Source organism: Triticum urartu, chromosome 4 (assembly GCF_003073215.2).
Source record: "Triticum urartu cultivar G1812 chromosome 4, Tu2.1, whole genome shotgun sequence".
NCBI classification, from domain to species: domain Eukaryota; kingdom Viridiplantae; phylum Streptophyta; class Magnoliopsida; order Poales; family Poaceae; genus Triticum; species Triticum urartu.
Window position 1 is genome coordinate 144797163 of NC_053025.1, and position 72089 is coordinate 144869251.

The following is a 72089-nucleotide window of genomic DNA, read 5'->3' on the forward strand; positions in this document are numbered from 1 at the left end:
AGGCTTGTAGACATAAACTGATATTGATGTATGCTTGTATGATAAGTTAGGAGTAGAGACCGAACCGGAGACATTTATGATCCAGCATCGGGACTCTGTAAACCGGCTGGCGTCGACCTACGTATATAAAGGGACGATCCGGCGGCGGTTTAGGGACAACACACAACAACTCAAGAGCCAGGCAAAGCGGATTCGCTCCCTGGTCATCGAAACCCTAGCAATTCCATCACAACTGGAGTAGGCTTTTACCTTCATCGTAAGGGGCCGAACCAGTATAAACTCTCGCGTCATTTGCCTGCTTTAAACCCCTTTAAGCTAACCCGTAGCGATGGCTCCATGACTAAGTCCTTTCGCAAGGACATCTGCCGTGACAAAACCATGACAGTTGGCGCCCACCGTGGGGCTATCGCACGATGGTTTCGAGTTCTTGAAGGGCAGCTTCGAAGGACTCAAGGGATACGCTATGGGCCGGATGACTAAGTCATCGCGGCAAGCTCTACATCGACGATGTAGGATGGAGTCCCGAGGCCGGCTCAATTGAGTACGGGTATCGGGTCCCCTTTGGTGGAATTCACGTCTTCATCGGCAAGATCGGCGAACCGGGCCCTAAGCCGGGCATCTGCACCAACATCATCGAGACGGCTCAGCGTGCAAGCTCTGCCCAGGTTCGGCCCGCCGTAAAGCATGTCTTCGTAGGTGTCATCCATGGAGCGGAATATGAGGACAGATCGGCATCTGGTGGCGAAACCGTTGTCCGCTCTGATGATGAGTCTTCAACCGGAGAGACCGAGTCACTGTACCACCTGCAGGATGGCTGGATTAGTGGAGGTTCCGATGGCAACAGTATTCCGGACCCCCTTGATCTGCCAAGCCGGGTCGCGGTCTCCATGGCCGGTACACAATCAGCGCAGCACTCTTCTACCGCTGCGGCAATGATCTCCGGTTCAGCAACAGCAACACCAGCAGGGGCTCTGCGCCGCCTCCGGCTCAGGTTTTGTCCGATTTGTTTGATGCTTTAGCAACGTTGCTGGCAGCAGAGGTGGACGCGGCAAACCGGGATCAGCACAACACAGAGATTGCAAAGGTGAAGGATCAGATAACTCAAGCTAAGGTGGACCTGGCGACGGAGAACGCCAGGATGGCTATAGAGTGGGCCGAGTTAGAGGCTCAGGCCTACAGACTTATGCTGGATCGGAGTGCGTCAGATGATGTCATGAGAAGAAGATACCGGTGGCATCTCCCGCTGGTTTTTGAGGCAAGGAATCTCTTTAACACGCCAGGAGCGGGCACCAGCAACCAGCCCGTGGTAAACCGGGCGGAGGCACCTGGGACCAGGGCACCGGTTCAGCCTCGTGCGATGGATCCGCCGCCTCCGCCTTGTCAGAATGATATCCCATCACGACACGTCTCAACACCTCCGGGTCATTACTCTAACCCGTTGGATAACATCGTTGCCGCCGCTTCACGATTGGCAGCTCTCCCGATTGATGGCGAGTCCCCAGTAGCGGTTGAGACACGATAGGCTAGGGAGCTCCTTCAGACGGCTTTGACTCAGCAGCAGGCCTATTCATATAGCCGCGAAAGGATTCATTCTACTCCCCGCCCAAGCCGGAGCAACAGCAGGCATGTCGATGAACCAGCCGTATCAAGCAGTGCGAGGAATCGTAATCCGCCCCGTGGTAATAACCCCACGGGTGGCGGTGGCAATGCCCAGGATGTAGTGGATCGCACTAGGGCATGCTGGGAAGCCGAGTTAGTGGCACAACACGAAGCTCCGGTTCGTCAACTCACGTCGGTTCGTCAGTTCACTCCGGTTCATCCAACAACATCGGTGGAACCAGGGGTTACCTCCAGTTCTTTGGGAGTGCCATGTCTTGTCCCAGCGATGCGCGACGTATGGTTACCCAAGGATTTCAAAGGCCCGCGTAAGGTGCAAATTACACCGCCAATTTATCCCCTGAGTCATGGATGGAGAGCTATGAGATGGCAATGGAGATGCTGGATGTGGACGAAGCGGCGTGTGCCAAATACTTTACCATGATGTTGGAGGGAACAGCTCGCACATGGTTGAAAAATCTTCCAGCCAACTCTATTAGATCGTGGGCCGAGTTAAGGGCCCGGTTTATCCAGAACTTCAAAGATACGTGCAAGCAGCCCATGTTCATTATGGATTTAGCTGCCTGTGTCCAGGAGGAAGGAGAATCAAGAACCCACTGGGTGCGCCGGGTTTCAAAGATTTTACATTCATCAGACCGTATTAACGCTGACATAGCCGTTTTAACATTGGAAGGCAATTGCCGGTTTGCACCTTTGAAGCTGAAGTTGGGGTGGCTCAAACACCATTGTAATGACAATGGAACACTTATGGCAGCTCTGGTAAAGTATGTCGACTCTGATAGTACCAAGGACCCCGAGTCTGATGATGACAAGACGGGGAAGGGAAAGAAGAGCGGTAGCACCAAGGGGCAGCAGCATAACCCAGCGGGTCATGGGAACAACGGTAAACGCAAGGCAGATAATAGCTTGGACTTTGTGGCTAACACCAACACCCAGGATAATGGTCAGCGGCGCAAAGGCAAACTGCCCCAGCGGGGTGGAGGATCAGGCCCCAATCTGGAGCGCCTGTTAAACCAGCCTTGCCCAAAGCACGGATCAAAGGAGAGGCCAGCTACGCATCTTTGGAAGGATTGCTTCATCATGCGGGAGTTCAAAAATTCAAATCTCTTTCAATATGACAATGGACCGCCCGGCGGTTCAGGAGGCGGTTTCCATGGGTCGGGTTATGGTGGTGGCAGTTTCAGTTCAGGGTTCCAGGGCAACCAAACCGTACATGGCCATCAAAGCAGCCAGGGCAACTAGTGAGGTTACAACCATCAGGGGAATCAGCAGCAGCAGCAATCGGGTTATCAAATCAATCCAAAGCAGTTGAATAGTGGGCAGTACCATGTCTTCACCACTAGCTTATGTAAGCGCGATTAGAAGCTTCATAAAAGAGCCGTGAACTCTGTTGAACTGGCAATACCTTGTTATCTGTGCTGGTCTGAACAGCCCATCCTGTGGGGTCGAGAGGATCATCCACCCCGGGTTGACAATCCGGGTCATCTAGCTTTAGTGGTGACACCTTAGGTTGGGGGGTATAAATTTACCAAGGTACTTATGGATGGAGGAAGCAGTATCAATATCCTTTACTATGAAACCTTTCGTCGCATGGGGTTAACAGATAAGAATCTTAAACTGTCGAACACTGTGTTTCATGGGGTAGTGCCTGGTAAATCGGCATACCCAGTTGGCAAGATAGCTCTGGAAGTTGCTTTTGGAGACGATCATGATTCAAGATTAGAGGTGTTGACTTTTGAAGTGGTGAAAATCAAGAGTCCATATCACGCCCTGTTCGGACGCCCGTCTTATGCTAAGTTCATGGCAAGGCATTGTTATGTTTATTTGCAGCTTAAGATGTCGGGTCATAAGGGGACCATCACGGTGCATGGGAGCCGGAAGATTGCTTTGGAATGTGAAGAAGGTGATGCGGCTTATGCTGAGTCGGTTTGTGCCACGGAGGAGCTGAAATTTTATAAGGACAATGTTGATCCGACAGATATGACTTCTCTGAAAAAGCCAACTAGTGAGCATGATCCGGCGCTGAAATTTAAATCGGCTGAGGAGACTAAGCTAGTTGACTTTGTTCCTGGCGATTCATCCAAGCAGTTTAGCATCAGCGCTAACCTGGATCCGAAATAGGAAAGCGCGCTCATCGAGTTCATCCATGAGAACCGGTACATCCTTGCATGGAAGCCTTCTGACATGCCAGGTGTACCGAGGGAACTCGCTGAGCACACCCTTAATATAGATCCTAAGTTTAAACCGGTCAAGCAGCTTCTTTGCCGCTTCAACGAAGAAAGGCGTAAACCTATTGGTGAGGAGGTAGCCCGGCTTTTGGCAGCAGGGTTTATTGTGGAGGTCTTTCACCCTGAGTGACTAGCCAATCCGGTGCTAGTACTTAAGAAAAATAGCACTTGGCGTATGTGTGTGGATTACACAGACTTAAACAAAGCCTGTCCAGCTGACCCCTTTGCTCCCCCTCGTATCGATCAAATTATTGATTCTACAACAGGTCGTGATCGTTTGTGTTTTCTGGATGCTTATTCTGGTTATCATCATATCAAAATGGCAGTTAAGGACTGGGAGAAGACAACCTTCATAACTCCCTTTGGAGCCTTCTGCTATGTATCTATGCCTTTCGGGCTCAAGAGTGCCCAGGCAACTTATCAGCGCTATGTCCAGAATTGTCTGCATAAACAGATTGGGCGCAATGTACATGCATATGTGGATGACATTGTGGTCAAGTCCAGAAAGGAGGAGACATTGATAGATGACTTGAAGGAAACTTTTGATAACCTCCGGGTTTATAAGATGATGCTTAATCCAGCCAAATGTGTCTTTGGTGTACCGGCAGGCACGCTTTTGGATTTTCTGGTGTCTAACAGGGGCATTGAAGCTAATCTGGAGAAGATCACGGCTATCACGTCTCTGGCTAAACCGGCGTGCATTAACGATGTTCAACGTTTGGCGGGCTGGATTGCGGCCTTACACCGGTTTATCAGTCGCCTTGGAGAGAAGGCTATCCCTTTGTATTAGATGCTAAAGAAAATGGATCACTTCGTCTGGAGTGATGCTGCCGATGAAGCGCTTGAAGATCTGAAAAGACAGTTAGCCAAGCCACATGTCCTTGCGGCTCCGGTTGATAAGGAGCCCTTATTGCTATATGTGGCTGCTAATGCCCGAGCTGTTAGTGTGGCTATTGTTGTGGAGCGCAAGGAGGTTGGGAAAGAGTATCCGGTTCAACAGACGGTTTATTATATCAGCGAGGTGCTTATCGAGTCCAAACAGAGATACCCACATTGGCAGAAGCTGGTGTATGGAGTTTTTATGGCAAGCCGGAAGCTCAAGCATTATTTTCAGGGTTATCCTATCACAGTGGTCAGTTCAGCCCCCTTGGGAGATATCATCCAAAACAGAGAAGCAACTGGCCGGATTGCTAAATGGGCTATTGAGCTTGGACCTCACGGGCTAAAGTATACACCTCGCACAGCAATCAAATCCCAAGCACTTGTGGACTTCATCAATGATTGGACAGAGTCGCAAGCACCGGAGGAAAAGCTAGACAACACTTATTAGACTATTCATTTTGATGTGTCCAGGCAATTGGACGTCTCGGGGGCTGGAGTCATATTAACTTCCCCATGAGGTGATAAGTTTTGTTATGTTCTCTGTTTAATGTTCCCTTGTACTAACAATGCAGCTGAGTATGAGGCCTTGCTCCATGGTCTTCGGATGGCTAAGGAAATGAACTTAAGCCGGGTTAAGTGCTTTGGTGACTCGGAGCTGGTGGCTCAGCAGGTATCTGGCACTTGGGATTCCAAGGATCCACTCATGGCAGCATATAGACGAGAGGTGGATGCAATGGCTGGTCATTTCAAGGGTTATCAAGTGGACCATATAGACCTGTGGAAGAATGAAGCAGCAGACGCTTTAAGTCGCTTAGGCTCTCAACGTAAACCGGTGCCACCCAATACCTTTCTCGATGTACTACATAATCCGTCAATTAAGATACCTACGGAGGAGGATTTGGGTGTGCCCGACCCGGAGGCTCAATTGGTGGCAGCTCTTCATGTTATTCCGGATTGGACGGTCCCGTACCTGGCATACATGAACCGGGGCGAGTTACCAGACGACGAAACCTTGGCCCGGCACATAATCCGGCAATCCAAGTCAATGACCATTGTCAATGGGGAGCTACATCATTGTAGCGTCATAGGAGCATTTCAGCATTGTGTCTCTCCTCAAGAAGGTTGTGAGATTTTGCGTGAGATCCACGAGGGAGATTGTGGTCACCATGCCGGTTCAAAATCCTTGGTGGCTAAGGCCTTTTGTCATGGCTTGTATTGCTTGACGGCTCATGCTGATGCTGAGGATTTGGTAAAGAGGTGTGATGGTTGTCAAAAGTTTGCACGCTGCGCTCATGTTCCGGATCAAGAATTAAGAATGATTCCAATAACTTGGCCGTTTGCAACTTGGGGGATCGATATGGTTGGACCTTTTAAGAGGTCCAAGGACAAGAAGACCCACATGCTGGTGGCGGTTGATAAGTTTACCAAGTGGGTCGAGGCAGAGCCAGTCAGTAAGTGTGATGCGGCCATGATGGTTCAATTCATCAAAAAGGTGATACTCCGGTTTGTTTTTCCACGCATCATTATCACTGATAATGGTACTAATCTGTTGAAGGGTGCTATGGAAGAATTTTGTCAATGTGAGCACATCCGGCTTGACGTGTCATCAGTGGCTCACCCCCAATCTAATGGTCAAGCAGAAAGGGCCAATCAAGAAATTTTGCGAGGTATCAAACCCCGGCTTATGGTTCCTTTAAAGCGGACGCCGGGTTGTTGGGTGGAGGAGTTACCTTCCGTGTTATGGAGCATCAATACCACACCAAACAGGTCTACGTGTTACACGCCTTTCTTCATGGTTTATGGAGCAGAGGCAGTTCTCCCTAGTGACATACGTCATGACTCGCCCCGTGTGGCGGCTTATGTTGAAGCTGATAATGAAAAAGCACGTCAGGACTCATTGGACCTGTTAGATGAGGAGTGTGATCTTGCGGCGGCACGTTCTGCGATTTATCAACAAGATCTGCGACGTTATCACAGCCGTCGGGTTAAAACCAAAACTTTTCAAGAAGGCGATCTGGTGCTCCGGCTCATCCAGGATCAGACTGATATGCACAAGTTATCCCCACCTTGGGAAGGGCCTTTTGTGGTCAGCAAAAATTTGCACAATGGATGATACTACCTTATCGATGTTCGAGAGCATAAGGACTCACGTAAATCGGAGGAGGAGACCCAGTGGCCGTGGAATATAGTTCATCTTCGGCCTTACTATACTTGAGCCATAGGCTCTTTTTTATGTACATAATTATGACAATGTATATACTATGATCAATATAATAAATCGGAACCTCAGCTAAAGCGGGGTCTCTGTTGTTTTTACATCATGTGTGTTTACATGGAGGTTTTGTTTACAAAGCGGAATTCTGTTGATCCGGCTTGTAAAGCCACACATATAAAGGGAAATCACTAGGGGGCTTGGTCATATCTGAACCTTAGCTACACCTCTTGATCGGCTTAGGGCCAAAGGGAAATCACTAGGGGTCTTGGTTGTATTCACACCATAGCTACACCTCTTGATAGGCTAAAGGCCAAAAGGAAATTATGTGGGGCCAAAGAGAGTGTTGCACTAGCACAACTCAAACATAGGCACCCATCGAGCACATCTCAAATATTGCTTGGGGGCTCTTTACTTCTCAAAGAAAAAAGAGTCTACACCCTGGCAATAGGCTATCAAGCCAGGCTTGGAAGCCAGGTGTATTCACCTAAAACCTCGGGTTATCCTACCTTTTTAATTAAGCAACTCCGTCCAGGTAAACCTGGTATGACCCATCGAACGTTTGACAAGTCAATCTCATAGACCCTGAACTTGTCAAAGTTAAAAGATGATTGGTTAAAGATTGAGGTCCATCTTAAAAGGCTTTTAAAAATGGTTTAACTCAGTGGCCTGGCAGCCCATGAAAAGCCTCGATTTAGGGCCTGGCAGCCCATGAAAAGCCTCGCATATTCTTCTTGTATTTTTTGCAAAGTGTTCCTTCTCTTTTGATAAATTTCATAAGTGTTTTCTGATAAACTGACGTTTATTACAACCCAGCATGGCTTACAATGCTAAATTGTTAGTACATGATCAGTTATCATACGGCCTTTATTATTTCGGTCTGGTTTTGACTACAAGTCACCAGTATTATATGGATAAAACCGGTGCTTATCATAACCCGGTACGGTTTTATCATAAACCGACAACCGGGAAGGAGTCATCTATACTCCGGCTTGGTGTCATCACCCTTTTATAATAGCCATGGGTCAAACAACGAGGTAACATGTATTCTTTATTTTATATCTGGTTGTTTTTAAACAGCCTCGGCTTTACACCTAGCCTGTATATTTGGGCATTGTAAGTGCATCTAGTGCCACCCCTAGTTAGTTTTGGAGTATTGACGACAAACCTGGTTGAGGGACTAATGTGTTTGTGAGAATTGCAGGATAACACAGGTAGAAGTCCCTCATTGATTCAGTTTTCCTACCAGAGATGACCCCTAAAAAGTATGAAGACATTGAAGTCAAAGGAGGTATGTGAAGACATTCACATTGAAGACTGTGACAAGAGAAGACATCGCGTGAAGACTATGGAGCGCGAAGACTTAGTTGTTTCGTCATTCTTTTTGTTCTTTGTTGAGTCATAGGAACCACGTACTATTAAGTGGGGTCCAAGTGAACCAGTCAGAATGGCTGAAGTGATGCTTAACCAAAATCCTATGTCTTCGAGCGAAGATAATAAGCGCAAATCTTATCCAAAGCTGGATAAGTCAGCTTTGCTTGTAGCTCAAGTAAAGTTGCCATGTGTGTTTGAAATCTGACCGTTGGAACACGTGTCAGTTCCTTAGTGACCCAGGGTCATTTCGGACAAATCAGGTCGGGTTGCCTAGTGGCTATAAATAGCCCACCCCCTACACCATAAATTGGTTGGCTGCTCAGAGCTAGTGTACGACTTTTATCGTTTGAGAGCAACCCACCTCGAAGCCTTTGAGAGAGAATTCCTTGCGAGGACAAAGCCCTAAACACCCAGAGCCAAAGAGTGTTAGGCATCACTGAAGTCTTCCTGTCTGTGTGATCTGAAGACTTATTACACTTGAGGACTGTGAATCCTCCAGCCGATTAGGCGTCGCGTTCTGAGCATCCAAGAGTCATTGTGGATCGTCGGTGAACGAAGTCTCTGAAGGTTTGGAAGTCTACCTTGAAGACTTAGCAGAGTGATTGGGCGAGGACTGGGTGTCCTTTAGCTCAAGGGGAATGAGGTGAAGACGCGGTCTTCTGAGTTGAATCTCAGCCTCCCTAACCAGACGTACAGTTGTCACAGCAACTGGAACTAGTCCAACAAATCATTGTCTTCAACGAGCCACTGGTTCTATCCTTCCCATCTCTTTATTTGCATATTGGTCCTTGTGAAGTCATTGCCTATTTGCATTATCTATTTGTCTTCACTGTGTGACTGCTTGTTCTGATTGACTTCATACTATCTTCCGTCCTGATCTATACTGCCTAGCTGCTATTAGTCTTTGTGCCTTCATTTCATTGAATGCTTGACTATGGCTTGCTTAGTTTAGTCTACCTTCTGCTGCGTGGTAATAGGTTTATTTCTATCGTTTGTCTTTGAAACTTCCATGTTTTGAAGACTTTCATAAAAATCGCCTATTCACCCCCCTCTAGTCGATCACTAGCACTTTCAATTGGTATCAGAGCAAGGTACTCCCTTGTCCTGTGTGATTCGGTTTAACCACCTAGAGTTTTAGCTATGTCGACTGCAGGGATAATCAAAGTCTCCGCTGCGTGCCCAGTCTTTGATGGAACTGAATATCCCTACTGGAAGAATAAGATGCGCATGCATCTGGAAGCCATTGATGTCGACCTCTGGTATGTCGTCAAGAATGGCGTTCCCAAGGCTGGTGAAGGTGTCACCGCTGCTGATGTCAAGAAGTTCGTTCAACTGGATTCCACTGCCAAGAATATCATCTGTGGTCATCTGACCAAAGGACAGTATGGCCGTGTGAGTGCTCTGGAAACATCCAAGCTAGTCTGGTACTGGCTCTCCAAGGTCAACGAAGGCGTCTCAACCCAGAGAGATCAAAGAATCAGTGTCCTTCGTAACCTCTTCAACCGCTTCAAGAGAAACGACAATGAGAATGTTCAGCTCACGTTTGATCGACTCACTGACATCACAAATGAGCTTCAAGCCCTCGGCGCTACTGAGATCACCAAGCATGAAGTCGTCAAGACACTCCTGAGATCACTTGACAGCTCGTTTGACACCCTAGCCCTGATGATACAAGAACGCCCTGACTTCAAGACACTCGATCCGTCCGACATACTTGAAAGGCTCAACACACATGAGTTTTAGCTTTCTGAGAAAAGAGACATCTACGGTCCCAACTATGGACGAACTCGTGCTTTGAAGGCAAAAGTTGTTTCCTCATCTGAAGAAGAATCTGATTGCAGTTCTGATGATCCTGAAGACATTGGAAAGGAGCTTGCTATGCTTGTGAAGAAGTTCCAGAAATTCACCAAGAAGAAAGGCTTCAGAAAGTCGTCACGATCCAGCTCAAGGAATGATGAAGCTTCTGCTCATGACTACAAGAAGAGAACATGCCACAAGTGCAAGAAACCTGGTCACTACATCTCTGAGTGTCCGCAGTGGGACAACGAGAACAAGAAGAAGAAGAAGAGCAAGGAATATGATTCTGACGACAAGAAGAAGAAGAAATACTCAAAGTATTCTTCCAAGTCTTCATCAAAGTCTTCATCACACAAGAAGAGCTCATCTGGCAAGGCTCGTGCGTTTGTTGGCAAGGAAATGGATTCAGAGGAGGAGTCTGCTTCTGAGGAGGCGGAGGTGGAGTCTGAGGAGGAGTCCGATTCTGGCGTTGCAAGTCTGGCTACAGCCTACGTTGCCAAGTGCATCTTCAACATTGTAGACAATGACTTCATCACCGACGTCGATGCTAATGACCATGACAACTCCGCTCCCACCTACTGCTTCATGGCACGCGGTGCCAAGGGTATGACACCAGCTGCTTTAGAATGGATTATTGATAGTGGATGTACTAATCACATGACTGGCAAGCGAAGTCTTCTCATGGACTCAACCTTACGTCCATCTGACAAGAGTCACATCACATTTGCTGATACAGGTAAAAGCAAGGTATTGGTGTTGGAAATATGCCCTAGAGGCAATAATAAATTAGTTATTATTATTATATTTCATTGTTCATGATAATCGTTTATTATCCATGCTATAATTGTATTGATAGGAAACTCAGATACATGTGTGGATACATAGACAACACCATGTCCCTAGTGAGCCTCTAGTTGACTAGCTCGTTGATCAATAGATGGTTACGGTTTCCTGACCATGGACATTGGATGTCGTTGATAACGGGATCACATCATTAGGAGAATGATGTGATGGACAAGACCCAATCCTAAGCCTAGCACAAAGATCGTGTAGTTCGTATGCTAAAGCTTTTCTAATGTCAAGTATCATTTCCTTAGACCATGAGATTGTGCAACTCCCGGATACCGTAGGAGTGCTTTGGGTGTGCCAAACGTCACAACGTAACTGGGTGGCTATAAAGGTACACTACAGGTATCTCCGGAAGTGTCTGTTGGGTTGGCACGAATCGAGACTGGGATTTGTCACTCCGTGTAAACGGAGAGGTATCTCTGGGCCCACTCGGTAGGACATCATCATAATGTGCACAATGTGACCAAGGAGTTGATCACGGGATGATGTGTTACGGAACGAGTAAAGAGACTTGCCGGTAACGAGATTGAACAAGGTATCGGGATACCGACGATCGAATCTCGGGCAAGTATCATACCGATAGACAAAGGGAATTGTATACGGGATTGATTGAATCCTTGACATCGTGGTTCATCTGATGAGATCATCGTGGAGCATGTGGGAGCCAGCATGGGTATCCAGATCCCGCTGTTGGTTATTGACCGGAGAGTTGTCTCGGCCATGTCTGCATGACTCACGAACCCGTGGGGTCTACACACTTAAGGTTCGATGACGCTAGGGTTATAGGGAAAGTATGTACGCGGTTACCGAATGTTGTTCGGAGTCCCGGATGAGATCCCGGACGTCACGAGGAGTTCCGGAATGGTCCGGAGGTAAAGATTAATATATAGGAAGTATGGTTTTGGCCACCGGAAATGTTTCGGACATCACCGGTAGTGTGCCGGGACCACCGGAGGGGTCCGGGGGTCCACCAGGTGGGGCCACCAGCCCCGGAGGCCTACATGGGCCCTCGTTGATCAATAGATGGTTACGGTTTCCTGACCATGGACATTGGATGTCGTTGATAACGGGATCACATCATTAGGAGAATGATGTGATGGACAAGACCCAATCCTAAGCCTAGCACAAAGATCATGTAGTTCGTATGCTAAAGCTTTTCTAATGTCAAGTATCATTTCCTTAGACCATGAGATTGTGCAACTCCCGGATACCGTAGGAGTGCTTTGGGTGTGCCAAACGTCACAACGTAACTGGGTGGCTATAAAGGTACACTACAGGTATCTCCGGAAGTGTCTGTTGGGTTGGCACGAATCGAGACTGGGATTTGTCACTCCGTGTAAACGGAGAGGTATCTCTGGGCCCACTCGGTAGGACATCATCATAATGTGCACAATGTGACCAAGGAGTTGATCACGGGATGATGTGTTACGGAACGAGTAAAGAGACTTGCCGGTAACGAGATTGAACAAGGTATCGGGATACCGACGATCGAATCTCGGGCAAGTATCATACCGATAGACAAAGGGAATTGTATACGGGATTGATTGAATCCTTGACATCGTGGTTCATCTGATGAGATCATCGTGGAGCATGTGGGAGCCAGCATGGGTATCCAGATCCCGCTGTTGGTTATTGACCGGAGAGTTGTCTCGGCCATGTCTGCATGACTCACGAACCCGTGGGGTCTACACACTTAAGGTTCGATGACGCTAGGGTTATAGGGAAAGTATGTACGCGGTTACCGAATGTTGTTCGGAGTCCCGGATGAGATCCCGGACGTCACGAGGAGTTCCGGAATGGGTCCGGAGGTAAAGATTAATATATAGGAAGTATGGTTTTGGCCACCGGAAATGTTTCGGACATCACCGGTAGTGTGCCGGGACCACCGGAGGGGTCCGGGGGTCCACCAGGTGGGGCCACCAGCCCCGGAGGCCTACATGGGCCAATAGTGGGAAGGGACCATCCCCTGGGTGGGCTGGGGCGCCTCCCACCAAGGCCCAAGGCGTCCTCAAGAGGAGAGGGGGCAAACCCTAGGCGCAGATGGGCCCTAAGGCCCACCCTAGGTGCGCCCCCCTCTCTCTCCCCCTTGGCCGCCTCCCAGATGGGATCTGGGGGCTGCCCAACACATGTGATTTGCTCTCCCTGTTGGCGCAGCCCTACCCCTCTCCCTCCTTGTCTCTCGTAGTGCTTGGCGAAGCCCTGCTGGAGTCCCGCGCTCCTCCACCACCACCACGCCGTCGTGCTGCTACTGGATGGAGTCTTCCCCAACCTCTCCTTCTCCCCTTGCTGGATCAAGGCGTAAGAGACGTCACCGGGCTGTACGTGTGTTGAACACGGTGGTGCCGTCTGTTCGGCACTAGGATCATCGGTGATTTGGATCACGACGAGTACGACTCCATCAACCCCGTTCACTTGAACGCTTCCGCTTAGCGATCTACAAGGGTATGTAGATGCACTCTCCTTCCCCTCGTTGCTAGATTACTCCATAGATTGATCTTGGTGATGCATAGAAAATTTTGAATTTCTGCTACGTTCCCCAATAGTGGCATCATGAGCTAGGTCTATGCGTAGTTTCTATGCACGAGTAGAACACAAAGCAGTTGTGTGCGTTGATTTTGTCAATTTACTTGCCGTTACTAGTCTTATCTTGATTCGGCGGCATCGTGGGATGAAGCGGCCCGGACCGACCTTACACGTACTCTTACGTGAGACTGGTTCCACCGACTGACATGCACTAGTTGCATAAGGTGGCTAGCGGGTGTCTGTCTCTCCCACTTTAGTCGGATCGGATTCAATGAAAAGGGTCCTTATGAAGGGTAAATAGAAATTAGCATATCACGTTGTGGTTTTGGCATAGGTAAGAAACGTTCTTGCTAGAAACCTATAGCAGCCACGTAAAAACTTGCAACAACAATTAGAGGACGTCTAACTTGTTTTTGCAGCATATGCCTTGTGATGTGATATGGCCAAAAGGATATGATGAATGATATATGTGATGTATGATATTGATCATGTTCTTGTAATAGGAATCACGACTTGCATGTCGATGAGTATGACAACCGGCAGGAGCCATAGGAGTTGTCCTAATTTATTTATGACCTGCGTGTCAACATAAACGTCATGTAATTACTTTACTTTATTGCTAAAGTGTTAGCCATAGTAGTAGAAGTAATAGATGACGAGACAACTTCAAGAAGACACGATGATGGAGATCATGGTGTCGTGCCGGTGACAACGATGATCATGGAGCCCCGAAGATGGAGATCAAAAGGAGCAAAATGATATTGGCCATATCATGTCACTATTTGATTGCATGTGATGTTTATCATGTTTTACATCTTATTTGCTTAGAACGACGGTAGCTTAAATAAGATGATCCCTCACTAAAATTTCAAGAAAGGTGTTCCCCCTAACTGTGCACCGTTGCGAAGGTTCGTTGTTTCGAAGCACCACGTGATGATCGGGTGTGATAGATTCTAACGTTCGAATACAACGGGTGTAAGCCAGATTTACACAGCAAAAACACTTAGGTTGACTTGACGAGCCTAGCATGTACAGACATGGCCTCGGAACACGGAAGACCGAAAGGTCGAGCATGAGTCGTATAGAAGATACGATCAACATGAAGATGTTCACCGATGTTGACTAGTCCGTCTCACGTGATGATCGGACACGGCCTAGTTGACTCGGATCATGTTTCACTTAGATGACTAGAGGGATGTCTATCTGAGTGGGAGTTCATTAGATGAACTCAATTATCATGAACATAGTCTAAATTGTCTTTGCAAATATGTTGTAGATAAATAGCTCACGTTGTAGCTCCCTATTTCAATACGTTCCTAGAGAAAGATTAAGTTGAAAGATATTGTAAGCAATGATGCGGACTGGGTCCGTAGTCCGAGGAGTGTCCTCATTGCTACACAGAAGGCTGCCGTCTTTGATGCACCGCTCGATGTGCAAACCCCTACAATGTCGTCTGTGGATGTTGTGAACACCTGACAGACACATCCTGATGACTACTTGATAGTTTAGTGCACCATACTTTACGGCTTAGAATCGGGATTCCAATGACGTTTTGAACGCCATAGAACATATGAGATGTTCCAAGAGCTGAAATTGGGATTTCAGGCTCATGCCCGTGTTGAGAGGTGTGAGACCTCTGACAAGTTCTTTTGCCAACAAGATGGAGGAGAATAGCTCAGCTAGTGAGCATGTGCTCAGAATGTCTGGGTGCAACAATCACTTAAATCAAGTGGGAGTTAAACTTCCGGATAAGATAGTGATTGATAGAGTTCTCTAGACACTATCACTAAGCTACTAGATCTTCGTGATGAACTATGACATGCAAGGGATGGAGTTGATCCCGGAGCTGTTCACGGTGCTTAAGACCGCAAAAGGTAGAAATCAAAGAAGGAGCATCAAGTGTTGATGGTTTAGCAAGACCACTGGTTTCAAGAAGGGCAAGGGCTAGAAGGGAAACTTCATGGATGGCAAACCAGTTGCCGCTCCAGTGAAGGAACCCAAGGTTGAACCCAAACCCGAGACTAAGTGCTTCTATTGTAAGGGGAACGGTCACTGGTAGCGGAATTACCCCAAATGCATGGTAGATAAGAAGGCTGGCAACTTCAACAAAGTATATACGTGTTATTAATGTGTACCTCGCTAGTACTCCTGGTAGCACCTGGGTATTGGATACCGGTTCAGTTGCTATTACTGGTGACTTGAAGCAAAAGCTACGGACTAAACGGAGACTGGCTAAGGGCGAGGTGACGATGTGTGTTGGAAGTGTTTCCAAAGTTGATGAGATCACCATCGCACGCTCCATCTGCCTTCGGGATTAGTATTGAACCTAGATAAATGTTATCAGGTGTCTACGTTGAGCATGAATATGATTAGATCATGTTCATTGCAATACGGTCATTCATTTAAGTTAGAGAATAATGGTTATTCTGTTTACATGAATGATACCTTTCATGGTCATGCACCCTATGTGAATGGTTCATTGAATCTCGGTCGTGGTAATACACATGTTCACGCCAAAAGATGTAGAGTTAATAATGATAGTACCACTTTCTTGTGGCACTGCTGCTTAGGTCATATTGGCGTAAGATGCATGAAGAAACTCCATGTCGATGGATGTTTGGAGTCACTTGATTTTGAATCGCTTGACACATGCGAGCCATGCCTCATGGGCAGGATGACTAAGACCCCGTTTTCAGGTACAATGAAACGGGCAAGTGACTTGTTGGAAATCATACATGCTGATGCGTGTGATCCAATGAGAATTGAAGCGTGCGGTGGATATCGCTATTTTCTCATCTTCACTGACGATTTGAGTAGATATAGGTATATTTACTTAATGAAGCACAAGTCTGAAACGTTTGAAAAGTTCAAGCGATTTCAGAGTGAAGTTAAGAATCATCATAACAAGAAGATCAAATTCCTACGATCTGATCAATGAGAATATCTGAGTTATGAGTTTGGCAAACACTTAAGACATTGTGGAATTGTTTCACAGTTGAAGCCACCTGGAACACCACTGGGTTATGGTGTGTCCGGACGTCGTAATCGAACCTTATGAGATATGGTGCGATCTATGATGTCTCTTATCAATCTACCGTTTTCATTTTGAGGTTATGCGTTAGAGACAGCTGCATTCACTTTAGATAGGACACCATCTAAGTCCATTGAGACGACGTCATAAGAATATGGTTTGGCAAGAAACCAAAGTTGTCGTTTCTTAATGTTTGGGGCTGCGATGCTTAAGGCTTTAGCCGGAGAAGCTCGAACCCAAAGCGGACAAACACATCTTCATAGGATACCCAAGGGTGACAGTTGGGTATACCTTCTATCTCAGATCCGAGGGCAAATTGTTTGTCGCTAAGAACGGGTCCTTTCTCGAGAAGGAGTTTCTCTCGAAAGAATTGAGTGGGAGGAAGATAGAACTTGATAAGGTTGTCGAACCTTATTTCAACCAAAGAGTGATGCAACACAGAAAGATGTTTTCTGTGGAGCCTACATCTGTTGAATAGGAAGTTAATGATAGTGATCATGAAGCTTCGGATCAAGTTGCTATCGAACCTCGTAGGTCGACAAGGATATGTACTACTCCTAAGTGGTACGGTAATCCTGTCTTAGATATCATGTTGTTAGACAATAATGAACCTACGAGCTATGGAGAAGCGATGGTGGGCCCGTATTCCGACAAATGGTTAGAAGCCATGAAATCCGAGATAGGATCCATATATCAGAACAAAGTATGGACTTTGGTGGACTTGCCCGGTGATCGGCAAGCCATTGAGATAAATGGATCTTTAAGAAGAAGACGAACGTGGGCAGTAATGTTACCGTCTATGAAGCTCGACTTGTGGGAAAGAGTCTTTTCACAAGTTCAAGGAGTTGACTACGATGAGAATTTCTCACCTGTAGCGATGCTTAAGTCCGTCGGAATCATGTTAGCATTAGCTGTATTTTTCGACTATGAAATCTTACAGATGGATGTCAAAACAAGTTTTCTTACCAGTTTTCGTAAGAACAGTTGTATGTGATACAATAAAAGGTTTTGTCGGTCCTAAGGATGCTAAAAGGTATGCTGGCTCCAACAATCCTTCTATGGACTAGAGCAAGCATCTCGGAATTAGAATACATGCTTTGATGGAGTGATCAAAGCTTTTAGGTTTATACAATGTTTGCTAGAAACTTGTATTTAAAAGAAAGTGAGTGGGAGCACTACAACATTTCTGATAAGTATATGTGGATGACATATTGTAAGATCCGAAATAATGTAGAATTTCTGGAAAGCATAAACGATTGTTTGAAGAGTGTTTTTCAAAGGAAGACCTAGATAAAGCTGCTTACATATTGGGCATCAAGATCTATAGAGATAGATCAAAACGCCTGATGATACTTTCAAAGAACGCACACCTTGACATGTTTTTGAAGGAGTTCAAAATAGATCAGTCAAAGAAGGGGTTCTTACCTGAGTTGTAAGATGTGAAGTTGAGTAAGACTCAAAGATTGACCACGGCAGAAGAAAGAGGAAGGACGAAGGTCGTCCCCTATGCTCTTGTCATAGGCTCTATACGGTATGCCATGCTGAGTACCGCACCTGATGTGTGCCTTGCCACATGTCTGGCAAGAGGGTACAAAGGTGACCTAGGAGTAGATCACCAGATAGCGGTCAAAATTATCCTTAGAGGAATAAGGAAATGTTTCTCGGTTATGGAGGTGATAAAGAGTTCGACGTAAAGAGTTACGTCGATGCAAGCTTAACACCTATCCGGATAGCTCTGAGTAGAGATACCGGATACGTATAATGGAGCAATAATTTGGAATAGCTCCAAGTGGAACGTGGTAGCAGCATCTACGATATAAAGTTTTGCGAAATACATAGGGATCTGAATATGGCAAGACCCGTTGACTACAACCTCTCTCACAAGCATAACATGATCAAACCCAGAACCCTGTGAGTGTTAATCACATGGTGATATGAACTAGATTATTGACTCTAGTGCAAGTGGGAGACTGTTCGAAATATGCCCTAGAGGCAATAATAAATTAGTTATTATTATTATTATATTTCATTGTTCATGATAATCGTTTATTATCCATGCTATAATTGTATTGATAGGAAACTCAGATACATGTGTGGATACATAGACAACACCATGTCCCTAGTAAGCCTCTAGTTGACTAGCTCGTTTGATCAATAGATGGTTACGGTTTCCTGACCATGGACATTGGATGTCGTTGATAACGGGATCACATCATTAGGAGAATGATGTGATGGACAAGACCCAATCCTAAGCCTAGCACAAAGATCATGTAGTTCGTATGCTAAAGCTTTTCTAATGTCAAGTATCATTTCCTTAGACCATGAGATTGTGCAACTCCCGGATACCGTAGGAGTGCTTTGGGTGTGCCAAACGTCACAACGTAACTGGGTGGCTATAAAGGTACACTACAGGTATCTCCGGAAGTGTCTGTTGGGTTGGCACGAATCGAGACTGGGATTTGTCACTCCGTGTAAACGGAGAGGTATCTCTGGGCCCACTCGGTAGGACATCATCATAATGTGCACAATGTGACCAAGGAGTTTATCACGGTATGATGTGTTACGGAACGAGTAAAGAGACTTGCCGGTAACGAGATTGAACAAGGTATCGGGATACCGACGATCGAATCTCGGGCAAGTATCATACCGATAGACAAAGGGAATTGTATACGGGATTGATTGAATCCTTGACATCGTGGTTCATCTGATGAGATCATCGTGGAGCATGTGGGAGCCAGCATGGGTATCCAGATCCCGCTGTTGGTTATTGACCGGAGAGTTGTCTCGGCCATGTCTGCATGACTCACGAACCCGTGGGGTCTACACACTTAAGGTTCGATGACGCTAGGGTTATAGGGAAAGTATGTACGCGGTTACCGAATGTTGTTCGGAGTCCCGGATGAGATCCCGGACGTCACGAGGAGTTCCGGAATGGTCCGGAGGTAAAGATTAATATATAGGAAGTATGGTTTTGGCCACCGGAAATGTTCCGGACATCACCGGTAGTGTACCGGGACCACCGGAGGGGTCCGGGGGTCCACCAGGTGGGGCCACCAGCCCCGGAGGCCTACATGGGCCAATAGTGGGAAGGGACCATCCCCTGGGTGGGCTGGGGCGCCTCCCACCAAGGCCCAAGGCGTCCTCAAGAGGAGAGGGGGCAAACCCTAGGCGCAGATGGGCCCTAAGGCCCACCCTAGGTGCGCCCCCCTCTCTCTCCCCCTTGGCCGCCTCCCAGATGGGATCTGGGGGCTGCCGCCACCCCTAGGGAGGGAACCCTAGGTAGGGGCGCAGCCCCTCCCCTTCCCCTATATATACTTGAGGTTTGGGGCTGCCCAACACATGTGATTTGCTCTCCCTGTTGGCGCAGCCCTACCCCTCTCCCTCCTTGTCTCTCGTAGTGCTTGGCGAAGCCCTGCTGGAGTCCCGCGCTCCTCCACCACCACCACACCGTCGTGCTGCTACTGGATGGAGTCTTCCCCAACCTCTCCTTCTCCCCTTGCTAGATCAAGGCGTAGGAGACGTCACCGGGCTGTACGTGTGTTGAACACGGAGGTGCTGTTTGTTCGGCACTAGGATCATCGGTGATTTGGATCACGACGAGTACGACTCCATCAACCCCGTTCACTTGAACTCTTCCGCTTAGCGATATACAAGGGTATTTAGATGCAATCTCATTCCCCTCGTTGCTAGATTACTCCAAAGATTGATCTTGGTGATGCGTAGAAAATTCTGAATTTCTGCTACGTTCCCCAACAATTGGGTCTAGGTAGAGTTGCAATCTCAAGGGATCAGCACATGGATAAAGTGATGCTTGTTGAATCCCTTGGTTTCAACTTAATGTCTGTCTCAATGCTTTGCGATTTAAACATGATTGTGATGTTTGGAAAATATCATTGCCTTGTTCTAATGGAATCTGACAAGTCTCTAGTCTTTGAAGGGTATCGGAAAGATGATTTGTACATGGTAGATTTCTCAGCAGGACCACAACTTGCCGTATGTCTTCTTGCAAAAGCTTCAGAATGCTGGCTCTGGCATCGGAGGCTAGGGCATGCTGGCATGAGGAACTTGCACACTCTTGCAAAGAAGAAGCATATCATAGGCATCGAGGGCGTCAAGTTCAAGAAGGATCACTTATGCGGTGCCTGCGAAGCTGGAAAGATGTCGAGGGCCAAACATCCCTTGAAGATAATCATGACAACGACTCAACCCTTCGAACTGCTACACATGGACCTCTTCGGTCCCACTCACTACTCAACTCTTACTACTACTACTTGTCTCTATGGCTTCGTCATTGTTGATGATTATTCAAGATATACATGGGTGCATATAATTCTCTACAAGACTGAAGTGCAGGATGTCTTCAGACGTTTCGCCAATCGAGCCATGAACAACTATGGCGTCAAGATCAAGCACATCAGAAGTGGCAATGGCACTGAATTCAAGAACACCGGCCTCGACACTTATCTTGATACTTTGGGCATCACTCATGAGTTCTTAGCTCCGTACACGCCGCAGCAGAATGGCATCATGGAACGCAAGAACAGAACACTCATTGAGATGGCTCGGACGATGCGCGATGAATACAAGACTCCAAGAAAGTTCTGGCCTGAAGCCATTGATACTGCATGCCATATCATCAACCGTGTTTATCTTCACAAGCTTCTGAACAAAACATCCTATGAGCTTCTCACTGGTAAGAAGCTAAATGTCAGTTACTTCAGAGTATTTGATGCCAGGTGCTGGATCAAGGATCCACATCACACTTCAAAATTTGCACCGAAAGCACATGAAGGTTTTATGCTTGGATACGGAAAGGATTCGCACTCCTACAGATTCTTCAACCTCTTTCACTATAAAGTGGTTGAAACTGTGGATGTGCGGTTCAATGAGACTAACGGCTCGCAAAGAGAGCACCTGCCAAATGTGCTAGATGAAGGTCCATCCAGTGAATCCATCAAGCTTATGGGAACTGGAGAAATCATACCATCTGAAGCACAGCCCGAAGAGGAACTCATCATCTCTGCACCTGATCAACCTGAAGACAATCCTTCTAACGATGACAATGATCAGCAAGAGCAAAATATTCGTCCTGTTCATCCTCGGGTTGCAAATGAAGTACAGATTGAGAGAATAATTGATAGCATCAATGCACCTGGTCCACTCACTCGTTCAAGGACAACACAACTAGCAAATTTCTGTGGGCACTTCACATTCGTCTCAATATCTGAACCCAAGAAAGTTGATGAAGCCTTCATGGAACCTGAATGGATTCAAGCTATGCAAGAAGAGCTTCAACAATTTGAGCTGAATAATGTATGGGAACTGGTCAAGTGTCCTGATCCTCGTAAGCACAATATCAGAGGCACTAAATGGATATATCGCAACAAGCAAGATGAGCATGGTCAAGTTGTCAGAAACAAAGCTCATCTCGTTGCTCAAGGATACACTCAAGTTGAAGGAATTGACTTCGATGAAACATTTTCTCCTGTGGCTAGGCTTGAAGCTATACACATACTGTTGGCCTATGCAAATCATCATGACATTCTTCTGTATCAAATGGATGTGAAGAGCGCTTTTCTCAATGGCAAGATTGAAGAAGAAGTGTATGTTGCACAACCGCCTGGCTTTGAAGATCCAAAACATCCTGACATGGTGTATAAGCTCAACAAGGCACTGTATGGCCTCAAACAAGCCCCTCGTGCTTGGTATGACACACTCAAAGACTTCTTGAAGAGCAAAGGCTTCAAACCTGGTTCCCTAGATCCCACACTCTTCACGAAGACATATGATGGTGAACTGTTTGTGTGCCAAATATATGTGGATGACATTATCTTCGGCTGCACTAATCAGAAATACAGTGGTGAGTTTGGATACATGATGCAAGAGCAATATCAGATGTCCATGATGGGAGAGTTGAAGTTCTTCCTTGGTCTTCAAATACGACAGCAACGCAACGGCATCTTCATATCTCAAGAGAAATACCTCAAAGATTGCCTGAAGAAGTTTGGAATGCAAGACTGCAAAGGTTACACGACGCCAATGCCAGCTAAACACTATCTGGGTCCCGACGACAATGGTAAAGAGTTCGATCAAAAGGTATACCGCTCCATGATTGGTTCTTTGCTTTATTTATGTGCATCTAGGCCAGATATCATGCTTAGTGTTTGCATGTGTGCCCGATTCCAAGCGGCACCAAAGGAATCGCATCACTTAGCTGTGAAGCGAATTCTTCGATATTTGGCTCACACCCCAACACTAGGATTATGCTATCCAAAGGGCTTAGAGTTTGATCTAGTTGGATTCTCGGATGCTGATTATGCTGGTGACAAGGTGGATCGCAAGTGTACATCAGGCACATGTCACTTTCTGGGACGCTCACTTGTATGTTGGTCTTCAAAGAAGCAGAACTGTGTATCTCTCTCCACTACTGAATCTGAATACATTGATGCTGGATCTTGCTGCGCTCAACTTCTATGGATGAAGCAAACACTCAAAGACTATGGCAATTATCTGAAGCAAGTGCCACTCTACTGCGACAACGAAAGCGCCATCAAGATTGCTAATAACCCAGTTCAGCACTCGAAGACAAAGCACATTGAAATTCGTCATCACTTTCTCAGAGATCATGTCATGAAGGAAGATATTGATATCATACACGTCAACACTGAAGAGGAACTGACAGATATCTTCACAAAGCCCTTGGATGAGAAAAGGTTTTGCAAGTTACAGTATGAGCTAAATATCTTGGAATCCTCAAATGTCCTGTGATCAGGCACACATCCTCACACTTATGCATGTTGATGACTTAGATGTGCAACACACGAAGTAAAGTATATCTTCAATCAATGAAGACTTACATTCTGAGTGTGAATACATTAACATGGAATTTGACTTCGGAGCGCCACGATAATTGTGCGCCGTGTCTGGGTCTAATACTTCCTATACAGTGGGTAACGCCACCACCAAATTCTTCCCTTAGAAGTGTTTTTTCTTATTGCGTTACATTTGCAGGTCTTCACATTTTGTTTGTCTTCAATGTTAACATGGCCTCATGTTTATCTTCAATGTACTGATTTGGTTTCTGTCCTCTACAGCATTCACTTATAGCTATGTCTTCACGTTGAATTTTTTTAAACTAAGTGAATATGATCGGACCCTAACCTTTCTATGCTCCCGTCTCAAGTCTATCTATACAAATCATATGCATTCTATTGAAACTGTCGAATGTCTTCGATGTGTCCTTGTCAATAGCAGATACAGAGACAAACATTAAATCCGTTTTAAATGCTCAATCCTTTTGCCTGAAACCCGAAGAAGCGGGAACGACCACCCGACAATCCAGGCGTGCGTGGGAACATGGAACAACCTCCAATGTGTTGCATGATCGCCACGTGTCCTTCAGATGTGAACCGCCAGGGGCACCTGCGTAATAACATTGTGCCGTCCCTGTCTCTATAAATACACGCCTCACCCCAGTCATTATCTCTTCTTCCACTCTCGCACAAACCCTAGTGCCACCACTAGCCCTCGACGACGCATGCGACGAAGCGCTTAGCTGTCGCGACCTCACCGACGCCGTCCTCACGCCGGCCGCGGACATCATCTTCTCTGCCGTCGCTGTAGGTGTCCTCCGTCGCCAAGTTAGGGCACGGAAGATCGAACTGCTCGGCCTCCTCTCCCGCTCCGTCTAGCAGTTCCTCGTGTGGTAAATAAAACCTCTTTTTACAGTCCTTTTGATCCGATAGATTCATCCTTTTCAACCACAAGTGGTTTCTGTTCCCACAAGTTGGATCTATCTCATTCTGCATCTCATAGCATGCCTAGTATGTTCACTTATGCTTCACAAAGTAGTTAGATTCCTCACTTGTACTTATTCATGGATTCGTACAAATCTAGAACCAACTCTCTACATATGAGTGAATGTCTTCGCACTATGAGGTCAATGTCTTCTAAACTGATTTATCTTCAAAATCTTCTGAGAATGCATATGACCTCTTCCCCTTCCCTCGCACCTTTAATGCTGTCACAGGTACATGTCCGTGGGAGAATCCCTTGGTTCTCATAGTATGCATTCATTTGCAGAGTTCTTATAGTATCATATAAATTCCCCTAAAGCCAGTTCTTGTCTGACCAGTAGACGGAAGACTTTGACAGTGTTGAAGCATTTCAGTCTAAACTTCATGGCAACAGAAAAATCAGTCAAGAAGGGCGGCAGACAACACCGTGGAAACACTTCTAAGGACCTACCACCGGATCTCTATGAGCTATACAAGTCAGATCCAGAAGAGACCTATGGAGAACGCAAGAATCGAATCCAATGGATTCGAAGACATTGGGTAGAGGAATGGTTCAAGTACAGATTCGTCACCGACGAATATGCTGAGAAGAGTGCCATCAAGGGCCCCTAGGGAGATATAATATACAAAGGTATTCAGCCCAAGTCGAAGTCCGAACCTATTGCTCAAGGCTTCTACCCTTGCATGATTCGTGGACCTCGGCCTGCTAATGCCGACCCATCCTCTCTGTTATGGTGTCAAGAAGATAATCTCTTCAAGCGCAACTATCAGTTTGCAAAGAACTCGGCCAAGGAAAACAAGAAGTCTTTGGGATTAGACTTCAACCCAGGCCCCTCTGCGCCACGTGTTGATGGCACACACGAAGCTGAACCCAATCTGGTTGGGCCCTTCTACAACTTAGAAGGTCTCATCACACACATAAAGGTTCAAGGGGCAGACGTGGATCAACCTGCAGACGACGCTGATTCTGACGAAGGGCCTACACCATCGAAGCCTGTGAAGCAAATGAAACCCAAGGCTTCAAAGCCCTCTTCAGTACCAAAGGCTTCAAAGCCCTCATCTGCACCAAAGGTCTCACGGGCGAAGCCTCTGGCCACTGCACCTCCTGAAGCCAGTGTGCAGTATGAAGATCTCTCACGCATCTCCAAGTCTGCCAAGTCGAAAAAGCCCATGCAACCCACTGGTCAAGCACTGACCCCTGCTGCTGTTTTGAGAAACGAGAATGACGCCATTGATCTGTCCAGCGACGACGATCTTGGCGATGACGCTCTTGAGCAGTTGATCAAGAGTAAGCAAGAGGCGGAAATCTTCAATGATCTTCCTCTCTTTGATGTGGAAATATTAAACAAGTTTATTGATGAGTGGTTTGATAGCCCAGATGTCAGCTTTGATGATCTTCAGCTTCCCATTGGCCTCAGCGTCGCCTTCCATGGAGCCATTGCTCCTGAGCTGGCTCTAGCTCAGAAAATTGTTGAGCTGAAGCATAAGATTGATTATGAAAAGGCTCAGTTCAAGAAGCACATGGACAAGCTCAATGTTGAAGACATTCAAAACTTCAAGGTCATGATGCATGAGCTCAAGGAGGCATTCCACAAGAAACGAGAAGAAGCAAAAGGTTCTCGTGAGCGCATGAAGAATCTTGCTGCCAAATGTGTTCAAGGTTACAATGAAGCTGAAAAGCGCAAGGCCTTGGGGCAGCCAGGCATCGACCCCAGAATGGCTGCCAAGAAAAAGAAGAAGCCAACTGTGGCAGAACCAGAAGCATCAAGGCAGGAAGAACCTCACATTGTCTTCCCAGCTAGTATGACAGTCTCGAAGCCTAAGGTCCCCACAGTGGCTTCAGAATTCAAGAAAACTAGAGCAGCTGAAGCCGAAGCCAGAAAGCGCAAGACCAAAGCCACCACTGATGATGCTCCCTCAACCAAGAAAAGGAAAACAAAGAAGAGAGATCGGGCTGCTCCCACAGAGCCCCTTCTTGTTGAGCCAATTTCTGTTGCTCATCCTGTGTCTGAACATCGAGAGCGTCAGTTGATAGTTAATGAGCCTGCTTCCACAGAGGCTCCTGAAGCTGAAGACAATCCAGCTGTTGATCCCACCGCAGCTGAAGGCATTGGTCCTCATGACAATGTTGAAGATGATGAAGTCCTTCCTCAGATCGAGCACAATTTGGTATCATCGCCTGTGCTCACGCACAGTGAGCTCATCAGCATTGGTCGTCCTCTGACACCAACTGCCCAGGATGCATCGTGGGCTGATCACCCACAACAACAAGACACCCCAAGTTCTCCCCAACCACAAGTCACCTCACCAGTGCAAGATGACAATGACTTTGAGGCCCAGCCAACTCCATCTCCACAGGCGTTGCCAACGTTATGCAGGCTTCGCAAAGGACCAAGGCCCCAAGTCACTCTTCCAAGTGTTCCAGAAGGAGAAGTGCCCCACCAATCTATTGCACGTCATGTGTTTCCAGAAGCCACTCCAACTATGAATGCCTCTGAGTCTGAAGCCAAAACGGCTGAAGATATTCCGGCTGCATCAGCCGATGAAGAAGAAGCACCACGTGATGAAGAAAGAGTTGCTACACCACCAACCATTCCTGAAGCTGTTCTCGAGGAGAACGTGTCCGACCCTCCAGCTCCTGAAGTGGAGGTTACCAATACTGAGACGGCCACCAACATCAACACTGAAGCCAATGACGTTGTCATGGCTGAAGCTAATGTGGCGCCTGAAGCTAACGTCACCATCAACAACAACACTACTGATGACACTGATGTCGTCATGCCCGAAGCCAATAATGAAGCACATGAAGCCAATGTGGCCCCTGAAGCCAATGCAGCACCAGGCGTAATCATTCCTCCTGAAGCTATTGTGCCACTTGCAGCCCATGTCAACGAAAATGCCAATGCTCCTGTATCCCCTCCAAGACCTCATGCTGTTGAGCTGGCATTTGATCATGGTCAACCTGTTATGGTCCGATGGCCCATTCTGGTTCCTCCACCTGCTGCGGGTCCACAATTTGACTATCATGTCGAGCACAGGCCGCAAGTCCAGAAGCCCAAGCCAAGACTTCCAAGATTCCCAGGCACTACAACCTCACCTGGGGTCTTCAATGTGAATGGCTTCGTGGCACATAACACCTTCTTCAACAGCACCAAGAACCCTTACTCCAAACCTCGCATTTCATCGGATCAGTTCTGGAGCTATCAGCAGCGCATCTACTATTCATGCGTCTTATACAATCAAGGGCGCATATTTCCACATATGCGTCTCGACACTGAAGCTATAGTTGGCCTGCCCTGTCTAGAAGAAGTGTTGGATTGCTTCAGAGACGCTGGACTCCTGCAATTTGTCACAGACAAGGAACACTGGAATGAAGAGCTTCTATTACAGTTTTATGCAACTCTTCACATTCGAGGATACAACAGGGATCCAAAGACTTGGGTCCTTGAGTGGATGACATGCAATGTCCATCATGAAGCCAAAGCTCTTGATATCATTGAGCTCACAGCCCTGCCCACTCCTGGTGAATACTATGAACCAGGTTGTCAACAACACCAGAATGCTTCGGAGAGCATTTTTCAGAAGCCAGAACCCAACATGAGCCAAATGTTGAGCATGATGAAGCCTTTGCCTCACAACGCTGACTACCCATCTGAATTCTTTGTTGAAGACCTAGAGTATCTGCCTCACACCATTTACCATATCGTCAGAAAAACTCTATGGCCTGTCAAAGGACATTCATCTGCAGCGAAGCTTGAAGGAGCAATGAAGACTTTGGTTTTCTATATCTTCAATGGCATCAGCTTCAATGCTCAAGACTTCTTCATCAGACAATTGGCTGCATCTGGCTCCGACATTTTTGGTTTGAAGTTCTATGCTCCATGGGTAATGCGTCTTATCAAGCTGCACTCTGCCTTCAACTATCAGCCGTCTGCACGCAATCATCTTGTATTCTTGCCAGAGGTTGATCTGTCTGTTGAAGCTATTTACCCAGAGCCTGCTAAGGATCCGATTTATCTTCACAATGCTGACCGTCAAAGCTTCACCCAGCCCATTGAAGGAGTTCAGGCAGTCTCTCGTGTTTATCCCTTGGCTGGTAACACACATGCCCCTCGCGCTCAAACTGACGCCACTGGAAGCACCATTGCCCAAAGGCCTCAGAAGTGATCTCGTGTTCTCAATGACCGAGAGCTTCTCGTCGCGCTACATCAGAAACAGGATAAGCATCATAACTGGCTTAAGCGTCAGATGCAAAGCCTCTTGGTGGACGTCAATCGCATTCGCAATCTTTCCACCAAGAATGCCTTTGTTACACATGAAACCTGTTGGAGATCTTGGAAGAGTTTGACATTGCTTAGTGCTGAAGCCGATCTGCAAGACGATGGCTTCACAGAAAGATTCAAGTTTGACTCAACTCCTCCAAGGAATGCTCGCTTGCGTCAGACTCCCTCACTTGAAGACTCTGACTATTCGTCCCCAGCTGCGACGGTGAATGCCAGAGTCATTGATGACCAAGATGATGCCACTTCACCTCCTCCAACTTCAGCGCGTGTCAACACTACACCAAGTTCTTTTGCACCACCGGACCTCAACGACGACCTTGCTGCTTCGCCTGCACCTCATGGGAACGAGTAGAAGCTCTATGTCTTCAAACCTTTTTGGTCATTATTGACAAAAGGGGGAGAAGCATATGAGTTTATAGTCTTCAAGCGGGTCCATATGGGTGGTTGCTTTACTTTTTGCTACTTTTGCCAAGTGCTTACAACTCTCTTTTTTGATTCATTTGGTTCTTTTTTGTGTGTTGTAACACTTAAACTTGATGGTCGTCTGCTACCTTTTTGACACTATGTGATGCGATGATAAATTCCGCATGTGCGACGATAAATTCCGTGCGAAGTCATTTTGCAGACGTCCATTTTTCATTAAGCATGTCATTATCTTCGTTATATCAAATCATGCATGATGAATTGTCATCATAAGTTGAAGAGGATCTCCACAAGTACAACCTGCCATGTGCATTTGCATTCCAAAAGCAAATTACTTATATGCACATCTTCAGGGGGAGCCTTTGCCACTTATGAAGACAATACCCTATCCTTTACAATTTCACATATTTTATTCCCCGTTGAAAACTTCAACCAGTTTGTCATCAATCACCAAAAAGGGGGAGATTGTAAGTGCATCTAGTGCCACCCCTAGTTGGTTTTGGAGTATTGACGACAAACCTGGTTGAGGGACTAATGTGTTTGTGAGAATTGCAGGATAACACAGGTAGAAGTCCCTCATTGATTCGGTTTTCCTACCAGAGATGACCCCTAAAAAGTATGAAGACATTGAAGTCAAAGGTGGTATGTGAAGACATTCACATTGAAGACTGTGACAAGAGAAGACATCGCGTGAAGACTATGGAGCGCGAAGACTTAGTTGTTTCGTCGTTCTTTTCTTCTTTGTTGAGTCATAGGAACCACCGTACTGTTAAGTGGGGTCCAAGTGAACCAGTCAGAATGACTGAAGTGATGCTTAACCAAAATCCAATGTCTTCGAGCGAAGACAATAAGCGCAAATCTTATCCAAAGCTGGATAAGTCAGCTTTGCTTGTAGCTCAAGTAAAGTTGCCGTGTGTGTTTGAAATCTGACCCTTGGAACACGTGTCAGTTCCTTAGTGACCCAGGGTCATTTCGGACAAATCAGGTCGGGTTGCCTAGTGCCTATAAATAGCCCACCCCCTACACCATAAATTGGTTGGCTGCTCAGAGTTAGTGTATGGCTTTTGTCGTTTGAGAGCAACCCACCTCGAAGCCTTTGAGAGAGAATTCCTTGCGAGGACAAAGCCCTAAACACCCAGAGCCAAAGAGTGTTAGGCATCACTGAAGTCTTCCTGTCTGTGTGATCTGAAGACTTATTACACTTGAGGACTGTGAATCCTCCAGCCGGTTAGGCGTCGCGTTCTGAGCATCCAAGAGTCATTGTGGATCACCAGTGAACGAAGTCTGTGAAGGTTTGGAAGTCTACCTTGAAGACTTACCAGAGTGATTGGGCGAGGACTGGGTGTCCTTTAGCTCAAGGGGAATAAGGTGAAGACGCGGTCTTCTGAGTTGAATCTCAGCCTCCCTAACCAGACGTACAGTTGTCACAGCAACTGGAATTGGTCCAACAAATCATTGTCTTCAACGAGCCACTGGTTCTATCCTTCCCATCTCTTTATTTGCATATTGGTCCTTGTGAAGTCATTGCCTGTTTGCATTGTCTATTTGTCTTCACTGTGTGACTGCTTGTTCTGATTGGCTTCATACTATCTTCCGTCCTAATCTATACTGCCTAGCTGCTATTAGTCTTTGTGCCTTCATTTCATTGAATGCTTGACTATGGCTTGCTTAGTGTAGTCTACCTTCCGCTGCGTGGTAATAGGTTTATTTCTATCGTTTGTCTTCGAAACTTCCATGTTTTGAAGACTTTCATAAAAATCGCCTATTCACCCCCCTCTAGTCGATCACTAGCACTTTCAGGCATCATGACCCGTCCAGCGGTAAACCGCCAGGACCCCTTCATTCTCTTGTATGCAGGAACAAGTTAAAATACAACCACTGCGGATTATGCATATAATAAAGATCCCAAAAGCATGGTGAGTTATCAGTATCAAGCAAAACAAGTATGCTCGATGGTATAACAGACAAGTGTTTAAACTAGCCTATTACAAGGCGTTTTAATGCCCACACTGGATAATTGTTTTAGTAAGAATGGTAGGCTGTGACAGACTAAACTGGCCTCCGGTTCAGGATTCATCACTAGGACGACTTGAAGATTGAGGATCATCTTGAGTCGGTGCATCCTCCTCCTCTCTACCCAGTGGCTGGAAATCAATCGTTGTCCAATCGATTCCAGTTAAAGCTTGGAACATGGCTTCTTCACTTATAAGGGTGGAAGGATCAATGTCAGGGGCATAAGTGTGCTTACGAATTGGCGGAACAAGATCTTCTACATCATGTGTTGGTGCAGGATATCTTTTCTGATTAGCATCATAAACCGGCTGGTAATGAGACAGATCCGTTTCATCCACCAATTTGCTCGCTATAGGTCACAGTTCCCTTGTCAGCCTTCGGAGATCATCATTGTTGAATTCTAAGCCGTCTTCCTTTACGCCGGGATAGCCTTGGCCAATATCTGCCGGTTCAAGATCTGGAATCCATGCCTTGGCCCGAATTAGCGCAGTCAGCGCGCCTGACCTTGCAGCTGATCTTTTAACTTCATCCAAACGGGTAGGCAACATTGACAGCTTCTCGATGGTTTCTTTTATCAGCGTTGGAGGAGGCCTGTTATAAGCAGCAGTGCAAATAGCCCGTTGGGATCCGGAATACAGCTGCTCTATCAAAGTATAGGCAGCCTTCAGCTTCATCCGCATGTCAGAGCCCAGATGGGTAATGCGGGTCCCTGTGACATTGTAACCATCAGTAAACCGGTAATTGATACGGTAAAAGGACTTGAAAACATCAGTTGAGGATACTTACCAAATACAGCAGAGGTCATAGTGTTTATTTGCCGCTTTAAACCGGTTAATTCTTCGACCACCGGTTTAAGGGCTGCTTCTGCGTCTTTGGCCCTCTTTGCTAAAGCGGCCTTTTCCGTTTCCCAATCTGCACATTCCTTCTTAAAGGTTTCCTTCAGCTTCTCCATGGCTATTAAGGCATTGGTCAGCTCTTCCTTGGCTTTAGAAGCCTCCGCTTGCTGAGATTTAATGTTCTCTTGAAGATCAGTGGTTTGGGCGTCCTTTTTGCTCAGCTCAGCCTGTAAAGGAAAGACATATCATCAATGGGTTGTATATATTTGAAAGTACCAAGCGTATAACAAGTTATGCACTTTGCACTTGGGGGCTAATGCTTACTCGCTTTGTTCTAGAAAATTATTTCAAGTCCCAAGTGTAATACAAGCATCATTCTTGGCACTTGGGGGCTAATATACATCTGCTTAAAGTAACAGTGCTTAAAGTCTCGGTTCACCTTGGAAAGATAAACCGACCCTTGGGGACTACACAGGCGAAAGTTACAAGATTACAATGCTAAAGTATCGGTTCATTTCTAAAAGGATCAACCGACCCTTGGAGGATAAGTATGCAGAGTCGTGGTATTATGAAGTCCCGGTTTTTGATTACTATCATAAATCGGCCCTTGGGAGCTACTGGAATTGGTACTTACGATTGGACTTAAGAGAGAAAAGGATTTGTACTTACTTCATAATGTTCCTTCATCAAATTCACTAAACCGGCTTCGTAGTCACGGTTTGTGTACAGACGGTTCAGAAAACTAGAATGGAGCTCCTGGGCGTTAAGGTGGGCATAGCTTGATAAATGGGTGCTCCATTTGCCTTTCTCCATGGCAGCACGTTCTTCTTTGGCGCTATGTTTTGCTAATACAACAGGATGTCCAGGGGAGGTGTGGCAAACGCCAGTAATGATAACCTCATCTTCCTTGTCGCCAGCAGCCTTTACTGGAGTTGGTGGAATATCAGTAGCCTTAACCGGACTAGACGGTCCATCATCAGTATGGACTGGACTTGCCGGTTTATCAGCTTGCACTACGGTATCAACTTCTACCTGTTCAGTAGAAACATGATCTGGCGGTGGCAGGTCATCAAGTGTGGCGTCAACAGTTGCTCTCTCCGGTTATGAAATTGTCGCCGGTTCAACTGTCACATGGTCATCAGACGGTTTGTCTACACGACCCTTCTTACTGGGTCTGGCCTTGGCCCTGAAATAAAAAGATATACATATCAGTATAAGCATATAAGTGTAAAGCGTCAAAAAGAGACAGCTTAAGGCATTTACCCAGGGACGGTCTTGAGGGGTGGAAGCTGTGTGGCAGTTGACTCGCCGGATGATGAAGGTGGTGTTCCCTGATGATTCGAATTGGATGGATTAAGAGGCTGTTGGAAACAACGCGCCTTGGGGTAAGAAGTATTGGAAGTATTTGAGACCTCAGATTGGTGCTTTCGAACCGGAGTATTTGGCAGACCGGTTGAAGTGATTACTTGGCCGCTATGACGGGTTGTGCGGCGTGCTTCGTGTTGCTGCTTCTTCAAAAGAAAGTTTGGGTCCAAGTAAGCTAGGGGGTGAGAAAATCTTACTTTCTGGATTGCTTGACGGATTTTTTGTGTTGGCAGAGGGTTTGAACCGGAGGAAAGGATAATTACCTCTGCGTCGTCAGCTTGGCTGCCCTCGGCGTCATCCTGATAAATATCATTGTCAATGAGGTGTATGAAAAGTGAACCAAGGGAATCGAGTTCTACCTCTGCATCCAGTTCATCAGGGGTGTCATCAAGATCTAAACTGATTGGTTCAGTTGCCTTCCTCTTGGAAGATTCCTTAATAGCCTTCATTTTTTGAAGAGGAGTCTTAACCGTTTTCTCCTGAGGTTTCTTTTTCCAGAACGGGTCATCACCCTGTTTAAAAGATAGGCAGAGGGTATTAAAAGTTGCACAGTTAAAAAATATCAGGTACAAAGCGGAAGCAAAACAATCCTTACAGCGGGCGGTTTGTTCTGTGTGTAAAAGGGACTTAACCCGGTCTTGCTACAGACAACTTCCGGTTCATTCAACATTTTCTTGACAGACTCAGTAACTTCATCATCTGTTAGCTGAATGTCAATATGACGTTGGGAGTCTTTTACGTCGCCGGTATACTCGCACATTAAACTGGAGCGGCGACTTAACGGCAAGATACTCCAGGATAGCCAGCAACGAACAAAGTCCACACCTGTCAAACCGTTGGCCATGAAAGCTCTAAGCTTGACGAGTTATGGTGCATACGAGGCCCGTTCCTTGGCACTTAAGTCGTTGCGGAAGCGGATGAGTGTTGGCAAGCCGGTGAGCATGGTAACCCGGCAGAGGGTTCTCATCCTCAGGAGAAGTGTCCTTGCAATAGAACCAAGTCTGATTCCAATCCTTTGGGTGACTGTGAAGTTTGGCGTGAGGAAAACTAACATCCTTCCTTTTCTGAATGGAGACGCCACTGAGTTCAGTATTGGGCCCATCTACGAATTCAGTGCGACGGTTTAAGTGGAAGAAATCCCGGAACAACTCGAAAGTCGTCTCTTCTTGTAGACAGGCTTCACAACACACCTGAAAGTTGTAGATATTGGATAAAGAGTTGGGTCCAATGTCTTGAGGGTGGATCTGAAAGCTGGCAAGTACATCCCGGAAAAACTTGGATCCGGGCGGTTTAAAACCACGGCCCATATGATCAGCAAACACTACTACTTCGCCATCTCTGGGGGTAGGGGGATTTTCTGGACCGGGAACTCACCAGTGGATTTCATTCTTCTTCGGTAAGGTGCCAATTTTGACACATCCATTCAGTTGCTCCTCAGTAACCCGGGAAGGAACCCAGTTACAAGAATAGAATTGTTTGGCCATTGCAATTGAAGAGCTGGAAAATATTGCTGCCGGTTATGATTCATAAATGACAACGCATAAAGTATAACAGGTTGAGAAAAAAGGAATTCAAGCATGTAGAATTGTTAAACCGGAGGTAGTTATAAACCGCCTACGACAGAGCGTTATAAATGGTAAAGCGATGAGCGGTTTACAAGGGGACTAATGGCATATGATAGATTACTTTCTACAAGGATAGACCGCCTACACAAATAAGGAAGATGCAGATCTAAGGCAAAAATGACTAAGTGAGGAAAAACATGTTTCACAAGATTGCATTGGAATTTTGGATCTGCCGTAAGTCAGGAAAAGAAAAAAATATCTAGATCTAAAAAAAGTTTGGTCCTGAAGCAGTTCACAAAAGGTCCAGATCAAGTTCTTATGTGTTTAAGGTTTGGTTTGATGGCGGAAATAAGGATTACCATAGCCACTGAACGCGTCAAGCCTGAGATTTGCTATCTATGGACTGACGAAGAACACGAAGAGAGCGCCATGAACCTGTATGAACCCTAAGTGGGTCTACAGAGGAGAGAAGGGAAAGGCTTACAACGGCTGTTGAGGCAGTGGAGGTGCGCCGCGTCTCTCTGGTGCGATCAGGTCGATGCAGCGGCCAATGGTGAGGCAGAGGTGAAGCTCGACGACGGCGGCGGTGCTCGGGTGCAGGGGCGTCGCAAGGAGGAAGAAGAGATGGAGAGGCAAAGGAAAGAAAGGGAAAGGGGCCCTCAGCCCTATTTATAAGGGTAAAGAGATAAGCAACAGGCGCGGGAATCGAGGAGCCCAAATAAATGGATATATAATGAGATCGTCGTTTCGATTGTTGGATGCTCATAAATGAAAGGGTATCTTCGGCTTTAAATGAACAGATGACATCATGTCGGTTTACTACAAATATGGAGGATGATGTCACGGCGGTTTACAAGATCTATGTGAAGGTGCAAAGGGAGGAATTCTTCTAAGTGTTGAAGATTGACATGAACAAGTTCAAATCAATCTGGGGCCTAATGTTGGGGATATTACTACTGGACATAAACCGGCCAGGAGAGGCCGGGTTATCCTCATGATGATTATCTTATTTGAAGCCCATGAAGACATGAATGATGGCGCTTCATGAAGGCCCAAGGCCCAAAGGCGGGTTAAGGCTTGTAGACATAAAACGATATTGATGTATGCTTGTATGATAAGTTAGGAGTAGAGACCGAGCCAGAGACGTTTATGATCCAGCCTCGGGACTCTATAAACCGGCGGGCGTCGACCTATGTATATAAAGGGACGACCCGGCGGCGGTTTAGGGACAACACACAACAACTCGAGAGCCAGGCAAAGCGAATTCACTCCCTGGTCATCGAAACCCTAGCAATTCCATCACAACTGGAGTAGGCTTTTACCTTCATCGTAAGGGGCCGAACCAGTATAAACTCTCACGTCCTTTGTCTGCTTTAAACCCCTTTAAGCTAACCCGTAGCGATGGCTCCACGACTAAGTCCTTTCACAAGGACAACTGCCGTGACAAAACCACAACACTCGACCTTTCGGTCTCAGTGTTCCGAGGCCATATCTGCATATGCTAGGCTCGTCAAGTTTAACCCGAGTATTCCGCATGTGCAAAACTGGCTTGCACCCGTTGTATGTGAACGTAGAGCTTATCACACCCGATCATCACGTGGTGTCTCGGCACGAAGAACTATCGCAACGGTGCATACTCATGGAGAACACTTATACCTTGAAATTTAGTGAGAGACCATCTTATAATGCTACCGCCGAACTAAGCAAAATAAGATACATAAAGGATAAATATCACATGCAATCATAATATGTGACATGATATGTCCATCATCATCTTGTGCCTTTGATCTCCATCTCCAAAACACCGTCATGATCTCTATCATCAGCGGCATGACACCATGATCTCCATCATCTTGATCTCTAGCAACATGTCGTCATATGGTCGTCTCACCAACTATTGCTTTTTCAACTATTGCTATCGCATAGCGATAAAGTAAAGCAATTATATGGCGCTCGCATCTTATGCAATAAAGAGACAACCATAAGGCTCCCGCCAGTTGCCGATAACTTTAAAAAAACATGATCATCTCATACAAAAATTTATATCTCATCATGTCTTGACCGTATCACACCACAACATGTCATGCAAAAACAAGTTAGATGTCCTCTACTTTGTTGTTGCAAGTTTTACGTGGCTGCTACGGGCTGAGTAAGAACCGTTCTTACCTACGCATCAAAAACCACAACGCGGTATAGTGATTGCTTTTTGATCTTCTAAAAGAACCCTATTCATTGAAACCGATTCAACTAAAGTTGGAGAAACAGACACCCACTAGCCACCTGTGTGCGAAGTAAGGCGGTAGAACCAGTCTCGCGTAAGCATACGCGTAATGTCGGTCTGGACCGCTTCATCCAACAATACTGCCGAATCAAGATTCAACTAGTAACGGCAAGCAATATACATATACCCACGCCCACAACTCCTTTGTGTTCTACTCGTGCATATAACATCTACGCATAGACCTGGCTCGGATGCCACTGTTGGGGAACGCAGTAATTTCAAAAAATTTCCTATGCACATGCAAGATCATGGTGATGCATAGCAACGAGAGGGGAGAGTGTAGTCTACGTACCCTCGTAGACCGTAAGCGGAAGCGTTATGACAACACGGTTGATGTAGTCGTACGTCTTCACGATCCAACCGATGCTAGTACCGAAAGTACGGCACCTCCGCGATCTGCACACGTTCAGCTCGGTGACGTCCCACGAACTCTCGATCCAGCTGAGTGTCGCGGGAGAGCTTCGTCATCACGACGGCGTGATGACGGTGATGATGATGCTACCGGAACAGGGCTTCGCCTAAGCACTGCTACGATATGACCGAGGTGGATTATGGTGGAGGGGAGCACCGCACACGGCTAAGGGATCAATGATCAACTTGTGTGTCTATGGGTGCCTCCTGGCCACGTATATAAAGGATGGAGGGAGGAGGAGGCCGACCCTCATAGGGCGTGCCCAAAGTGTGGAGTCCTACTAGGGCTCCCTAGTCCTAGTAGGATTCCACCTCCCACATGGAATAGGAAAAAGGGAAGGGAGAAGGAGAAGGAAGGAAGGGGGCGCCCCCTTTCCCTAGTCCAATTCGGACCAGTCCATGGGGAAGGGGCACGGCCACCCTTGAGTCCTTTCTCTCCTTTTCCGTATGGCCCATTAAGGCCCAATACGAATTCCCGTAACTCTCCGCTACTCTGAAAAATACCCAAATCACTCGAAACCTTTCCGATGTCCAAATATAGCCTTCCAATATATCGATCTTTACGTCTCGACCATTTTGAGACTCCTCGTCATGTCCCCGATCTCATCCGGGACTCCGAACAAACTTCGGTCATCAAATCACATAACTCATAATACAAATCGTCACAGAACGTTAAGCGTGCGGACCCTACGGGTTCGAGAACTATGTAGACATGACCGAGAGTCATCTCCGGTCAATAACCAATAGCGGAACCTGGATGCTCATATTGGTTCCTACATATTCTACGAAGATCTTTATCGGTCAAACCGCATAACAACATACATTGTTCCCTTTGTCATCGGTATGTTACTTGCCCGAGATTCGATCGTTGGTATCTCAATACCTAGTTCAATCTCGTTACCGGCAAGTCTCTTTACTCGTTACGTAATGCATCATCCCGCAACTAACTCATTAGTCACATTGCTTGCAAGGCTTATAGTGATGTGCATTACCGAGAGGGCCTAGAGATACCTCTCCGACAATCGGAGTAACAAATCCTAATCTCGATCTATGCCAACTCAACAAACATCGTCGGAGACACCTGAAGAGCACCTTTATAATCACCCAGTTACGTTGTGACGTTTGGTAGCACACAAAGTGTTCCTCCGGTATTCAGGAGTTGTATGATCTCATAGTCATAGGAATATGTATAAGTTATGGAGAAAGCAATAGTAACAAACTAAACGATCATCGTGCTAAGCTAACGGATGGGTCAAGTCAATCACATCATTCTCTAATGATGTGATCTTGTTAATCAAATGACAACTCATGTCTATGGTTAGGAAACATAACCATCATTGATTCAACGAGCTAGTCAAGTAGAGGCAAACTAGTGATACTCTGTTTGTCTATGTATTCACACATGTACTAAGTTTCCGGTTAATACAATTCTAGCATGAATAATAAACATTTATCATGATATAAGGAAATATAAATAACAACTTTATTATTGCCTCTAGGGCATATTTCCTTCACTATAACGCGGACCTCTTTTCTTTTATTCAAGGGTGTTTAAGCTTCCATGTTCAGGACACTATTGAGTAAGCAAAAACCATATTCAGTTAACATATGGGTAGGTTACCTACCAAATCTTGTCGGATGCTTGTACAACAAATCTAGCTGAAGGTGTGAAGCACTAAATCCTTGCCATGCCATGACTTATCTGAAATTTTGAATAGTAACACATCCTAAGAAAACAACATACCGTTTTAGGCTAAAGAAACAACATACTAAAACATAAGAAACGAGGAGCTTTATTCTCGCAGATTCATATTCACCTTATGATGTTGTTGTTGAAAGAAGGTACCTCACATATTCGAAATCCCAAATTATACGGGAAAAAACTAGTGTACTCAAGAAGTGGGAGGTTTGAGGCTGACATCAATATGTTGAACTTTAATCGAACGTTTTACACTATGATGGGATGAAGTAAATGGAGTGACTTCAAGCACAGCAAGGAAACTAAAGGCAAGCGTAAATACTTAGTTGCTTTATCATTTTCTTTCATCAAAGCTTCGTTTACTTCTCATGCATTTGTGTTAGAGGAGCTGAGGGGGCGTGAAGCAACAAAAGGTTGCGTGTGTGACATTGGTAGATGGGTTGTGGATGGGATGGAGCAGTTCATGAGCCACGTGTGTTGTTTAATACATGCGAATATGAAGTAGAGAGATTGACGAGCAGTGCTTTATATCGCCTTTGGCGAGCGCTAAGGGAGTGTTTCCCGTGTTTATCTTGGCGTACCTCCCGCGCCAGCGAGCACTCACCTACATGGGCCTCGCCCAACCGGTAATAAGTGAGCGCCCACCCCCAGCCATTGAAACAAGCACACTTTTCTCAATTGTTCACATCCATTTTTATTGTAGTAATATTTCATTATAATTTGATTTTTTTAATAATTTTTGGGAAAAAAATGAATTTAAACCTACCATCCCCTTTTCATTGTCCCCCCCCCCCCCAGCCAATGTTTGCGCGCTGTACACATCCTAAAGAAACCACCATATCTTCTTTTGTGAGGGAAGAAATTTCATCAAAATTCTCTAATTATGAAAAATGGCGCACATGTGATGTGTCACTTGTAACGAGGGGAGGAGGAGGTGAAAATTAGCTTTGCATTTATTTTTTTGAGCACATCTGGTTACACTCTGGGAGTGCGGATTTTTGGAGGCAGATCTCCAGTGAGCTCGGTATTTTGCAAAAGTTCAAAAAGCATACTTAAAAGTTCCAAAAAAATCTGAAAAAATACCATGAAAACTTATATGTATTCCGCAAGAACGTGTTAAATTTCGTAAAAAAATGTTGTGATTTGTAGGCTGTACAAAAATAACAAATTTCTGGCCCAATAAAAAAAATAAAAGGCCCATTAAAAATGTGTATTTGTCTTTTTCCTGTACGCCACATGTAAACGTATTATACTGTGAAATTTTGCATATACATAGTATACATGTGCATGTGTGTTCAAAAAATAAATTTGGAATTCCCCCGCAAAAAATAAAATAAAATAAAATTTGGAATTTTTCGCGCTCTGAAAAAATAAAAATTGAAAACGAGCTCATTGGAGCTCGGCCTCCGTCGGCATTTTCCGTACACTCTGGGCCCTAAAAGGCCCAGTTTTGCAAGACCAAATGAGTCCAAACTCCGAAAAGCTGCCCCCCCTGGCAGATGCCTCACGTCACCCAGAATTGGCGCTGCGTCTCCCCGAAACATTCCCCATTTCATTGCCCCTTCTCCCGCTCCCTCCCTCCCCACCACCCGCAGCTTTCGGCGCCGACAGGGAACGATACCCCCCCCCCCCCCCCCCCCCCCCCCCCCCCCCCCCCCCCCCCCCCCCCGCGCCGCCGCCGCCCATGGACTCCTCCTCCGATAACTTCGTGGCGCCGGTAGACGAGCGCCAGGACCCACCGCTCCCGAACCCTAGCGAGGAGGAGGCGGGCGGTGAGGAGAAAGAGGGGGGAGAGGAGAAAACCCTAGAGCGGGCGGAGGAGCTGTTTGACAAGGGGTCCAAGGCCATCGAGGAGGGGGACTTCGTCGTCGCCGTCGACTGCCTCAGCCGCGCCCTCGAGATCAGGTTAGGGTTCCTCCCACCCACCGATCCGACTCCTAGCCCGGCGGAAATTCCCCTATGGATGTATCGTGTGCTTAATGTTCATTTGTTTCATTGCTCTTCTGGTCTAGTTACTTCGGCGGTAGGTCTGTCGAGCTTTTGGTTTATGTAGTTTGGTGGGTGGGTTTACCAGGGTTTAAGAGATTCTACAGGAAGGTGATCACCAGTTGTGGTATTTACGTTTATGTGTTCAGCGGGGAGCGCAATGCGATGTGAGAGATGATTATTCGGTTCAATGAGCCTACTCTTATTTGGCAGCAATTATATGGATTTCCCCATTTTGTTGTGATGTGCCATGTGTGAGTTGCGATGGGAACATCTTCGGGAGTATGTATTATATCCATAAGAATGTCTATATGGCTCTCTAGCACTGGCTAGTGCTTCTGACCGGCACCATTAGTCATTGTAAACAAGCAACATTGCACATAGTTAGCACCTCGCGAGAACATTCACCTACTGGAAACTGATTAGATGTGTTCTGTAGATTCAGCTTGTACTTGCAGTGTTTTATATGTGGTTTGTTCTGTTGGTTGTTTTGCTTTGACCTGAGGCCCCTTGACTGTGAGGTTATGTTGGCAATTGGTGCTTGATGTGTGTACTAGGATGAACATTAAATCTAAGTGTAATTACTTGAGGCATAGGTGCTATCTTATTTGAGAAATGTGTACATGCCTCTTCAGTACTGGTTAGTTACGAATATTTACTGTTATATAATTTATTCATCCTACTTCAGAATTGTACTTCATAGGCTGTGCAAGCACCAATCAGTAGTGACCTTTTTATAAAAGACAGTCAACAGGGAGCATAATTAACACTTTGTGTCATCAAAATGGTTGATAGAACCATTATGGTGGTTAGCTCTGGTTGGTCTATTTCATCTCAGATTACGTTACCTTTCATGTTCTTATGCTGTACCCTTAATACCTTTACAATGATACACTGAAAAAAATATGGCTTTGTTGTCTTGTCACCAGGGTTGAACGTTATGGAGAACTTGCTTCAGAGTGTGCTAGCACGTATTATAAATATGGATGTGCCTTGCTATACAAATCACAGGAGGAGACCGATCCTTTGGGTAATGTTCCAAAGAGTGCACCAGATGAAGAACCAGCGAAGAGCATAACAAATAAAGATAGTGGAAACTCAAAGGCATCCAGCAGCAATGTCAAAGATGACGATCCATCTTCAGACAAAGGTGGTCTTGAAGAAGGTGTGTTGTTATTCCTTTGCCCAAGTAGATTCAGATGCAGTTATACACCAGAGGACGGACATTAATCTGGACATATTATTATATTAGTAACATTATGGTCATTATGATTTAAGACTTCTTTATATTCCTCTTGTTGTACCGACTGGAGACTATCCACAATTAGATGTTAATCAGTAATGAGCTCATGTGCTGCAAAATGCTGGGTCTTATTTGGAGGTATGTAGTGTTCATAGTTATTTCTTGAGTTCTCAACTTCTCATCCACTTCATTGAAGTGATTTTGTTAATTGATTAAACGTCTAAAACAAGTTTATGTTATAGATAGCAGGTGATTTCAGAGGTAGCAAAAATATATGCTTTGATTGCTCATTCAAAAGCTTGTTATGGATCAACAATATGTTGTGTGGCTGTCTGCCTGTCTTCTCCTTTTGTCAGATATTTTCCTTGCAGCTTTAAATATTTATGTCTGCCATTGTTGTTCATACACATGGATGACAATGCCAAATTAGACAGATATGGGCGCATCAAACTTTGAATGTGTTGCAGTTAGCCGTCTAAAATAGTGCACTTTGCATGGCCTTGGTTTTATGCTTTGTAAACTGCCTTTGGCCCTTCCTCAGTCCTTACTCTGTTTGTGTTCTATATTTGAAGTGGGTTGACCTCCGTCTCCGTGCTTATCTCATGGTTCTTGCAAGTTCCCTACTTCTGCAGTTGTGTGTTATGTAAGTTTTGCAAAATGTGAATATCGCTGTCTCACATTTCCATGAGAATTCTAGTTAGTTGCTCATGACTATATATATTGATAAAAAATGATCACATTATGCTGATTAATTCTATGTATGAATGTATATCATTGCTTTAGCTATATTGCTGCTTGCTCTTCTTCCTACCATGGTAAATACTGACATAGTCATTAATTAGGTCAAAACTCAAATGAGAAAGATCAGGAGGATGTAGATGGTGAGAGTGACAAGGATGGTGATGAGATGGCGGGAGAAGAAGATGATTCTGATTTGGATCTAGCCTGGAAAATGTTAGATATTGCAAGGGCAATAGTGGAGAAGAACCCAGACAACACTATGGAGAAAGTGAATATCTTTTCTGCTCTAGCTGAAGTCTCCATGGAAAGAGGTAACCTCTGTTATCTTAGTTATTCCTGCAATAAACTAGTGTGTGGTCTTGATACTCATGGCCCTACATTTGTTTGCAGAGGACATAGACAACTCACTTGGTGACTACTTCAAAGCTTTGGCCATCTTGGAGCATTTGGTTGAGCCTGACCATCGTCGAATTGTTGAACTGTATCCTCCTTGCGGTAATAATAATGTCATTGTATGCCATGTAGTGGTATGATGCAGCGGCATACTTGGTTTTACTGGTGCGTATTTTATTAGCTGAAGATTTATGTGGCTGAAGTTATCATTATTATTTTCTTATCCATGGATGATGTGGGTCTTCGCATTTGACTCGACGAGTGCGAAGGGTAAGGAAGCTAGCCGAGCCTAGGAGGATTCGCTTAGGTTGCTGGAACGTAGGGTCTCTGACAGGGAAGCTTCGGGAGCTAGTTGATGTAGTGGTGAGGAGAGGTGTTGATATCCTTTGCGTCCAAGAAACCAAATGGAGAGGACAGAAGGTGAAGGAGGTGGAGGATGCCGGCTTCCAAGCTGTGGTACACAGGGACGGCTGCAAACAGAAATGGAGTGGTAGACGTCAAGAGACGTGGGGACCGGATTATCCTGGTCAAGCTGGTAGTTGAGGACTTGGTTCTCAATGTTATCAGCGCGTATGCCCCGCAAGTAGGCCACAATGAGAACACCAGGAGGGAGTTCTGGGAAGGCCTGGAAGACATGGTTACCGATTGGTGAGAAGCTCTTCATAGGAGGAGACCTCAATGGCCACGTGGGTACATCTAACACAGGTTTTGAAGGGGCGCACGGGGGCTTTGGCTATGGCATCAGGAATCAAGAAGGAGAAGATGTCTTAAGCTTTGCTCTAGCCTACAACATGATTGTAGCTAACACCCTCTTTAGAAAGAGAGAATCACATCTGGTGACTTTTAGTAGTGGCCAACACTCTAGCCAGATTGATTTCATCCTCTCGAGAAGAGAAGATAGGCGTGCGTGCCTAGACTGTAAGGTGATACCTGGAGAGAGTGTTGTACCCCAGCATAAGCTGGTGGTTGCTGACTTCCGCTTTCGGATTCGTGTCCAGCAGGATAAGCGTGCCAAAGTCGCTAGAACGAAGTGGTGGAAGCTCAAGGGGGAGGTAGCTCTAGCGTTCAAGGAGAGGGTCATTAAGGAGGGCCCTTGGGAGGGAGGAGGAGATGCGAACAATGTGTGGACGAAGATGGCGACTTGCATTCGTAAGGTGGCCTCGGAGGAGCTTGGAGTGTCCAGGGGAAGGAGAAGCGAAGATAAGGATACCTGGTGGTGGAATGATGATGTCCAGAAGGCGATTAAAGAGAAGAAAGATTGCTTCAAACGCCTATACCTGGATAGGAGTGCAGACAACATATAGAAGTACAAGATGGTGAAGAAGGCCGCAAAGCGAGCTGTTGGTGAAGCAAGGGGTCGGGCATATGAGGACCTCTACCAACGGTTAGGCACGAAGGAAGGTGAAAGGGACATCTATAAGATGGCCAAGATCCGAAAGAGGAAGACGAGGGATATTGGCCAAGTCAAATGCATCAAGGACGGAGCAGGCCAACTCTTGGTGAAGGACGAGGAGATTAAGCATAGATGGCGGGAGTACTTCGACAAGCTGTTCAATGGGGAGAATGAGAGTTCTACCATTGAACTGGACGACTCCTTTGATGAGACCAGCATGCGTTTTGTGCGGCGAATCCAGGAGTCTGAGGTCAAGGAGGCTTTAAAAAGGATGAAAGGAGGCAAGGCGATGGGCCCTGATTGTATCCCCATTGAGGTGTGGAAAGGTCTCGGGGACATAGCGATAGTATGGCTAACCAAGCTTTTCAACCTCATTTTTCGGGCAAACAAGATGCCAGAAGAATGGAGACGGAGTATATTAGTACCAATCTTCAAGAACAAGGGGGATGTTCAGAGTTGTACTAATTACCGTGGAATTAAGCTGATGAGCCATACAATGAAGCTATGGGAGAGAGTCATTGAGCACCGCTTAAGAAGAATGACAAGCGTGACCAAAAATCAGTTTGGTTTCATGCCTGGGAGGTCGACCATGGAAGCCATTTTCTTGGTACGACAACTTATGGAGAGATATAGGGAGCAAAAGAAGGACTTGCATATGGTGTTCATTGACTTGGAGAAGGCCTATGATAAGATACCGCGGAATGTCATGTGGTGGGCCTTGGAGAAACACAAAGTCCGAGCAAAGTACATTACCCTCATCAAGGACATGTACGATAATGTTGTGACAAGTGTTCGAACAAGTGATGTCGACACTGATGACTTCCCGATTAAGATAGGACTGCATCAGGGGTCAGCTTTGAGCCCTTATCTTTTTGCATTGGTGATGGATGAGGTCACAAGGGATATACAAGGAGATATCCCATGGTGTATGCTCTTTGCGGATGATGTGGTGCTAGTTGACGATAGTCGGACGGGGGTAAATAGGAAGTTAGAGTTATGGAGACAAACCTTGGAGTCGAAAGGGTTTAGGCTTAGTAGAACTAAAACCGAGTACATGATGTGCGGTTTCAGTACTACTAGGTGTGAGGAGGAGGTTAGCCTTGATGGCCAGGTGGTACCTCAGAAGGACACCTTTCGGTATTTGGGGTCAATGCTGCAGGAGGATGGGGGTATTGATGAAGATGTGAACCATCGAATCAAAGCCGGATGGATGAAGTGGCGCCAAGCTTCTGGCATTCTCTGTGACAAGAGAGTGCCACAAAAGCTAAAAGGCAAGTTCTACAGGACGGCGGTTCGACCCGCAATGTTGTATGGCGCTGAGTGTTGGCCGACTAAAAGGCGACATGTTCAACAGTTAGGTGTGGCGGAGATGCGTATGTTGAGATGGATGTGTGGCCACACGAGGAAGGATCGAGTCCGGAATGATGATATACGAGATAGAGTTGGGGTAGCACCAATTGAAGAGAAGCTTGTCCAACATCGTCTGAGATGGTTTGGGCATATTCAGCGCAGGCCTCCAGAAGCTCCGGTGCATAGTGGACGGCTAAAGGATTGGAGTATCACCAAAGAGCTAGCTATGGACAGGGGTGCGTGGAAGCTTGCTATCCATGTGCCAGAGCCATGAGTTGGTTGCGAGATCTTATGGGTTTCACCTCTAGCCTACCCCAACTTGTTTGGGACTAAAGGCTTTGTTGTTGTTGTTGTTGTTGTTGATGGATGATGTGGGTAATTCTACTGATTTGAATGTCTCACGGGTACCTTTTCACTTACGTAAATGCACATGCAAGTCTAATGTGGCTATTAACTGTGACCAGAGGAAAATATCAGTTATATAATACTGTTATCTTGTAGACTATTGTTCTTTCTTTGCTAATTTCCTTAATCAGTGCTAGACACTTCCGCATTTGTTTGGTCTATGAGTTGGCATCTAAGATTGCAGATGCGATCCCATATTGTGCAAAGGCTGTTTCATTGTGCAAGTCACGTTTAGAGAGCCTGAAAAAAGCGAAGGAAACCTTGTTGGCTGATAAAGGTGACAGTGCATCTACTGCTGATGGAGACTCAAAGAAATTGTCTATTGAAGATGAGCTGGAGGTTGTTACTGGTATATTGCCTGACCTTGAGAAGAAGGTAACTAAACTAGATTCCTTCATCTTATCAACTTTATTCTCGTCTTCAGCCTATTGATGTCTGAGTGAAAATGTTTATGTTTATCATAATGAGCAATGAGATATCTGAACTGTTTTTGGTTCAGCTTGAAGACCTGGAGCAAGCAATGGCAACCCCAAGCTCTGAAATAGAGGAGATTATGAAAAGCATTGCCGCAAAGGCAGGGTTTATGCAGAAGGCTGGCAATGCTGTGGCGCCAAGAGCTGCATCTTTGACTTCTTCACAAATGGGTGGAGTAAACAATGGCTTTGACTCCCCAACGATGTCTACAGCAGCAACATCTGGAAGCACTGGAAGTACTGTTACCGACCTCGGTGTTGTAGGCAGAGGCATCAAGCGAGCTAATATCAAGCCTATTTCTGCTGAGCCTTGTTCGAAGAGACTGGCAGCAGATGATTCACTGTCTGTGAAATGCGACAGCAGCAACAACTCAGATGTTCACCCCACGGTGCAAGATGGCGAGGGTTCCGTATCAAAGTAGAGTTCATTTTCGTTCGCCCTACATGGTGTTAGTAACTTGCTGGAATCTGTGAGCTCCATATTTGGCCCTGTTTAGCTTCATGCAAACTTAGTCGTTAAAATGTTTGTGAATTGTGGGAACCATCTTCTCTTAAGTTGTACTAGTAACTTGAACTGGTGATAAGTTTATCAAGCGTGACAGTTGTTTGGTGTCTGATGCGTGTAAGGTGATTTGTGCTTTTCCAAATGCGTGTTTGTACTTACGTGATCTTGTATTTTTAGTGGTTGCTCTGTGTCATAATCTCTTGTGCCGCAGCTGAGCAAGGCTATCTTGGCACGTTTCACTGGTTATTTGATCTGTGTTGTGTACTGAATAACTTTACACTTCGCATGCTTTGCTGCCGATGTTGAGCGGTATAGCGATATGCATTGCAAGCCGGCCAGGCTGAGCTGCCATCGCCACACTGATGCACAGCGGCTACTGCATGTCTCGTCTGGCATGGTTAAACAGAGCTAACCAAAAGAAAAGTGAAAACAAGATACCATCGTTCTAGAAAAATGAGTTCACATTTCCTTGGGAGACATCTACATCTACGGAGGAATTTTTTCTTTTTTTGGGTGTGTGGATCGACACACATGGAGGAATCTTAGAGTTTAGTACTCTATTTTCGTGTTTCCTTGTATATTCTCCGTGCATGTATACATATAGGATCTTGGGCTGCAAAGTATATTTGCTAGTGGCATCAAGGAACCCGTTTTGGCTAAGCTGGCGGGGCTAGAGTCTGCTCGTTTTCCTGGTGCCCGCACCACGGACGGTAGCGTAGCGTGTCTGAAGCGGACTCGTAGTCCCGATCCATCATCATATATACGTACTGGTCACCCCCGATCATGGTTGCAAGGAAATCATATAGTCTAGGTATTCCAAGAAGAAGATCTGGCATGCCAAGAAATCCGTTCTCGTCGGGCCTCCGACACGGCGACGCCGATGCCGCGCAAGCGCAATCGAAGCCAATCATCACCCCGACGACGGATCCTGAACGCATCGACAAATCGCTCTTGCCGCTAAAGAAGAGGGCGACGAGCGACAGTAGCGACCGCGAGGATTCTTGTTTCCTAGTCCCACTTCCACCCAAGAAGAGACGGGTAGATGCCCGCCTAATTCCACTTCAGAGCCACCTGGACCTACTATACCAGACGGTGACAGAAGTTGGCACCAGCGCGTCCAGTCCCGACGCGACCACGTCCCAACACCAGAGACTCACGAGCGGCGGCGACGAGCAACCCTTACACGTGACGCGGCCGAGGCGACCAGCGGCGCGCGACGGCGCATACGTGACCATGGAGGAAGACGAGACGGCACCAGCCAAGAATAAGAAGAAGAGGAAGAAGACGAATAGGAACAGGGATCGAAAGAAGAAATCGCTGCCGGCGCGGGTCGCCGCCCCGCCGCCGCTGCGCCTCGGCACGGGGCTGACGCAGCACCTCGAGACGCTCGGCGCCACGGCTCCGCAGTTCGTCTGCGTCAAGAACCTACAGAAGAGCGACGTGGACCTCAACCAGAACCGCCTCCTCTTCTCGTGCAAGCGCGCCTCCATCGAGCGCCACCCCATCACCGGCCTCCTCTCCCACAAGGAGACCTACCTTGTCCATGAGTGCAAGGACGGCCTGCGCGTCACCGCCTTCGACGACCACGGCAACGAGTTCGGCTTCAAGCTCCGGTACCTCCGCTCCAACGGCGCCTACCGCTTCATCGGCGACTGGGGCGACTTCGTGACGGAGCACGGGATGCAGATCCATGTTGACGTCCAGCTGTGGGCGTTCCGGTCACCGAGCTTGCCCGTGCAGCCCAAGTTGCCCGACAAAGACAAGCAGCGGAGACTCGACGGACTCCAGGCTCACCCTGACGGCGCCCTCGGCCTTCTCCTTCTCTTCCAAGTACGGCACCACGACGCAAGAAACGTCCACCACGCCGAGGAAGAAAAAGAGCGTGCGCCGGCGCCGCGGCCGGTCCATGAGACCAAGAGGAAGGCATCGGCGCGACAAGACAACCTCCCGGATCCGCATGTGAGTCAGAATATCACGTCGGAAGACATGGTTACGGCGGTTGGGAAGGAGATGGCGGATGCCTTGATGGGGCTCTTGATGCTCCGCTCCATTTGCCTCCGTTCCAAAACAGATCCTTGCTTGTTAGGACAACATTTTGACCCTAATTTTACTTTATCTACTAGCTAAATGGCCGTACCTTGCTACAGATTATGAGGTAAAGAGAAATACTTTACTACTCTGCTTCGTCCCATGATATAAGAGCTTGAAAAACATTTATATATTATAAGACTGAAGAAGTATTATATAAGTATCGTATATATGTGATGGAATGAGTCAAACATTTTTATGTCAAATTAACAACAATACCATTGATGACTATAGTTCTTGGAGGCATACTTTTATATGGAAGAAAGACGCCGATAAGTGCCACACGTGTGGGCATTAGGGAGTCCGCCCACACATTTTGTGTGGTGTATAAGAGGAACAGCCCACACACCTACGTGTGGGCAAAACAATTAGGCCCACACGCCTCTTTTTTTCCCTCCCGATCCTTCTCACACGCGTGTGTGTGGACGAAGTTGATAACGGCCACACGCCTGTATGTCAGGCCTCGTACCACCTGGCCCCGCACGCCACGCGTGACGGTCACCGCGCGCCCGCAGTTGCCATGGTCCAGACCCTCGTCCATGTTCGTTTAATTGCAGTTGCCATGTCGCTGAACTACGGTTGCCATGTCGGACAACTGCAGTTGCCATGGTTGCTCAACTGCAGTTGCCATGTATGGTCTGATCTAATGTAGTTGCCATGATTTCATAACTTTAGGAGTTGCCACATACTAACACTAGGCAGTTGAGAGAGTTGCCATGTGCTCACAAGCATGCTAGGGCAGTTGCCATGTAAAAAGGAAGAGTTGCCATCTGCTTACGTGCACGTTAGGGAAGTTGCCATATACATGCACGTTAGGGCAGTTGCCATGTACCATGCAAAAACATATGGCAACTCGGTAAAAGAGAGTTGTCATCTGCTTACGTGCACACTAGGCAGTTGCCGTGTACCCTGCAAAACACATGACAAACTCGGGTAAAAAAAGAGAGTTGCCACCTGCATATAAAAGCACACTAGGGGCAGTTGCCATGTGCAGTGCAAAAACACATGGCAACTAGCAGCTTGGGTGTGGGAGAGGAGAAGGGCGTGTGGGCAAGATGCCAAATGCCCACACACTAGCCCTTGTGTGTGCGTGCAAAGTGACGTGTGGGCGAACTGCTGAACGCCCACACACCAGCCCCTCCTGTGTGGTGAACGGCCGTATGGGCGACCGGCTGAACGCCCACACACCAGGCCAGTCCTACATGGCACTAGAAACATGCCAAGATTCGTGCGCTCACGAACGGACGCGGATCTACGTGTGTGGGCGAGATGCAAACGCCCACACGTGTGGACGTTAACATTTCCGTAGAAGAAGCTCTAAGCACCACAGGTCACCCCATGACTCGAACTCAAATGAGTTAGATAAAACAATAAGGTGACACCCTATTCTCTTCATGGTGATCTAGAGTTCTGCCGTTGATCTTCAGTGCACATTGATCCAACCCTCGCGAGGCTCATTGTACAAGGCGCTACAATAAAATGACTAGCCGGGCCAACTTAGAGCATCTACAACATCCGAGCTCATATATGTTCGTGGACGGTGTCAGGCACGTCATCATTTCTTCTTTTCCATAACCACACTCCCCATATTCAAATATCCATATAAATGTAAGTGCACCATGAATAAACGATACAAAGTAAACGACAATTCATTACATGACAAAATAAAATTCAGTAATTCATACATGGATAAACGATACACGAATGAACAAAGACGTTAATTGTTGCGATTACTGATGACCTTCATGCGGAGAAGCCACTTCTTGCCTTCATCATTCAAGAGGTTTATGTCCTGCAGCATGATCCTCGACTCCTTCGTTTCTGTTGCAAGTCTCAACTTGTCTCTCTCAAGATCAAATTCCTTGCATTATCGCAGCTTCTCTTGCCTCTTCAATTCTATTTTGTTATTCTCCAAGTGCAACCTCTCCGGGCCGAACTCCATCTTCTTCCTTTGCACATCTATGAACATCTTGTACCTTTCCTCCTTCATCTTCTTGGTGAAAAAAAATGCCGGTCCAAGTGGCGGACATTTTGCTTACCGCGCCATCACGGGCGATCCTCTCCTTCTTCCACTTGTTTCCCTTCACATGCCGATTTTTATTTGGCATGGCTGCTTATATGTTTGCCCCACCAATTTCTTCTTCCTCCTCTAGTCCAATTGATTGAGCATAGCTAGACCCATAGGTTTTCTTCGTCTTCTTCATGACACTTCTAATCTCCTCGAGAACAGTTTGCCACTTAGGTTTCCCGTTCAATTTCATCCAACAATGTGACATTGCGAATGGCTTGTTCTCGTCTTGATGGTACAAAGCCGCTGCCTAAGTTGTATGGGTTTGAACTCTAATGTCGCTTTGGTTCCGGTCAACAACTTGTATGAGAAAACCAACAAATTTGCTCACATTCTCTTGGATGATGGACCATCTATGTTGGTGAGAGCACGGGCAACGGTTGGTATTGATTGGGTGTGGTTTCACATAATGTTTTTACTCATGATAAAGTTTGTGATTTTTTCCCAATATTTCTCGCCTTTTTGCTCAGTTCACATATTGGATCCACACTAGTGTTCAACCAACTGTCACACAATAAAACATCTTCAAATTGTTGAATGTCGGACCTCTTGGCTTCACTACCTTCTTTCTTTTTGTGCATTACGTTTGCCCAACTTCAAATGTCGAGGAATTGATTTCCCCCATGTTAAATTGTAAAGGCTCTTGACCACCATTTATCATGTTATTCAAAATTTGTTCCTACAATTTGCATCGTAATTTAACTATCATTCTACAAGTTTGATCTAATGGTATGTGGAACAAATAAATCTTGGAATGCAAATGTCAGAGAGGCAAAGATTGTATCAGGTCTTGTTCCGTCGAACAACATGTGGGCATGCCCGGAGCCGACACTGGCAGACGTCGCCCGATGCCTTTGGAGTTGCAGCGAGTCGGCCATCGTGGTCACGTTCGTGGAGTCTCCCGTAAAGCTCAAATCCGGGATGCCCGTCCACTAGGAGGGCGAAATGGAGTCGCGCTCGCCCGACAAGTTGTTTTTCCTCGCGGCCATGACAGACAGATTGGCATGTGTCGCCACACCGCTCGTGCCAAAGCCCATGCCTCATCACCGACCATATTCGTAGTTGCGTTCACCGCCACTTCACGCTCACGCTGCCTTCGCCGACGCTCCTTCCAGGCAAGGTTCTCCGCCTTGCAAGGAACCGCCACGCCGGGGAGCCTGACCGATTTCGCCGATGCATCATCCGTGACAATGGTGGCGGACAGGGTTGTCGGTGACAACATTAGCGACGACGGACGAGGACGACGACACGAACGACAAGCAAGGAGGGGTGGGCGGCTGCGTGGAGGCGGGAAATGGAGGATGGAGCCGGGAGGAGGGTGGTCGAAGTGATGGACTAGTCAATTTTGAGAGGATTTGGGATGAGTCGGCTTGTCAGAGCCGCGTGGTGGGCGCGTCCGCATGTCCCCATATCCGCCCCGAATATGGGCTGGGTATTAGTGATGTCGGTCAGTCCAAGCGTTTGGCCCGAATTTGCCAAGTTCAATTGAATGATTGTTTTCTATCCGGATAGTGACTGGGCAAGCCGCCTGGGCGCTTACAATGGATATGTGGGCTCTAGTTGTAGATGCTCTAAGAGCATCTCTAGCTGCGCCCCCAGGAACGCCCCCAAGCCATTTTTCTAGAGCCGACGGCAAAAATCCTCCCACTCACTTCCCCAAAGCCTTACTTTTGCCGGATTTAAAGAAAAACGATGCCGGCAAACCCACCCAAACCCAGCCCCCCGGGGGAAGCTGGGCGTGCCGGCGGTTACTTTTTCTCGCCGTTGGCCCACTCTCAGTCCCCCACCTCCCTCTCTCCTCCCTTTTCATCTGGGCCCCACCCACGTGCCCACACCCTCTCTCCTCTCTTTTGCTCTCTCCTCTCCCATGCCCCCCTCTCTCGAGCGCGCCAACGAGGCAACGAGGCCAGCGTCCGGCGTGCGGGGCAGCGAGGTCGCGTGGCCGGCGTCCGGCGTGCTTGACGAGGTCGCCTTGGGCGGATGCTTCGCAGGCTCGCCGGCGTGAGGGGGCGCCCAGGTGCATCTCCACGCCCTGCTTCCTCCTCGACGAGCACTCACGCCGCACCCTGCTTCCTCCCCGCCACCTCGACGCCCGGCCGCGCGCGCCCTGCCGCGGAGCCACCGCTGGGCTTCACGAACACGCCGGAGGACGGCCTCCTGCAAGCTGCAGCAGGGGAGCTGGGCCGCGCGGAGAGCAGGAGAAGCACACGGGCGCAGCTCCAGCGGTGGCTCTTCCTCTTGGTCAGCCGCGCATGGAGGTGGCGGTGGAGTCGCAGGTGTGGTCGCCGCGGGCGCCGAGGAGGACGAGCTGCTGTGCGACGCTATCATGCCGAGGGAGCGCGCGGCGGCGAAGACGGCGAGTCCGGAGTCCGGGTTGACGTGGACGACGTAGACGCGGGACTCCATCATGGTGACCCGCACGAGTAGGTCGGCGATGGCGGCCGCGTCGGCGTCCGGAGGGAAGGGCGCCTTGAAGGAGACCTTGGCGCGTTGGGCCTCGAGCGCGTCGCCGAGGGCGTCGACACCGCCGCAGCCGTAGTCGTTGTCGACGTAGATGACGGTGACCTCTCTCCAGCCATAGTAGGTGATGATGTCGGCAACGACGACCATCTGGGAGGAGTCGCCTGCGCTGGGAGGGCGTCGACGGCTGGAAAATTTGTCGTTCCCAGAACAAAAAATTCGCCGGTGCCTCCCAGGAGGCGGAAAAAACACCTCCTGGGGACACAACGGCTGAAGATGCTCTAAAATCCTTCAGAATCTTGGTGCGAGGTATGCCAAGGCCTACATCATCATGTTCTTCTTTGGTAAGTCAACTAGTATCATTACTTTGGTTATTTAAAATAGATACGGATTCTACTGCAATTTTGGTATATACAGTATAATCAATTAACAACAAAATCAAAATGGATGGTAAATTATGATGGTTATTAGGTATAAAATATGTTTACCCTACTTTTTATACACAAACCCAATCCCAGGTGGAGACTACCAAAAGCCCTCGGCTCCATCGCGCGACAAGCGCATCTGCGACCATGTCGGCGTCGTCGCTAATGGAAGACCTCGTGGAGCAAATCCTTGTCCGCCTCCCGCCGGAAGATCCCGCGTGCCTCGTGCGCGCGTCGCTCGTCTGCAAACCCTGGCGTCGCCTCGTCGCCGGCCCCGCCTTCCGCCGCCGGTACCGCGAGTTCCACCGGAGACCTCACCTGCTGGGCGTCCTCCAAATCCTGCAAGGCGATGAACCTTACTACTCCCGATTCGTCCCCACCTCCGTCTTTCACGTTGTGGATCCCGTCCTTCCATGTTGGTTGGTTGTCGACTGCCGCCACGGCCGGGCCCTCTTCGCCACCACAAACCCGCGCATCGAGGGGACCTTGGGCCTCGTCGTCTGGGAACCCATGATGGACGACCAACGCCGTGTTCCGCAGCCCTCGCCGGAGCCGGAGGACTACGTCGACTACGCAGCGGCGGTGCTCTGTGCCGCGGAAGGCTGCGACCACTGCGGCTGCGAGGGTGGGCCCTTTCGTGTGGCCTTCGTATCCACCGACAAGGGGAAGGGGGTGACCTCCGCCCGCCTGTACTCGTCGGAGACTGGCGCGTGGAACGACATCACCTCTCTTCATCACCCCGAGGCCAATGCCCACTTTGCGGCTAGCGTCCATGTGGGAGACGCGCTCTACTTCCGCGGCATCGAGAATTACACCATCGAGTATCAACTTACGACAGCCCGCCTGTACGTGTTGGAGGCGCTGGCCAAGTGTAATGGGAGGCTCGTGACAATGGAGGACGGTGGCCTGGGGTTCGCCGCTGTGGATAACACCATCATAACCCTGTGGGCAAGGGAGACTGGCTCTGGCGCCGGGGGAGCAGAGATATGGACGCAACGCAGGGTAATCGATCTCAAGACGCTGCTTTCTGGAGATGCCCTCTCACACTCAATTAACGGAATCAAATACTATAGTTGGATTCCCGTTGTATCTGTGGTCGGCTTTGCTGAGGGCACTGATACCATTTTTGTTGGCACCGTTGCTTGCGTCTACATGATTGAACTCAAGTCAGGCCGGGTCAGGAAGGTGCTCGATGACTTTGGGAGAGTCTGCGCCTACATGAGCTTCTACATTCCAGGTATCCCGCCTTGATTTTTCAGTTGGCACTTACATTTTCAATCAAAGTAGTATATCACTTTCTAAGTCGTAACGATATGGATGCATGGCTTCTCATACACTAGAATTTCTTTGACGGTGATATTTGTGCTCAAGAAACAAAGGGTTTATTTCCCATCCGGAATAGTAGCAAGTTTGTCTTCTCTTAATGATTTTGTGCATGTGTGGGCAAAGCTGCTGCCGATAGGTTATCTTCTATATCTAAATAGCAAGCTTCCGTTAACCTATTTCGCTCGACATGCAAGCGTGACACCTCATCAAGCAACATGCATTAGAAAATGGCCACCTCAACATTCAATGAGTCATAGAAAAAGGTTCATCTCAACATGCAAACATGCATGATATTTTACAAAAGTACAATAATCAAACACAATAAATCATATATATATTTTTAGTTTTAGCTCTTATATTGTTTCTCCTAATATTCTCATTCCATAAAATCAATATCATTGAAATATATTGTAAATATTCCCGCAACAGCGTGCGGAGCATCATCTAGTTATTAATGTTTTGGAGAGTTAGACTTGTTGGCCTTTAGTCGATGGTAAGCAGCTTTTTTTATTTCTGAATTCTTGTATTTCTGCAGACATGGAAGTAGCTTCTACAGCTGAGGGGCCAAAAGAGTGTGTTTTAAATCTATGACAAACTCTATATGCTGGAGCAGGGCTTCTTCATCAAGGTGGAACTGTGGAAGTGACTTGTAGTGATTTCATACATAGCCTAAGTGGTGCATTGTGGTACATGACTTTATATAGGACCTGCAAGTCCACTTTTTATTGCTGTTCTTCACTTGGCCTTCTGGCCTTATGGGACTTTGTTAATGGCTTGTTTCCCTCAAATCGTTAGCTTTGCCTCTTGGTGTCAAGTTTCACTATGGCTTCACTATAAGGGATTGCAGATCAGCATAATATATACTAGATGGATACACGTACTTCGCCGCGCCGGGAACCGTTGCCTTGGATTGCTAACTGGTAGTGCCTTGTAACAACATATGTTTTTTTTCCTTGCAGAACAATATATAAATTATTATGTTGTGATGTTCAAACAAAAAATTAAGTAGCACTATAAGCATGGTACATTAGGTTGTAAATTTAGTATTGCAGGCAACATAATTTTCTTCTGATAACATCTAATGATCTGCCAACACCATATACATAAGCAAGCATGGAAGGCACCACACTTACAAATCAATGAAATACAAGCAGTAATTTGATGGGCTACACATCTTTTTATCACGTATACTTCATTCATTCACAAATATAAGATGTTCTAACTTTTTTTTTCTAAATCAGGCATATATAGACACGTTGTGTGTTTCACTTATTTTTGTCGTATATAGTCCATATTAAAATATTCAAAACATCATATATATATATATGTGTGAATGGAGGGAGTAGATAATACATCACAAAGGTAAATTGACTTCAATAAAATAAATACGTACACAAGACACCATCTGTGCCAGCTACTGCTCTGGGCGTGGGCCTTCGGGGCGCAACGTACATCGTCGCCGGCACTCTCTCAACAATTCTTTCTCTAGGTCTGCCCAGGCCCTGCCATCCACTTGCTGACTTTCTCTTGCGCAATGGGTGGGGGTAAGTTGGTTTGTGTTGTCTTTGGGTCTTGGTCATGTTGTAGAGGTCTTCGGTGTTGGTTGTGACGCGGCTTGGTTGCTCTATGGTTTGCTTCATTGTCATTGGCATGAGGTTGGTCTAGGTGATGCATGTCATATAGTACGCGTGGTGTGTGCGGCTTCTAATTCTAGTGATTAGCGTTGTAATGGCCGAAAAGCGTTGTACCCGGCTTCTTGCCGCTTCTTTCACATAGAACACTTTAGACAGGTAAATTCTTTGCTCGCGAATGCACTCACTAACTCTAACCGACTACTCTTACAATTCAAGTGTCCTATCATGGCGGTTTATATTTCATGTAAAAACAAGGATACATCGTTCGATAAAACATCCACTAGAAGCCCTGGAGGCTCGATCTTCCAAACAATAGTTCGAGACGTCTCCGAGTTCCTAGCCAAAACATCTGCTGCCATATTGGCTTCCCTAGGACAATGATTAAATACTATAAAACTAAAATTACGAGCTAAGAAAGAGCACTCTTCATAGATGGCCGCCGCCGGTCCGAGGGAGTTCCCACCGCTGTGCATAACCTCAATCACCTCCATGCAATCTGCTTCGACGTATAGTTTGTTGCATCCCAGATCATTTGCTAACAGCAGCCCATCTCTCAGGGCCCTTGCTTCCGCCGTCGCCGCGTCCTCCGCAAAGGAAATATCACCGCATGAAGCAGCCATGAAAATTTCCATGTCATCATGTAATATTGCTCCTGTACTCCCGGAGCCACTATCCAGATCAAAACCAACATCTATATTAAGTTTCACAGTGCTTTCAGGTGGCTTCTCACAGCCATGTCTCCTAATCCTCGCCTTCTTTTCTCTCGCTCTCGTGAAATTCTTTGCTAATGCAGCAATGGCCTATGCTGATCTGGCTGGGTCCTGTAGGAGATCCTCATGAACGTAGCAACGTCGTTCCCACCACACGTACCACACAGTAGTGGCCACTAGTTCATTACGTTGGACCCCTGACATCGAAGGCTGCAAACTGCTGCTGGACAAAAATAAATCAGCTAGCGCTGAGCCTCCTTCACAATCTGCAGCAGCACATACTTCAATTACCATATGTCCCAGCCCCAGAATGCGCCATACTTCCTGGACCCTAGGGCATAAGAAGAGGGCATGTTTGATACTTTCACAATCAGCAGTACAGAGAGGACACTGCGAGCTAGTAATCATATGTCTGTTAGCTAGAACCCCCATGCAAGGGATAGCTCCAAGTAAAGCTCTCCACACATGATTTTTTATCTTGGCCAGCACACATAATTTCTAAATGGTTCTCCAAATAGGACTAGTACTTGAGGATTGAACCGAGTTTGTCATCCTCAACTTTTGTCCATGTCGGTGTTCCCATTCTTCATAATAAGCTGACCTTACAGAGAAAATACCATTCTTATTGAAGTGCCAAGAGACAAAATCACTCATCATTCCCAGGGCCAAGGGAATGTTCAGAATACGTTGCACATCAATGGGCCAAAACAATTCATTAAGTAACTGCTCATCCCAAACTCTGTTCTCTTCATCGATTAAATTAGAGGATGATGACTCAACATAAAAGTAAATAGATAGGCCCTTCGCAGAGGGAAGCAGGGATTTGTAGAGGTGCTAGAGCTCGGTTTTGAAATAGAGGTTAATAATATTTTGAGCGGTATACTTTCATTGTCAACATAACAACCAAGAGATGGCGATATCTTCCATGCTACACACATTATAGGCGGTTCCCAAACAGAATGGTAAAGTTTATACTCCCCCTTCCACCAACAAGCATCAATCCATGGCTTGCTCGAAACAACGAGTGCCTCCAACTAACAAGAGTCCCAAGGGGAGTTTCGTTTGCAATTATTTTGAATTAGTTTGCATAAAACATGGGACTGGGCATCCCGGTGACCAGCCATTTATCTCATGAGTGAGGAGCGGAGTCCACTCCTCTTGAGAATAACCCGCCTAACATGGAAGATACGGACAACCCTAGTTGATGCATGAGCTATTCGAGAATACAAAAAAGGGTATTTATTTGAAGGTTTAGAGTTTGGCACATACAAATTTACTTGGAACGGCAGGTAGATACCGCATATAGGTAGGTATAGTGGACTCATGTGGAATAACTTTGGGGTTTAAGGGATTGGATGCACAAGCAGTATTCCTGCTTAGTACAAGTGAATGCTAGCAAAAGACTGGGAAGCGACCAGCTAGAGAGCGACAATAGTCATGAACATGCATTAAAATTAATCAACACAGAATGCAAGCATGAGTAGGATATAATCCACCATGAACATAAATATCGTGAAGGCTATGTTGATTTTGTTTCAACTACGTGCGTGAACATGTGCCGAATCAAGTCACTTAAATCATTCAGAGGACGATACCACCCTATCATACCACATTATAACTATCTCAATAGCATGTTGGCACGCAAGGTAAACCATTATAACTCATAGCTAATCAAGCATGACACAAGAAACTATGATCTCTAGTTGTTTTTGCGAACATGTTTATTTATAATAGGCTGAATCAGGAACGATGAACTAATCATATTTACAAAAACAAAAGAGGTCGAGTTCATACCAGCTTTTCTCATCTTAGCTAGTCCATCATATATCATCATAATTGCCTTTCACTTGCACGACCGAATGGTGTGAATAATAATAATAGTGCGCGTGCATTGGACTAAGCTGGAATCTGCAAGCATTCAATAAATAGAAGAAGACAAGGCAATATGTGCTCTTTTGTCAGATAAACAATAATACATATAAGAGCCATTTCAATAATTTAATTATGGTCTTATCCTATCGACCCCCAAAGAAAAGAAAAAAAATAAAACTATTTACACGGAAAAGCTCCCAACAAGCAAAAGAAGAACAAGAAATATTTTTGAGTTTTCTTTTTAATTACTACTACAAGCATGGAAAGTAAACTAATTAAAAGCTACAACTAATTTTTTTTGTTTTTCTTAAGGTTTATTAAACACACAAGAAGAAAGCATAAAAAGGAAAATAAACTAGCATGGATGATACAATGAGAAAGTATGAGCACCGACATCTAGCAATGAGTGTGTGAACATAAATGTAATGTCGGTGGGAAATACGTACTCCCCCAAGCTTAGGCTTTTGGCATAAGTTGGTCTATGGCCACGGCTGGCCTGGTGGATATCCATAATAGTAGTTGGGGTCGTACTGCTATGAGGAAGAAGAAGGCTCCGATTGCCACTGGCTGGCAATCATCTCCGGATCCCACTGGTAATTAGACTGTCGTGAGGGATCAAATTGTGGTTCCGGCTCTGGCTCCTCGGCTGGTGCAGGGTTCTGGTAGGCTTGAATAGCCTTCAACGGAACAAGGTACGTGCTTGAAGATAAATCAAACAAAGAAGGAGCAAGCAGAGTAATAGTCTTAGGATGATGTTTATTAAAGAACAATTGATATTTAAGCTCTCCTGTCCTATTCTTAACAATAAAAATCATGTGACACCATACCTTTATAATCTAGATAAACATGAGGCAGCACCTTTTCTTCCTTCTCAAAATGCCTAATAGGTATGTTAAAATGTGCAGCTAGGCGTGAAACATAGATGCCTCCAAAGATAGGGCCTTTGGTACGATTCAGACTTAACCATTTGGCAACAATACCGCTCATACTAAAAGTGTTATCACTTTATAAAACATGGAGAAGAATAATAATATCAGGGATACTCAGGTTTCCACAGTTTCCGCGACCAATTAAACAACGACTAGCAAATAATGCAAAGTAACGTAAAACAGGAAAATGTATACTAGTGATTCATGCATCGGAAACCTTCCTTGTTTCCCCTACAGTGATAGTGTCAATAAACCCTTCCACATCATCACGATGTGGTTCTTCTGTCTTGCCCTCAAAAGGGACTAAACAAATCCGACAGAAATCATAAAGTGACATCTCCTTATGCTCATCATATAAATGAAACTCCACCGTAGGTGGCGAGTTCCTAGAATGGAAATGAAAGTTTTGCACAAAGGTATTTGTGAGTAAGAGATACTGATCGCGTTGGTCGTGGAGGAAAGCGGTGAGGCCTGCATTCCTAGCCATTTCATGAAAATATTCATAGATATCGGCTGCTCTCAAGAAATCATCAGAAGGCCATTCACACGCCCAAATCTCCGTGGTGCGCGACAAATTATACTTAGGCTTCGGTGCCTTTTCCTTCGAGCTTTGGCTCGATGAGCCCCTCAATAATCTCCTCATCATTTTCTGAAAAATTCTGAAATTTTTAGTAACTTCAAAATAAAAGTAAACCAAACTCAATAATATTGATAGCAACTACTACTACAAGTGCCTAGGGCCTATATCGTGCATCAAAAGTACTTTTGACCATATAAATTTGACATGCAAGCTCAATAACAGGGTCACCTAAGCAGCAAAAATTTGCAATGAATAAAGCACTAGAACAAAAACTAATTGGACTAACGGAGGAGTCACATACCAAGGAACAATCTCCCCAAGTAGTTTTGTGAGAGGTGCTTTGAGCAAGGAGATCGAAAATGGCAGCAAAACGAGCTTGGACTCGGGTTTGAGCTGGATATTCGTGTTTGTGGGAGGAAGAATAAGTGTATGGGTGAAGGGATAAGTGGAGGAGGGCCACCGAGGGCCCATGAGGCAGGGGGTGCGCCCAGGGGGGTAGGGCGCGCCCTCCACCCTCATGGGCAGGTGGTTGGCCCCCCTGCTGTGTTCTCAGTGCCAAATATTCTAGAAAAAAAATCATATTTAAGTTTCAGGGCATTTGGAGAACTTTTATTTTCGGGGTATTTTTATATTGTATGGATAATTGGATAACAGACAGAAAAATATTTATTTTTATTTTATTTAATATAAATAACAGAAAGTAAAAGTGGGGTACAAAGGGTTGTGCCTTCTAGTTTCATCCATCTCATGATCATCAAAAGGAATCCACTAACAAGGTTGATCAAGTCTTGTTAACGAACTCATTCCGAATAACATGGAACCGGAGAAATTTCGAATAACACTATGTTACCTCAACGGGGACATGCACATCCCTAATAATAAGAATATCATATTTCTTCTTGACAGTAGGAAGAGGAAATTCAAAACCTCCAAATATAATCGATGGAATTTTTCCAATAGAGTTGATACTATGAACTTGAGGTTGTTTCCTCGGAAAGTGTACCGTATGCTCATTACCATTAACATGAAAAGTGACATTGCCTTTACTGCAATCAATAACAGCCCCTGCAGTATTCAAAAAGGGTCTTCCAAGAATAATAGACATACTATCGTCCTCGGGAATATCAAGGATAACAAAGTCCGTTAAAATAGTAACGTTTGCAACTACTACAGGCACATCCTCACAAATACCGACAGGTGTAGCAGTTGATTTATCAACCATTTGCAAAGATATTTCAGTAGGTGTCAACTTATTCAAATCAAGTCTATGATATAAAGAGAGAGGCATAACACTAACACCGGCTCCTAGATCACATAAAGCAATTTTAACATAATTTCTTTTAATGGAGCATGATATAGTTGGTACACCTGGATCTCCAAGTTTCTTTGGTATTCCACACTTAAAAGTATAATTAGCAAGCATGGTGGAAATTTCAGCTTCCGGTATCTTTCTTTTATTTGTAATGATATCTTTCATATACTTAGCATAAGGATTGGTTTTGAGCATATCAGTTAATCGCATACGCAAAAAGATAGGTCTAATCATTTCAGCAAAGCGCTCAAAATCCTAATCATCCTTTTTCTTGGATGGTTTGGGAGGAAAAGGCATGGGTTTCTGAACCCAAGGCTCTCTTTCTTTACCATGTTTCCTAGCAACAAAGTCTTTCTTGTCATATCGTTGATTCTTTGATTGTGGGTTATCAAGATCAACAACAGGTTCAATTTCTATATCATTATCATTACTAGGTTGAGCATCATCATGAACATTATTATTAGCATTATCACTAGTTTCAGGTTCATTACCAGATCGTGTTTCAGCATCAGAAATAGAAATATCATTTGGATTCTCAGGTGTTTCAACAATAGGATCACTAGAAGCATGCAAAGTCCTATCATTTTTCTTTTTCTTCCTTTTAGAAGGACTAGGTGCATCTATATTATTTCTCTAAGAATCTTGCTCAATTCTCTTAGTGTGGCCTTCAGGATACAAAGGTTCCTGAGTCATTCTACCAGTTCTAGTAGCCACTCTAACAACATTATCATTATTCTTATTATTCAATTCATTGAGCAAATCATTTTGAGCTTTAAGTACTTGTTCTACTTGAGTGGTAACCATAGAAGCATGTTTACTAATAAGTTTAAGTTCACCTTTAACATTAGCCATATAATCACCCAAGTGTTCAAGCATATTTTAATTGTATTTTAATTGTCTACCAAAATAAGCATTAAAGTCTTCTTGCTTAGCCATAAATTTATCAAACTCATTTAAGCATGGGCTAGCAAACTTAGTAAATGGGATTTCAGCTTTATCATATCTATAGAGAGAATTTACCTTTACTACCTGTGCCGGGTTATCAAGACCATGAGTTTCTTTAATAGGACAAGGATTTGGATTATATGTTTCTTCAACAGGCGGTAAATTAAGACCATGTATTTCTTCAATAGGAGGTAAATTATTAACATCTTCAGCTTTAATACATTTTTCTTTCATAGATTTCTTTGCCTCTTGCATATCTTCAGGACTGAGAAATAGAATACCCCTCTTCTTCGGAGTTGGTTTAGGAATAGGCTCAGGAATTGGCTCCGGAGGTGTCCAATTATTTTCATTTGTCAACATATTGTTCAATAGAATTTCAGCTTCATCCGGTGTTCTTGCCCTGAAAATAGAACCAGCACAACTATCCAGGTAATCTCTGGAGGCATTGGTTAGTCCATTATAAAAGATATCAAGTATTTCATTTTTCTTAAGAGGATGATCAGGCAAAGCATTAAGTAATTGGAGAAGCCTCCCCCAAGCTTGTGGGAGACTCTCTTCTTCAATTTGCATAAAATTATATATATCCCTTAAAGCAGGTTGTTTCTTATGAGCAGGGAAATATTTAGCAGAGAAGTAATAAATCATATCCTCGGGACTACGTACACAACCAGGATCAAGAGAATTAAACCATATCTTAGCATCACCCTTCAATGAGAATGGAAATATTTTGAGGATGTAAAAGTAACGAGTTCTCTCACCTTTAGTGAACAGGGTGGCTATATCATTTAATTTAGTAAGATGTGCCACAACAGTTTCAGATTCATAACCATGAAAAGGATCAGATTCAACTAAAGTAATTATATCAGGATCAACAGAGAATTCATAATCCTTATCAGTAACACAGATAGGTGAAGTAGCAAAAGCAGGGTCAGGTTTTATTCTAGCACTTAGAGATTGCTTACTCCATTTAGCTAATAACCTTTTAAGTTCATTTCTATTTTCGCAAGCTAAGATAGCGAATGAAGATTCTTGATCAAAAACATAACCCTTAGGAATAACAAGTGATTCTTCATCATCACTTTCATCAGTATCATCAGATTCAATATTTTCAATCTCTCTAGCCCTAACAATTTGTTCATCAAGAAAATCACTAAGTGGCATAGTAGTATCGGTCATAGAGGTAGTTTCATCATAAGTATCATGCATAGCAGAAGTGGCATCATCAATAACATATGACATATCAGAACGAATAGCTGAAGCAGGTGTAGGTGTCGCAAACTTACTCATAACAGAAGGTGAATCAAGTGCAGAGCTAGATGGCAGTTCCTTACCTTCCCTCGTAGTTGAGGGATAGATCTTGGTTTTTGGATCTCTCAAGTTCTTCATAATGATAAGGAGATATAAATCCCAAGTGACTCAAAGAATAGAGCTATGCTCCCCGGCAACGGCGCAAGAAAATAGTCTTGATAACCCACAAGTATAGGGGATCGCAACAGTTTTCGAGGGTAGAGTATTCAACCCAAATTTATTGATTCGACACAAGGGGAGCCAACGAATATTCTCAAGTATTAGCAGCTGAGTTGTCAATTCAACCACACCTGGAAACTTAATATCTGCAGCGAAGTATTTAGTAGCAAAGTAATATGATAGTAGTGGTAACGGTAGCAAAAGGTAACAGTAGTAAAAGCAATGTTTTTGGTATTTTTTAGTGATGATTGCAATAGCAACGGGAAAGTAAATAAGCTAAGAACAATATATGGAAAGCTCGTAGGCAATGGATCACTGATGGAGAATTATGCCGGATGCGGTTCATCATGTAACAGTCATAACCTAGGGTGACACAGAACTAGCTCCAGTTCATTGATATAATGTAGGCATGTATTCCGAACATAGTCACACGTGCTTATGGAAAAGAACTTGCATGACATCTTTTGTCCTACCCTCCTGTGGCAGTGGGGTCCTTACGGAAACTAAGGGATATTAAGGCCTCCTTTTAATAGAGAACCGGAACAAAGCATTAACACATAGTGAATACATGAACTCCTCAAACTACGGTCATCACCGGTAAGTATCCCGATTATTGTCACTTCGGGGTTAACGGATCATAACACATAATAGGTGACTATAGACTTGCAAGATAGGATCAAGAACAATCATATATTGATGAAAACATAATAGGTTCAGATCTGAAACCATGGCACTCGGGCCCTAGTGACAAGCATTAAGCATAGCAAAGTCATAGCAACATCAATCTCAGAACATAGTGGACACTAGGGATCAAACCCTAACAAAACTAACTTGATTACATGATAGATCCCATCCAACCCATCACCATCCAGCAAGCCTACGATGGAATTACTCATGCACGACGGTGAGCATCATGAAATTGGTGATGGAGGATGGTTGATGATGACGATGGCGACGGATTCCCCTCTCCGGAGCCCCGAACAGACTCCAGATCAGCCCTCCTGAGAGGTTTTAGGGCTTGGCAGCGGCTCCGTATCATAAAACGCGATGATTTCTTCTCTCTGACTTTTTTCTCATCGAAACTCAATATATGGAGGTGGAGTTGGAGTCGGAGACGCAACAGGGGGCCCACGAGGTAGGGGGCGCACCCTAGGGGGGCAGGCGCGCCCCCCACCCTCGTGGCAAGGTGGTGGGCCCCTGGCCTTCATCTTTTGCAGGTATTTTTCTTATTTTTTGAAAAGTCGCTCCGTGAAGTTTCAGGTCATTCCGAGAACGTTTGCTCCTGCACATAAATAACACCATGGTAATTCTGCTGAAAACAGCGTCAATACGGGTTAGTTCCATTCAAATCATGCAAGTTAGAGTCCAAAACAAGGGCAAAAGTGTTTGGAAAAGTAGATACGTTGGAGAAGGTATCACCCATCGATTGATGTTAATGCAAGGAGTAGGGATTGCCATGCAACGGATGCACTAGAGCTATAAATATATGAAAGCTCAACAAAAGAAACTAAGTGGGTGTGCATCCAACTTGCTTGCTCACGAAGACATAGGGCACTTGAGGAGGCCCATTGTTGGAATATACAAGCCAAGTTCTATACTGAAAAATTCCCACTAGTATATGAAAGTGACAAAACAAGAGACTCTCTATCATGAGGATTATGGTGCTACTTTGAAGCACAAGTGTGGCAAAGGATAGTAGCATTGTCCCTTCTCTCTTTTTCTCTCATATTTTTTTGGGCCTTGTCCTTTTTTATGGCCTTTCTATTTTTTTGGGCCTTCTCTTTTTTATGGCCTTTCTCTTTTTTTTTTTCCTCACTTGGGACAATGCTCTAGAAAATGATGATCATCACACTTCTATTTATTTACAACTCAATGATTACAACTCGATACTAGAACAAACTATGACTCTATATGAATGCCTCCGGCAGTGTACCGGGATTGCGAAGAATCAAGAGTGACATGTATGAAAAATTATGAACGGTGGCTTTGCCACAAATACGATGTCAACTACATGATCATGCAAAGCAATATGACAATGATGATGCGTGTCATAATAAACGGAACGGTGGAAAGTTGGATGGCAATATATCTTGGAATGGCTATGGAAATGCCATAATAGGTAGGTATGGTGGCTGTTTTGAGGAAGATATAATGAGGTTTATGTGTGAAAGAGCGTATCATATCATGGGGTTTGGATGCACCGGCGAAGTTTGCACCAACTCTCAATGTGAGAAATGGCAATGCACGGTACCGAAGAGGCTAGCAATGATGGAAGGGTAAGAGTGCGTATAATCCATGGACTCAACATTAGTCAGAAAGAACTCACATACTTATTGCAAAAATCTACAAGTCATCAAAAACCAAGCACTACACGCATGCTCCTAGGGGGATAGATTGGTAGGAAAAGACCATCACTCGTCCTCGACCGCCACTCATAAGGAAGACAATCAAATAACACCTCATGTTTCAAATTTGTTACACAACATTTACCATACTTGCATGCTACGGGAGTTGCAAACTTCAACACAAGTATTCCTAAAATTCACAACTACCCAACTACCACAACTTTGATATCACTATCTCCATATCTCAAAACAATCATCAAGTATCAAACTTCTCTTAGTATTCAATGCACTTCTATGAAAGTTTTTATTATATCCCTCTTGGATGCCCATCATATTAGGACTAGTTTCATAACCAAAGCAAATTACCATTTTGTTAAGGACTCCCAAAATAATATTGTCAGTGTCAAAACCGGCGGATCTCGGGTAGGGGGTCCCGAACTGTGCGTCTAGGCAGATGGTAACAGGAGACAAGGGACACGATGTTTTTACCCAGGTTCGGGCCCTCTCGATGGAGGTAAAACCCTACTCCTGCTTGATTAATATTGATGATATGGGTAGTACAAGAGTAGATCTACCACGAGATCAAGGAGGCTAAACACTAGAAGCTAGCCTATGGTATGATTGTTGTTCGTCCTACGGACTAAAACCCTCCGGTTTATATAGACACCAGAGAGGGCTAGGGTTACACAGAGTCGGTTACAATGGTAGGAGATCTACATATCCGTATCGCCAAGCTTGCCTTCCACGTCAAGGAAAGTCCCTTCCAGACACGGGACGAAGTCTTCAATCTTGTATCTTCATAGTCCAGGAGTCCGGCCAAAGGTATAGTCCGGCTATCTGGACACCCCCTAATCCAGGACTCCCTCAGTAGCCCCTGAACCAGGCTTCAATGACGACGAGTCCGGCGCGCAGATTGTCTTTGGCATTGCAAGGCGGGTTCCTCCTCCAAGTACTTCACAGAAGATTTTGAACACAAAGGTAGTGTCCGGCTCTGCAAAATAAATTTCCACATATTTCCATAGAGAGAATAATATTTACACAAATCTAATCTGCTAACGTATTCCGTAGCGTGACATCACACCACGGCCAAGTCTTTATTCGAATCGTTTTACTATCCCACCTCAGCGCGTTTAGCGAGGCGGTTTCCTTGGCACGTCTTGTCAAAGCAGAGATCGTGTCCCCTTATTCCGGGATTCTCATCAATACGGCGTGGGTAACCCAACCGCGCCATTGATTACGGCGCTGGGGAGATAAGCGAGTTTGACCAGGCTGGTGGGGACGCATAGTCGCGTCCGCCCATATAAGGGGATAAGGATCCACCTTTTCATCCACGCCTTCTTCCTCCTTTGCCTATCCATTTCTGCGCACTCGAGCTCCAGTGCCCAAGTCCACACACCCCACCTCAACATTCTCCAGCCATGTCCAGAGCGGGAGGCAAGTGGATGGTCTCCTCCGTCACGGAGGGACACATCAAAAACTGAGGAAGGCCGGATACTTGCCTAACGACATTGCGCGCCGGCTTCCCGAAGAGGGGCAGCTCATCCCCACCCCTAGGCCCCATGAGAGGGTGGTGTTCCTCCCCCATTTCCTCCGCGGACTGGGTTTCCCTCTCCACCCATTTGTCTGGGGGCTCATGTTCTACTATGGCCTGGATTTCCACGATCTGGCCTTCGGGGTGGTTTTACATCACCGAGCCGCGCGACCCTGAATGGGTCGCAGCCCCCGAGTACCGATCCGGACCCCCTACGCGGCTCACCTCCTGGAAAGAGACGGGCCTGTCGTGGGGTAAAAAAGGAGAGCTGACCGGACTCCAAACGTGCGTCCAAACCCTGGTGGACAAGAAGCTCAAACTTGTCAACGTAGTCCAGGTTATGCTCATCCGCCAGATCCTCCCGTGTCAACAACGGGCTTTCAACCTGTGGGAGTTCGACCCGGCGCAGCACCGAACTCTGAGCAGGCTCTTCGACACGACATACGAAGATGCCTGGAAGGTGCTTTTCAAGGGCACCGAGGCCCCCGCATCCGCTACCGAGGATCGCGGATTCAGCATGCAGCGTCACGCTAGTGCGGTAAGCTATTTTTACCTTTTACAGGGTATTAGTTTTTCATAGTTTGACTCCATGCAGGATCTAAGCTCCCTTACCTTTGATAGGATTGGCAGGAGACGTCCGGACAGATCAACTATCCGGCTCCTTTGCCCGAAGGCCCAGCGGACGCTCGCTTGGCGAAGCTGCTGGTTCTGGCACCCTATGTGGTGCCGGAGAAGAAGGCCAAGAAGACGGCCACGGGGACTCGAAAGAGCGCCCGGCGCCTGGAGGTGTCGGATTCATCATCCGACGACTCCAAGACGCACTCCTCCCGTGAAGACGAGGAGGAGGAAGAAGCGACCTCTCCCCCTCCAGCGGGGGGAGGGAAGAAAAGGAAGGCCGCCCCAACTGGGGAGGCCGAAGGGTCCAAGAAAGGGAAGACCCTTCCTCCGGACTACTCCACCAACGCTGACGACGGCGAAGAGGAGTGGCCGCACAGGGCCAAGCCCCTGGCGAGATCGTAAGTATTCGGACACCAGAGCAATTCATAGTGTTCCTTTCTTGCACAGCTCCTCCTTACGCCGAATATGACTATGCAGTCCACCCAAGGCCGGGCTCGACGAGTCGTCGAGCGGCTCCCTGGATTCGTCGAACGTGAATTCACCTCCGCCCGCTACCTCCCCCCACCCTACGGATGACGCCGAGGTGCTGCCCAACAAGTTCCAAGCCAGGAGGAGGTGGTCCTGGAGGCACCGCAAGGCGACCTCCCGGACTCCAGGCGTAAAGGGGATAGAACCCCCAAGGGCTCCAAGTCCGGCCTTGAGCCGGACACCGCGGCGGAACCTTCAACGGTTCCGGACTCCGGTAGGCAGCCTCCTTCCAGGAGGAGCAAGCCTACCGAGCCGGTGACCTCCGTCCAACCGGAGGCACCGGACAATTTGCTGGAGGTGCTTAACGGCGCCTCCATCGACGAGGAGCACCGCACTATTATGAGTGCGGTGATCCAGAAGGTTCAGTCCGCCAAGAGCGGACTGACTGAAGCCTGTGCCAACCTTCTAACAGGCTTTGAGGTAAGTAAAGAATATGTAAAAATATTACTGCATAGACAGTAGCCCCTGATGCTCTGTTCGGCGTTCGGAAAGAAAAGCCGAATAGAGGATCTAATAACATTCGCAGGAGTCTAACATAATCAAGTCAATATGTGTATGCAGGCTTTGCTGTTGGCCTCCGCCGCACTGACTGCGGAGGTGGATACGCTGAAGCAAAACCTCGTGCGGTCCGAGAACGAGCTCGGCCATGCCAAGAGGCAACTCGAGGAGAAGGAAGGTAAGTAATACCTTGCGCAAGTATATAGAGAAGATGTGGTTGCAAAAAATGACAAGATCAACGTGCTATTATAGGGGCCACGACCGAGGTGGCAACCCTTAAGAAAGCGCTGTCCGAGGCCGAAAACAGAGTGGCCGTGGAGCGCACAGAGAGAGGGAAGCAGGAGGCGCGGGTGGAGGAGGTGCAGAAAGAGCTCCAGGCTCTCGTGAAAAAACACGAGAGTTTGGAGCTTGACTCAAAGACGCAAGCGTCCGAGCTTGCGGCAACCCTCGAAAGTGCGAAGTCTGCCAAGGCCGAAGCCCAGAAAGCCCTCCAAGAAATTGAAGCAATGAAGAAGATAGCGGCGGGTAAGGCATTCATTATGCAAAGCAAGCACGTGAAAGTGAATTACTTGTTACTTACCCGAGTCCGGAGCTCTCCAGGAGCATTCGCAGATTTGCCCCGCAGTGCGTCTGATGCCGCCGCCTACTACCGATCCGAGGAGGGGAGCTCGACGGAAAAGGTGTTCTGGTCTCAGTATGCTGAGGGCGGACTGTTGGGGATCGTAGCAGAAATTTAAAATTTTCTAAACATCACCAAGATACAAGGGGAAGGAGAGTGCATCTACATACCCTTGTAGATCGCTAAGCGGAAGCGTTGCAAGAACGCGGATGAAGGAGTCGTACTCGCAGCGATTCAGATCGCAGTTGATTCCGATCTAAGCGCCGAACCACGGCGCCTCCGCGTTCAACACACGTGCAGCTCGGTGACGTCTCCTATGCCTTGATCCAGCAAGGGGAGAAGGAGAGGTTGGGGAAGACTCCATCCAGCAGCAGCACGACGGCGTGGTGGTGAAGGAGGAGCGTGGCAATCCTGCAGGGCTTCGCCAAGCACCGCGGGAGAGGAGGAGGACTTGGGAGAG

At 46.3% G+C, this 72089-nt stretch overlaps 2 protein-coding genes across 2 annotated transcripts; both read left to right on the forward strand.

Moving 5' to 3' along the window:
• Positions 1-40676: 40676 nt before the first annotated feature.
• LOC125551139 (protein HGV2-like) lies at positions 40677-47783 on the forward strand. The gene is made up of 7 exons (XM_048714295.1): positions 40677-40816; positions 40856-41090; positions 42101-42336; positions 43257-43466; positions 43546-43636; positions 46834-47071; positions 47196-47783. Exons 2-7 carry the CDS (start codon positions 40870-40872, stop codon positions 47589-47591), a joined length of 1392 nt encoding a protein of 463 aa, XP_048570252.1. The 5' UTR covers positions 40677-40816; positions 40856-40869; the 3' UTR covers positions 47592-47783.
• Positions 47784-54639: 6856 nt separating this feature from the next.
• LOC125553701 lies at positions 54640-56869 on the forward strand. Its single transcript, XM_048717442.1, has 2 exons — positions 54640-55952; positions 56577-56869. Exons 1-2 carry the CDS (start codon positions 54863-54865, stop codon positions 56630-56632), a joined length of 1146 nt encoding a protein of 381 aa, XP_048573399.1. The 5' UTR covers positions 54640-54862; the 3' UTR covers positions 56633-56869.
• Positions 56870-72089: the final 15220 nt, after the last annotated feature.

Bases quoted from the DNA above. Each gene is read 5' to 3' on its own strand.
- LOC125551139 (XM_048714295.1), top strand. From the start codon at position 40,870: ATGGACTCCTCCTCCGATAACTTCGTGGCGCCGGTAGACGAGCGCCAG. The intron at 42,337-43,256 runs GTGTGTTGTTAT...GTCATTAATTAG, and splicing joins CAAAGGTGGTCTTGAAGAAG to GTCAAAACTCAAATGAGAAA. The intron at 43,637-46,833 runs GTATCCTCCTTG...AATCAGTGCTAG, and splicing joins CATCGTCGAATTGTTGAACT to ACACTTCCGCATTTGTTTGG.
- LOC125553701 (XM_048717442.1), top strand. From the start codon at position 54,863: ATGTCGGCGTCGTCGCTAATGGAAGACCTCGTGGAGCAAATCCTTGTC. The intron at 55,953-56,576 runs GTATCCCGCCTT...GTATTTCTGCAG, and splicing joins CATGAGCTTCTACATTCCAG to ACATGGAAGTAGCTTCTACA.